We start from the raw sequence: 70,698 nt of genomic DNA on the forward strand, positions 1-70,698 counted from the left end.
GCTGAGCAGCTATACTGACGTAATTGTGAAACAAACGCCTATATAAATTGCCTATTTTAGTGATGTTTTTTAAATAAATTAAAAGTTTTAAAGTTTTTTTTTTATCAAAGTAACATGTGGTGACAGTTGAGGAACATCTACGGGTGGTGTATTTGTCATTTGTTTGAGTAGCAAGTACAGTAATACAGTAGCAAAAATTCAATTAAAAAAACGAGTAATCAGAGTCTGATGTCGATATTAATAATTAGTGGATAATTTATATAATATATAATATATCAATATTATTGAGCTATAATTTATGTAAGTAAATTATTTACTAATTATTTATATTGATATCAGACAGACTCTGATTACTTTGTTTTTGCTTATACTCATCTAGCTTTAATATTTTACAAATACATTTAAGGAATTATGTAATAAGAAATAAACCAATTTTTATAAATCTGAACATGCATTCTTTCTGTAGATGTCATATCATCACATCTACATAATTCTCCGGTTGACAGCGGCTACGCTACTGGAGTGTGATAAGGTCATAACATACGGCGACATGTACCGCGACAATGTCATTGGCACATAAAGCAATCCATCAACATGTCACTTATTGGCACATGCCACTATCCACTGACACGTCACAAGGTTTATTGGCACAAGCCATTATCCACTGACACATGCCAATGAAAACCACATGCACCAGACGACTGCGTCATGTGCCACTGACATTGTTGCGGAACATGTTGCTGTATGACGTGACACCTCTAATGACACATGCTGCTATCTGCTATGTATGGTGTGATGAACGGCAGAACATTTGATTAATAATACGATGCTTTCAGACATTACATCTCGGTCTTAATTTTTACAAACATTGGGCTTCGCCATATTTTTAATATCGTGGTCCGTTGTATGCATTTATATTTACTATGGTTCTTTTTTATCATTTAGACAATGTATTTAATACCTACATATTGTATACAGTTGTTATGATAACACATTTATCTCTATTTGCATATAGGACCGACAGTTCAGCTGTGTCATTTGTAACTATACAAGAATATACAGTAGAAACTATTTAGCTATTTTAGTAAAATGTTCTTATTAAAGTGGTACTTACAAGCAGGAGTATGTTGTTTGTGCACCACAAATTGACACTTAACAATCAGGTATTTCAAATAATTGTAAACTAGTATGAGATAAAATGCCCCAAACCATTGTAAAGTGACACATACCATTGTTAAATTAATTATGAACCTTGACCTTGACACTGGCTTTTCACAATGCAGAGTAGTGTACATCTTTAGATCCTATATTAAACTGGATATCTATTATAATGTGGATACAGCAAGTCAAATATTTGAACAAAACATGTGGGCATCTCCAGAAGGAATATATATTAAATGAATTTGTTGTTATTGTAGACTAATCCCCAATGTTTAGTCAATGGTAGCTTTTAAAATGCATACACCTTTTTCAGTAAGCAGAGACAGAAAAGAGACTCGACAAATATGTAAGTTAAAGTAATGGCTTTTTCCCCCCTTTTAATAAATGCAGTTGATGCATTAGCATACTTCAAATTATTGTAACTTAACTATGCCAGAGGCCATAACAACTTCAACCGCATAGCGGCAAATCTTCTCCAATCTTTGTAGAAGAAGTATGGTCACCTTAAAAAGAAGAAGAAAAAAGTAGTTTTTCATCAAACAACAAATAACACAAATCAACCTCAATCATTAAGATAATTACCACATACTTCTGGAATCATAACATCAAATATGTAGTTCAGGTTTTCAAGATCCTCATCTGCATCCACTGCTCTCTTTATTTTGTCAGCAAGTTTAATCAGCTATTAAATATGATAATATTGAATCATTTAGGATAATAAGGAACTTGTTGTAATATAACAATAACATATACTGCAAGTAAAATGTGAAACGCTTAAAACAATAAGATTCCTCACATCACTTTCGCTGAAATGGCACTGCTTTGGCTTTAAGTGCTGCTTGAATTTCAGTGATGTCTCTGGATGTTTCCACAGGTAAAACCGACAGGATTTGATGTCTCCATTGTGAAAAGCTTCATGTAAAGCCTGTTGGAACAGAATTGTGTTAAAATGGTGTGTGTATATATATATATATATATATATATATATATATATATATATATATGCCAATAAAATGTTAATTGTGATTTTATAGTACTCACTTTTATGTCTTGATCTGAGATTATGTTTTCAATTCCAAGTCTCAGAGCCTTCCGAGTGCTACAAAGAAACAATAATGTAGATGTCATCAACATCAGGTTATGACATAGCATAGAACAAAAAACAGGCTATAGAATAGCTGATTATTCAGAAGATGACAATGAACCAGTGGCACCACAAAAGGTTGTTAATAAGTGGTTAGCTAAATCAAAGTTTATGTAGCTTTATACTGATTATGAAACCTGAATTGAAGTACCATAATATTAATGTTGAGTATCTTTTGTTCCTATTTATTTCTAGCATGATCAAACTTTTCAGTGAAAATAAAAATAAAAAGTCATTATGGGCTAGACCATGATCCAACTCCATGTTTCTTAATGACAGTAAAAGCTTTCTATTTAAACTTACTCATCAAAAGTGTATGGTTGTGTCAAATCACATCCACATTTGAAAGTGCCTTTTTTGACATCTGCTTCTTTCACTCCAGCACAATCTGTGTGTAGCCAGCCCAAACACATGTCACACTGTACCCACAAGGTCTTGACAACACTGGGATACAATGGCCTGTGAATAAGATACACATGGTATAATAAGTGTATTCACCTAAAAATATACAGTAAAAAGTCAAAACAAACAAGGCCTACCCTTTGCCCACTTTCTGAAAACAGCACACACGCAAGTCACCTGCCATACACTCCATCGGTTTTTCTGGTATTTTCATTGATTCCTATAATGAAAAATAATAACAATGTTCTGTTCCTGTAAATTATTAGTCTGAAACATTTTTCGAGTTAAAACAATAATAAGACAACCAACCTCTACAACAACATCTTTTACTAAGTCTGTTGCATGATATTCTCGTAGATATTGTGTTTGTGACAGACCAATGGTCTCTTTTCTCAACCTGAAGCCCTTCAGCTCCATCTCTGCCATCTGTTCAAGGTGAACAAAAATGAAAGATGAAACATTAGTTGTGTATTTTCTAAATTAGTCAGACCATAACATTTTACCAGTCTTTTTCTGATGAAATAAAAACAATGTTCTTTAAAGCTAGCTAAAAATTTTGAAACTACAAATATAAAAATACATATTTATTATAGGCTTTATGTCTTACAGTGCATACAAACACTCCACAGTTGTTTGCATCACCCTTGCTCTGCAGCCACTGTGGTGGATAAGAGATAATCCAATCAGCAAGTTTCCATGTGTTACTGAAGGCATCACTGATGAAGAAAAAGATGCATAGACAGAGTCACAGACAAGAACATTATTACACACTGCTGATCTGAATGTAATATGAAAGTGCATCCAGACTGATCATTTGTATTGAAAGTTCATTCAGATTACCCTGCCTTTATATTAATCTGAAATATAACATATAGTCATTTATGACTAAGAGATTACACATGGTTACTTCACAGTAGACAAAAATGCATCTTTAATGCAGTTTGACTGAATGGTCAATGTGCTTTATATGTATAGCTTTCCTGTAGTTTAAACAGTAGAGCGTTGGGTTTGATTCCCAGGGAAAGTAAGAACTGATAAGAATGTAAATGTGAACCTTGAAATGCAATGTAAGTCGCTCTGGATAAAAAATGTCTGCCAAATGCATAAATGTAAATGTTAAATGTACCTAAAATGCTGCAGCACAGATATTTAAAAAAGGGTAGAAATACATTACCAAAGTATTTCCATATGACTCTTTGGTATATCTTTGTAAAGCTCCATGGAATCAAACACCCGGATCTCATGACTTTGACCACAGAACACCTTTGAGTTTGAAGATATTAAAAGGAAAAGATGTACATAAAAATAGAATTAAAAAAAGAATTAATATTAAAATAATTTTTTAGAATCTAATTATTTCAACTAACCCACAAAATGAAGTGGTTCCCAAACTCAGGGTTCTCACTCTTACTGACACATCGAGGAAAAACCACAGTGTCACTTCCTTTAAGGTTCTTTTCAAAATAAAAGAAACAATTCTGTGTAATAATTGCTATTACAAAACAGTCCATAACAATCTACATACACACACACACACACATATTATATATATATATATATATATATATATATATATGTGTGTGTGTGTGTGATTGCGTGTACATGAACAGTATACCTTCAAGCATGATACATTTCGAGGGGATATTTTTGTTTGAGTGATCCAGTCTCTCCACCAGCAAATAAATGTAAATGTCGGGAGCATCACAAACTTGCAGAAAATATAAATATAAATAATTATTACATTTAAAATATATATATATATATTAATATATATATATATATATACATACAGTATATAATTAATTCAATAAGTATTTTTTATCAAATCTCTTAGAAAATAGAATATGTACTTACATTGGGTGTTGTAGATGCAAGCTGTGCTACTCTAGTATTGACAGCCTATTACACATAAATACTAGGGGTGTAACGGTTCACAAAATTCACGGTTCGGTTCGATACGATACACTTGTGTCACGGTTCGGTTCGGTACGATTCGGTACGTTTCCGATACAGCAAAAAGAAAGAAATGCCAGAGAAATTTCCTTGATTTAATCTTTTTAATTATATTTTTATTAAAACTAACATCATAAAGTATGATATTTTTTAACTTTGAGCAATGATGGAGCTATACTTGACTTTTCTTAGGAGCTTATAAAACAAAACAGCTCCTTGGACAAAATTAAATGTAATATTGTAGTAGTTTTAAACAAAGGTTTATTTTAGTTCAGATTAACATTTGAGGGCAGCAATTGTATTCATAATGTCAAAATAAAACCGACGTGATGTTACTTGAAAGCATTATAGCCTACTATTCCTGCCAAACTTCCATGGTTACAGTTAGTAGTGTTACTACAGTAAACCCATGGTGAATGTTGCTGATCTGTGGACACTGGATAGTTCATTCATGGCACAATGTTTCTTCCTGGTTTCCACGTCAGCGCTGTTTGATCCGTTAATAACGGAGAAATGCGAATGTTTCTCACTAGATCTTGCAGCGATGTTATTACTTCAGTGGCGAATTCAAATGCTTTCTTTACTGGATTTGGCTGTGTAGTAACAGTGCTGATGATTAAGATCGGCTCGCGCTGTATTTGTCCAAACTGATAAACGGTCCTTCAACCACACAATAACGAGTGGTTTCGTTCCGCTTACATTACATTTGCCATTTGATGTTGGGCAATGTTGTGGTCACGCACATTATGAGCGCGCTTGCCACGCGTGACGCGCCTTCATTTGAAATAACGAAATTTTGGTCGGCAGGAAAAATGGTCCAACGAACCGTTCGGTTCAAAAATGCGTACCGAAAACCGAACCGAAAGCCTCGTACCGAACGGTTCAATACGAATACGTGTATCGTTACACCCCTAATAAATACGTGTTAATGTTTCATACTAAATTGTTTTTATACTTCACAAAATGTATATTCTTTCCCCCGACATTAACCGTACCCCTAAACCTACTCATCACAGAAAACTTCCTGCATTTTTAGAATAAAAAAAAGAAAGTCACAGGACAGGAAGTGTCCTCGTAAACCATGATTACATTAATACCCATGTAACCCAAAAAACACAGTACATACTTCATCAGTCAGCCATGGTTGGTTGGGTAGGATGTCTTCTGATTCAGGTAAAATGGATTGTGCTGGATATAGTGACTGTAGGTCTTTAACTGTTGCTGTACAGTTGTCAACTTGCACAAGGACTGAAGTATGATTTTGTACAGTGCAGTACAATTCAGAAAGCTTGTCCTACAGGTAAATAATGGCATGTAGAATGATAACACAATTATTATGATGACATTTCCAACATGGCATGATTTTGTTATTGAAAATCAATTTGTGCTAAACCAAATCTAAATATTTGCAATGATACCTTGTTTTCCTTTAAGATGGGGAAAAGTGATGTGTTAAAGTGTAGTCCTTCACCCGAGATTAATTCTTTCTTCTTTTCCTTGATCCGTTCAGGAATTTGAAATCTTGAGTCAGTGCCTCTATCTGTAACAATTCACAGTGATTAGATCAACGTTTATGCAAGATAGTTCTGTCAGGTCCATAAAGTCAAGAACACACAGACAAAATAATTAAGAATTATTTGAATAGATTGCAAACAGGTTGATGTTCCTGAATTGAAATTTGGCGGTATGGCTCTGTTCAGGGAGTCCTCTGACCTTTCATGAGCACCATGAAATAGCAGAGAGTCAGAGGACAGCAGCAGCAGCATTAGGGAACGCTCACACAGTTTTAGACTGTGAGAGCTAAAATATCCCCCTGTGAACAGAGCAGGCAACATGACATAGCAAATGCCACGTTATGCATAAGGAGGAGCTGGGGAGGTGGCGGGCAGCAGAAGCGAGCAGCGAGCCAGCAGAAGCGAGCAGCGAGCCAGCAGAGCGAGCAGCGAGCATGTATGAGCAAGGTGAATGAGCTTAAATAGGGCGCCTTGTTTGAGCTTTGGCCATTGAGCAGCGAGGGGAGTTAACCAGCTAATGCGGCTCAGCTGGAGCAGATCAGCTGACGGGACAGTGTTGATAGCAAATAGCATAAGCAGCGGCTTGACTACCTGGCCTGCCAGAACTGACGCTGACGCTCAATTTCTGTCAGGTCCATAAAGTCAAGAACACACAGACAAAATAATTAAGAATTATTTGAATAGATTGCAAACAGGTTGATGTTCCTGAATTGAAATTTGGCGGTATGGCTCTGTTCAGGGAGTCCTCTGACCTTTCATGAGCACCATGAAATAGCAGAGAGTCAGAGGACAGCAGCAGCAGCATTAGGGAACGCTCACACAGTTTTAGACTGTGAGAGCTAAAATATCCCCCCAAACAAAACCACACCTGGCAATCCTCTGTGATACAGAGGATGATTTATTGACTACATGAGCTATTCCCCCCAAAACAAAATTGAGTGTCTCGAACGGTGTCGACTGAGCCGCCCTAATTTAGCGATTTATAATAGCGAAAAATATTAATTAATTACTGAAATGACTAATCAAGAGCGCAATAGCTAAAACATGCTGTTACCTAGATTATCTGTATTTAAACTGTTTGACAGTCTACAGTGTAAGCTCTATGGATAGATGACTAATCCACCTCTGAGAACGAGCTAGATGAATAAATTAACAGCTGATAGCGCATTCAGGGCGCTGAGTAACTGAGCAGAGCGCGAGCAAAATAATGATCAAATGTGTTTTATTAACGAAACAAATCAGAGACTTGAGCTCATGGCTTCTGGTCGTCAAGAATATCCCGAACATCGGGACGGAGGTATCGTTCGTAAGCAGCAGAAACCACCGCCCCATAGCTAAAGGGTTAAACCGGAGCGAGTGTCGCCGCCGTAGTTGTTCCACTATGCGTAAGAATGAGCTGTATACGGTCCGGAGGCAGTCCGCAGAAGTTAATTCCTATCACAGCAAGCTGTTTGAATCTGCGCTGCATAGTGGTAAAAGCCAGCGTGAGCAACGCGATCAGTTGCCAATGACAACAGATAACGCACGTAGCCAATATGATCGCATAAGCATTTTAATGAAAACGACTAGTTAGATAGCCCAAATGCCACACGGATAGCATTAACAAGAAGCATGTTGCCAACACACTGATAGCATTAACAAGAAGCATGTTGCCAACACACTGATAGCTTTTAGCAATGAAAAAAGGAACTTAGCTTCGTGAAGATTTTCAGAGATGAATGGAGAATGAATCACGTCGAGTCCTGTGTCAATATTTGCAGCAGAAGCGAGCAGCGAGCCAGCAGAAGCGAGCAGCGAGCCAGCAGAGCGAGCAGCGAGCATGTATGAGCAAGGTGAATGAGCTTAAATAGGGCGCCTTGTTTGAGCTTTGGCCATTGAGCAGCGAGGGGAGTTAACCAGCTAATGCGGCTCAGCTGGAGCAGATCAGCTGACGGGACAGTGTTGATAGCAAATAGCATAAGCAGCGGCTTGACTACCTGGCCTGCCAGAACTGACGCTGACGCTCAATTTATAAGGTTAAATGCACAAATTAAGATAAGATTTCTATCAATCTCACATGTAGTGAAGAGACTCAGTCTGCCATCCAGGCCAACTTCAGCTGCCCCTTGTGTCTGTCTCAGCATTTTGTCCATGAATGATTTATTCACTTTACAGTTATGCAAATGGAACACCAAGCGAAGTGCAAACATAAAATGAACATCTTTCAGCTGACAAAGAAAGTATCGAGAGTTGGCAAGTTCCCGGTTGAGTTGCTCTGCCATTGAAGAGTTAATGAGACCAAGGAGCTCTGGGACAAGATCAAGGCTTCTCAGTTTCTCTTTTTCCTGTTTTTGGTTACGTTGATGAAAGCGGTCATACAATGAAAGTCTATCTGACGTTCCTGTGATAGGGTGAGGTTTGTCAAGTGCTTCAGTGGCTTCATTACCTTGACTCTGGACACGTCCACCTTCAGTCATGGTTTTAACCCAGGGTAAATGGACAACAAGCTCCTTAGCTGAGGCCTTGGCCACATTTTCAGCTGTGGCCTCACACAGTCTGCCATCAAAAGGCCTGAAAAATGCCTGTCGAGTTCTATTGTTAGCATGTCGTGCAACACGTCCAGCTACATCTGAAATGTAGATAGTCGGTGGAGTTTTTAAATTCAGAAGAGCGTCAACGTGGTCCCTCGCTGACTCTTGCCACCAAAGAGGTGAACAAACGTAAACAATTGCATGTGGGCAGCCAACATGGAGAACACCACCTGAAAAAAAGAATAGACAAAAGCTAAAAGATATCTTCTAACAAACTCAATTGAAAAACTGTACATGGTTGCCATACCTCCAGTCTTCTGTAGTTTGATGAACATTTTGGGGTAAATGTCTTTGTATAGAAGTAGCTCCTCCAAGCGATTAATGATATCTGAGGCAGAGCCAGCAACAGATACTCCAAGTTGTGCACATGCTGCCAGCAGCTCACTTTTGGAAGGCTTGAAAAAGAAATGTAACTATTTAGTTTTTTTGCTTCAAAATAAAATGTGTGTTTATAAGTAATAATTATGGCATAGTAATACCTTTTTGGATTCAAGCAATTTTAGTACTGTGTCCTCAACAGCATGCGAGTCCACAGGAGGTGACTTGTCACTTAGACGATCTGAAAACCCTTTGAGGATCTCTGTTTTTGTTAAAACTTTTCCAGCTCTGCAGGAGGATCCAAGCCAAGGGGCAAAAGATGAGTAGGACAGTTCACTGGAGAAAGGGTTTCTCTCCTTTGTTTCTATGTGTGATGTAGGGGGAAAGGACAAATTATCTATCTTAGCAATTATGTAGTATTTAAATGACAATCCATGTGATCACATAAATCAATGTTTGTTAGTTTAGTTCTTACCATTACTGAAACCAACACAAATTAATTCCTTTTCCAATGATGACCATCTCTCATCAACATCAACTCTAAGGTCACTTGGTTGTACATTCTGAGTACATGGTCTCTTCAGGAGATTGACTAGTGGAAAAATTACGTCATAAATTCGCTACACCAATCATAAATAACTGTTATTTATATATTATTATTACACTGTAATTTCTATAAATAGCTTACCAGGTAAATCAAATGCCACCTTCCAATTACCATCAGCAATTAGGATAGGTGGTTCATGGCCACAGCGAATACAGGAAAAGTCATAGCTATATCTTTTCATTGCCCAGAAATGAAAAATTGCTTTCCTCAGGGTGTTGTGGTGAATTGTAACTTGAAGAAGGTCCTCCATCATTGACAGAAATCGCCCAATGGCCGTGTTTGTCTTTAAAGTGTGGTAATTAAAAAAATATACCTTAAAATACATACATTAAAATCAATTTGACATGCTGTTCATATGGATTACAAATAACTTTTTCTTACCTTTAGGGCAGATGTCATCATTGCACATAGACGAGTTGTCAAAATAATACTATTGTTGAAATTATGAAAACCTGAAGTGTATTCTTGAAACCTGACTGGTGTCTTGCAGGCCAGGCAGTATTTTACACACACTGTAACACCTTTATTAGAAGAGAGAACAAAAAAAACCTTCCTTTCCTGTGGCATTATCACACATTTGCAAATGTTTTCATTTTTAATCTAATGTACAAACCTTTCTTCACTGAATCTATGTCGTAGACTGACGCATTCTTTGTTGCAACCACTGGTTCTGTAAGACCTGGTGGGGTGGGCCCAGGGCAATAAGGACATGTTTCCTCTGTGGGCTCAAACCTTATCGGGACCTGACTTGCCTGAGTCCTTAATTTCTGTGGCAACACTTCTGGTATTCTTTTGTTTTCCCAGAGATAGTTGGTCATTGCAACTAATTGGTGCTTCTTTAGTCCTTCACCTTCAACACCAAGTTCAATCTCTTCGTTTTCAGAGGGGCCCCCTGACAAGTTACTGTCTGCTCTGGAAGACTCAATTAATAAATCTTCTCTTTCTTGGAAGAGCCACCACATTGCCATATAGATATGGACGCATCGATACTGTTTCTTTGTGCTTTTACAAAGGCAATACCAGTCTCCCAACAATTTGTCAAAGGACACTCTTGTCCGCCCAAAGAGGCACCATCTTTCTTTCTTTCCTGAATAAATGGAAAAGTAAACAAATCGGCCAGAATATCCATGTTTCTCAAAGAAAATAGGAAAAACAGAGCAGATTCCCTCTGATGACGCTAAACTGTTAAGTTCAGTGCACTCCGTCATTCTGGTGGTGGACATCAGTCCTTTTTCCTGCATCGTCTTCAAAGTTTCTTCTCTAACAGGCTCAGGAGGAATGTATGGTGGAGCAGAAGAAACTCTGATTAAATGCTCACACTCTGCACCAGGCTTTCCACTAAGTTTAGCCAGAGTCATGAACTCCCGGCACTCTGCTACTTCACAGGCAATGACTTGAGAGGTGGTGCTTTTCTGCATATGTATTGGGACTCTTTGGCCTCTACTATTTTTGGCTGTGATGAAGACACCTTGCTGCACATCAACACAGTAAACAGGATCGGTTGTTGCATGAAACTCATTTTCATGTCTACGAAGACTCCCTGCTGTAGTAAAAGAGGATGAGCAGTGGCAACACATAAAGCTCTGCTCACCAACAGGAGCACTCGCTGCATTTTCATTTTTCTTTGGCTCACCTAAAAATGTAAATAAATAACAGTGGCAATTTCAGAATTAGCGAGTGAGTTTGATTAGTATGTCATATGTTGTTATGTACCAGGCTTAATTAATAGCTATGGACCATGTTATGTACACATACTGTAGACCAAGACTAAATGCCATTGAAATGAAATTAAATGAAATGCTATTGAAACGACTGAAAACATTAAGTGTCGTAGGCTTGAAATATCAACAGAAAATTATAACTATGCAAATATAAAATTAACAAATTCATACTTTTCTTTTGCAGGTCTTTGAATGGTGTTACCATGCAACCTGCAAAACAAGTATATTAAGTCAGGGATAACAGTAATTTTAATAGGTTATGTGTTTGGCAATAGCATGATTAATAATCATGTAATATAATAATTAATTCCTACCATGTTTCTGCAGATGATCTTCAAATGCATTTCGCCTTTGTAAAATCCTGTCACACTTAAAGCAATGCCAGTGACTTCTTTTTAATTTGTCAATTTTGTCACAAAAGCATGGTACAGTGAACAGAACTGTTAGGAAGCACATAAAGAAAATAGTAGTGTATAATGAAACTAATGGTTTAGTGAATAAAATATGTTACAAAACCAATATATGCTCACCAAAATCACCATCTTTAAAGTGCACAGCATATTGAAAATGCTTTTTTTCCAGGTGCTCTTCTGACCCAACCACAGCCTGTCTGCATAGCTGGCAATTGTTTCCTTCATTGGCCTTAATTAAACTAATACGGTCTTCGAATGTTTGAAGACCTTAAGGGGCAAACATATATTATATACAATACAATACGCACCTAATATACAATTGCGTTAATCTATTAATATTTTATCATATAATACTATATAATAACAATTTTATAGGCCTAAGTTAATAGTTTATAAATTGTAGTGGTATGCAAATATAGGCCTAACATTTTACGATATGACAGAGTAGGCCTATGCTTTTATACTAGAGCTATAACACTACATATTAACGTTATACATATATAATAATCAATGAAATCTACATCATTCTAAGTTATTTATATTTAAGGGTATTCGTTTTTCGGGAATTTTTACCTCGATGCTTTACACTACATTGACTAAAGTTAACGTAGCCTAATCATCTAACGTTATCCATCCTCAATAGCGACGAAGAAACCGCTTGACTTACCGTTCATGTTTGACCGAAAGTAGTAAACCGTTCATTATCTGTAGTTTACTTATATCGACATCAGACTCTGATTAGCCAACTCGTTTTTTTTGTTGCTACCTTCTTACTGTACTTGCTAGTTGCTACTCATACAAACGACAAATACACCACCCGTAGTCCGTAGATGTTCCTCAACTGTCGCAAGTTTTAGGTTATTTTGCGCTGGCCAGTGTGGACTTACTGACACCTACTGGCGTGCATGCAGCATCATGCAAAATTAAAGGTTACAGTTGAGTAGTAGCCTAACAGATGCGACTGTTCATGCGCTATTCGTAGTAACGTCTGATTTATTCGTTGTGTTTCCTAGGATGGGCAGTTTGCGTGATCAACAACATTGGCATTACATTTTTGAACATTCAGTGGCTTATATGCCACTCATAGACTACTGATGTGTCACAAACTGACATGTTTGAGAAAAAAAATAATACTTTGAAACGTTTAATTTATTTAAAAAACATCACTAAAATAGGCAATTTATATAGGCGTTTGTTTCACAATTACGTCAGTATAGCTGCTCAGCTCATTTGTCAGTCACTACTGTCACAAGACGGCAAACAGTTCCGCGACAGTGTCAGAGTGTCGCGATAATGTCTGTCATGTCACTATCCACTGGCACATGCCAATAATGTCAGTGACATGTCACTATCCACTGGCACATGCCAATAATGTCATTGACACATGACACTATCCACTGGCACATGCCAATGGAGACCGGATGTGCCACCGGATGTGCCAATACGCATAGTGACATGTGCCATTGGCATCTGCGCGTCAGATGCCCATGTCACTTAATGTTAATACCGCCTCTCCAGTCAGGGTGAAAATGTTCGGCCTGAACTGGGTAACGGTATGGGTCTTACTTTTGACCATGGAGTTATTTTATCGATCAGCAAGCAGTGCTCAAGCGGTTGTAAATTTCTGAGCCGAAGCAACGGGGCAGACAATACTGATTTTTAGACCGAAAGTAGTTTAGCCTGTAAGGCGGGAACCTCTAGGTTATAAAACCTTATAAATGTAGACGGGGAGGCCCAGCCTGCCGCCATACAGATATCCTGCAAGGTAATCCCGCTAGACCAAGGCCACGACGAGGCCATGCCTCTTGTGGAGTGCACTCTAACACCTAAAGGACACTTCAAGCCTTTAGACGTGTATGCCAGCGCTATGGCATCAACTATTCATCTGGATAGGCTCTGTTTCGATGCGGCTAGTCCCTTAGCACATCCGCTGAACGAAACAAAGAGCTGCTCAGTCTGTCTGAAAACAGACGAGCGAGACACATAAGCTCTTAATGCCCTGACTGGGCAAAGGAAGCCCGCGTCCTTTTCCTCGTTGTAAACCGGCAGGGCAGACAGGGAAATAACCTGAGCCCTGAACGGTGTGTTGAGGGATTTAGGCACGTATCCGTGTCTTGGTTTGAGTATGACTTTCGAGTCATTTTGCCCAAATTCCATACACGTCGTGCTTACTGAGAGTGCTTGTAAATCCCCTATGCGCTTCACTGAAGCAAGAGCCATAAGAAACACTGTCTTGAACGACAGATGTTTAATGTCTGACAAATGGATTGGCTTGAACGGGGCACCTTTCATGGCTTCCAAAACTGTGGAAAGGTCCCACATGGGGACTGAGGGGGGGTCTGGGAGGATTCAGCCTCTTAGCTCCCTTAAGGAAGCGGATGACCAGATCGTTCTTCCCCAGTGACTGGCCAGTCGCGGGTTTTGTAAACGCTGCTATGGCCGCCACATAAACTTTGAGCGTGGATGGGGTTCTGCCCTTATCCAGTAGCTCTTGAAGGAAGGAGAGAACTTCCGTAACCCCGCAGTCTAGGGGTGAAAAGCCTCAAGCTTTGCACCAGCCAGAAAACACAGACCATTTTGAGGAATAGAGTCGTCTAGTAGACGGCGCTCTAGCCTGTGTGATCGTGTTTAACACCCCCTTTGGGAGGTTTGCGGGTACCCGTTGATGGCCCATGCGTGCAGGGACCACAGCTCCGGGCGAGGATGCCAAATCGAGCCCTTGGCCTGAGAGAGGAGGTCTTTCCTCGTCGGTATTGGCCATGGGGCAGTGCTTGTCAGCTGCATCAGAACTGGGAACCAAGCCTGGTTTTTCCAGAGAGGAGCCACAAGTAGCACTGAGCATCCGTTTTCCCTAATTCGTTCCAATACCTGAGGCAGGAGCGAGACGGGGGGAAAGCATAGAGTAGGCAGCGGGGCCAGAAGTGGGCCAGCGCATCCCTGCTCTTGGAGAAAAACTTTGGACAGTGAGCGTTTTCTTGGGACGCAAACAGTTCTACCTGCGCTCTGCCGAATGTCTCCCACAGCAGTAGGACCGTCTGCGGGTGCAGAGACCATTCTCCTGCTGGAACATTGTTTCTGGACAGTCTGTCTGGTCCCAAATTCAGGTGACCAGGCACATGTGCTGCTCTCAATGAGCACAGATTGTGATGAGCCCAGACCAGGAGGCGTTCCGTCAGCCTGTAAAGATTTCGGGACCTGACGCCACCCTGGCGATTTATGTAGGCCACCACTGACATGTTGTCCGAGCGGACCAAGACGTGGTGACCTTTTATTCGGGGAAAATTTCTAGACAGTTTATGTGTAGGAGCTTCTCCCGTTCTGACCACTGGCCAAAGAACGGTCTGCCCTCGAGCAGCGCTCCCCATCCCGAGGTGAAGGCATCCGTGGACACCACCTTCACACTCGAGGAAGTCCCCAGGTTTACACCTGACTGGTACTAGTCGATTGCTCTCCTAGGTTTCAGAGCTGTGACGTATTTCTGATCGACCTTGAGGCGAAACAGACCGGAGGTCCATGCCCGAGGTGGTACTCGCGCTTTTAGCCATAACTGCAGCGGGCGCATGCGAAGCAGACCCAACTGTAGTACTGATGATGCTGAGGCAATGAGACCCAGCATTTTCTGAAACCTTTTGAGCGGGACTAAAGTGCCGCAGCGGAAGGATTTTGTGATGCGCTGAATGTTCAGTCTGCGCTCTGGCGACAGTCACGCTGTCATAAACAGCGAGTCCAGTTCTGTGCCCAGAAAAGATATTCTCTGACTGGGAGACAGCGAACTTTTCGCCCAATTGACTTTGAGACCTAGATTCTCGAGATGTTCGAGTAATATGGTCCTGTGGTCTATGAGCTCTGAGTGTGATCGAGCTAGAATCAGCCAATCGTCCAAGTAGTTCAAAACTCGCATGCCCCGAAGTTTCAGGGGTGCGAGAGCCGCGTCCATGCACATTGTAAATGTACGGGGTGCTAGGGACAGGCCGAACGGTAGGACTATGTATTGATATGCCTGGCCCTCAAAGGCGAATCTCAAGAATCGCCTGTGACGTGACGCTATTTGTATTCGGAAATACACGTCCTTCAGATCTATTGACATAAACCAGTCCTTTTGGCAAACTCTACAGAGAAATGCCTCCTGGCTCAGCCAGGACTCGACCCAGGGAACTTCTTTCTGTGCAACAAGACAGTGCTACCGACTGAACTACCATGCCACCCATTAATAGCTATCCAGTGTACTGAACTAATGCAAGATGAATGATGTGATAAAAATATCTTTAAAAGGTTGAGTTATCAATCACATTTAAGTTTTCTGAGGTGATAAGTGTATTGTGTAATTTGTAGATCAGAACCATTCACATGATCAATCTCACATTTGAATCAATAAATTATTTTGCCATTTATGGAAATGTTATAATAATAAATAATAATAAAATAAAATTATTATCATTAATTATTACATTTTATGATAAACTCCATATATTCAGAAACTTAAATCATCATTAATATTAACTTTTAATGGCCATCTATAAATTATTTACCTTACCTCTGAAAATGATTTGATCTGTCTCTGCTGCTTCAATTTATCCTGTCAAAACACAAGACACATATTCCCTCACTGGCATCTATTAAAAAAGGGCAAGCACTAACCCAAAGTGATAATTAGATAGTGGTTATCACATTCAGCGTCATAAAACATGATTCATTCTGCTTTTTTCTTTCACACTTTAAAAAGTGTGTAAATGTTAAAATGGCATGGGTGAGAGACAGGACAGGTTCAGGGTTACACTCTCTCTGCACTCTAACTTACTACAGCTTAGTTCTTAGTCTCTTATCATAAAAAAAGGTGTGAGGCAGGGAAAGGTTAGCACCTTTAAATTCTCAGCATTAATCAGCCATTATCCGCTTCAACACATCTGAGTTTTATGGCATGCTGTGTCCCTTGTGAGTCACTGGCCCATTTGTTTCAGACTTCAGAGAAAAAAAACATTAACCCATGTGTAGTCAGTGGAGTCACACCATTGGAGTTTCAGGGTGTCAGGCTATTGGGAAAATAGGTGTCACTGGTGGTAATGGATTGCATTTTCACATTCAACCCTTAGCAAGTCCCCCCCCCCCCCCCCCCCCCCCTCCCACAGTGAAACGAATTGATTTCTATGAAGGTTATAAAACGGTATAAAAGTTTATTTCTTTACTTATGTACTTGTATAATGTTTAAGCAAGCTTTTTAGAGTAAGCCATGCCATTGACCCAATCGTCGAAAAAAATCTATTTCACATAACGTCATAACTGACAAGAATCGGCAATTTACCATATTGTGTGATTTGACTCACAAGATCATTTTGGAACCTGACCTTTTTGCATTTAACAAACATATGAATGGATCATGATGCAAAGAACACATTATCTGTATTGATTACAAATGGCAATTAAATCATTTACCAGAAGTATTATATGAACCCATTCAAAAACATACTGACCATTTATTTAAATATTATTTGTAAAAATATGATTTATGTGACATTGTTTTGAACATTACACAGAATGAAGAATTAAGACAAACAATTTAAAAAACAACAACAAGGATAAACATCTTTCAGTGAAATCCTTTAGGAAGCCAACAGAAACTCCCCTGTTAGCAGCATGTGATGTGAGTGTTGTCCATGGTGCTGAACTCAACGCTGCAGATCAGAGACATTTGACTCTGCAAAATGTTGGCTCGTGTTGGCAAGTGAAAATTACTTTTCCATAGGCTCGCTTATATTCACAACACGCGCCATATTTGCAGATACTGACAACGTCGCAGCTGTTCGCTGGACCTGAATGGAACGCAATAAGTCATCATTACTACACGACACCATACCCAGCCCTCCCATCCGCGCGATATAAAAACAACACCTGACTCCCCCAGTCGTAGTAGATGTACGCGCATTGAGAGAGAGAGAAGGAGACACCGACAACGTTTAGAAATGTCCAGATTAAGTGTAGCCAGTTTTTGTCACTGTGGATTCCTCACGTACCTTGTGCTGTTCTCTTTTTACATTCCAATAACGTCCTCAGTGAGCCTGGACTTGACAGAACTAAGAAACAAAGTTGCAAAGATCAAAGTTAACCCGAGAGGAAATTTATGGGCAACAGGTGAGGTGCATACATGACTTATTATTGTGCTATGACGTGACATACCTAGAACAGAACTGTGATTTGACACTTAAGGTCATTTTATGGGGAAGAAAAGTGTCGTGGACAGCGAACGCTTGCCGCCCGAGGACGACTCCACGATGAAAGCCTTCGAGGCTGCTCTGAATCCCCAGCAGGTTGAGCCCGTGGACCTCTACCAGGAGATGCTGCGGATCGCGCTTCAAGCACACCTCGACTTGCCGGAGATCCGCCATAAAGTTCCGGTAAGAACCGAGACTGGATCTTCAGTCGATTTGAAGTGCTTATGCACTCTGGTCTGAAATGACTGATGAAATATGAGAGAGAATATTCTTCTGTTGTAAATACTTTTCATGGATAATGTGATTTAAATGAATTTGCTTGTTTGTTTTAAAATGTCAGTTGCGCAATTCTGCATGTTAACCACAGATCAACAATAAATTCATATGAACTGTTTCTGGTTGTTCTAGGAGACTGCAATATTAATGAAGATATTAGAAAGCTACATCCAAGACAATAAAAAAATGATGATGACTTCCATTGCCTGAAATCTTCAAAGGTTCAATTCACATGGAATTTGTAATTGCTTTTTCATCAACTGTAATTTGCTTCTTAACTAAGTCTATTAACTAACCACCTCCATGTCACAAGAAATGCAACAAGTTACTTGTATATTTATTTTTAGAGGATGTCCAGAATTGTATTTTTTTTCAATAATTTGTATTAAATAAAGACTAAATTAGTGAAGTCAGTTGCTCCTGCATGCAACTACAATGCAAAAAGTGTCATAATTTGTATCTAAATTTCTATTTAGTTTCTTTCTTTCAGTGAAAGTTCAGTGAATGTGTTAAACAGATGAGTGGTTAGATTGACAGATTTAGAGAACAGTTATTATTGGTGCTGTCATTGATTAATGAGCTGAAATAACAGATGGTGTTTACTGGACAGAAAACATCAGAAGGAAATTCGAGACATGAGCGAGGAAAAAAAAACAACTAAAAAGGGATCAACCAAAGCACAACAGGCTATCTCAGAAAGTATCAGGGCTGGGATATAGCCTACGGCACAAAAAAGTAGGCTATACCACGATAAATGTCAACTCTTTATTTCTTTCAAGTTTAAAGGCAGATTTTGCTCCTGAGTGAAATAAATCAGACAGTTAGGCTAATTGTGGTTTTAAAGTAGGCTATCTTTATTGTGTGAACATGACAAACACTTGCCAAAAAGGTGAACATCTCAAAAATCTGAGGTAGTAGGCCTATATTAAAAAACAACAAAAAAAAAAAAACAAAAAAAAAAAACATTTAAATTTCTACTAGGGTTTTCAAAAAGTACCGAGTTCGGCACCAAGTCGTTACTGAAATTTTAAAATTGTGACGCTTTGAGCACTTTTGAGCGGAATCGTATACCATAGCCTACCTGTCGTGTAGCCTATACCGTTTTGGCCGGGAAAGTCCCGTATTTTACCATTCTTTCCCGCCGTCCTCCCGTGTTCGGATTTTCCCGTAAATCTCCCGTATTTTAACCTGCGTTATTGAAAATTAATAATAGCCTACCCCGGGGCCCGGGCGGAGTAAAAAAAACAAAAAAACATTCCCAATCTGAGCTCTGTCACTAGCCTCGCGATAACTACAGGTAGGCCTATTGTAGGTGGCAGTTGTCGCGAGGTTAGTGAGGTCAGATGATGAGTGACAACGCGGGGAAAACAAAAAACAAACAAAAACAGAGTCGGATGATGGACGACAGAGCAAGGCACTCCTGCCAAAAAAAAAAAAAAAAACTCATGTACTAAATACCGCGATCAATGGGATAGCGAATTTACTTTTCTGAAGAGGAGCAGGGTGGGGGACAGTCACGCGTTTTGTAAGTTTTGTAACTGCGACTAGCATCTCACACGGGGAAGGAATGATGTATGTCAACACGAGAAAGGTTTAGCATGGTACGAAAGATTGTTACAGAGAATAGGATGACGTTAGACAACAGAACTGTTTGCTCTACTCTCATGTAAAATTAACCACTCTGGCCCAGCCCACAAATACACTCCTTCCAAAACAGTTAATACAAAGTCTGCAACAAATTTGTTCAATAACTCACTAAAAGAGTAAAGAAAAGTTATGTGAAATGAAAAGAAAAACTGCAAATGAAAAGAAAAACTGTAAAAGAAAAGCAAAATGAAATGAAAATAATGTGTTATGAAAATAAAATGTAAATGTAAAGACAAGCAATGTTAAATGAACAGAAAATATGCAAATAAGCCTTTAAATAATGCTCTTAATATCCTATATATACCATACATATGTGTGTGTGTGTTTTCATTTAACACCTGTCTTAAAATGTAAGGGATACTGGAGCTTGGTTGGGGTGGTGGGACTGCTCGCGGTGGGCGCCGGAAAATTTGCCTTATTTTCAAATCCAAAACTTGACAGGTATGTCGTAATCACCTCTGATTGGCCATGGTGTTCACGCGCTCATCGAATATGTCTGTGATTGGCTACAATGATCAATGATCAATGACCGGTCCGCTGATAAACACCTGCTTTCAAACGCTCCCGTCTGTATCTGTACCGAAGTCGGTACTTTTTGACAACTCTACATCAAAATATGCATGAGTTAACTTAAGTAAAATCAATTTTCAGTATTTTTTCTTAAACAAAAGAAATATCTTAATAGAAACAAATTAATTTCTTAGTTGCATGTGCTAGATGATATGAAACAGGTTTGTGCTGCCTGACTTTGATGGCACAGATGTAAATTTATGTTAATTAATTAAAAAATATAACATCTGTAAAAATTGTAACAATCTAATTTTTTTAGGTTAAAATGATAATATTCTGAGTGTTTGGCTTTTATTAAAATTAACCATTGGTCTTCCATATGCTACAAGATCATGATAACCATAGGTAAAACCACGCATATAGCACCTCATATCATACCCAGTAGGCTGCCTATATGGTATTTGTTACAATAAAATTCAATAGGAACATCACATTTCTCCAAGAAATGACGTAAATGATGGCGATTAGATTGAAAAGTCTTCTGAATCATTCATGGAGCAATGTGTTCATCAGTGCTGTTGAGAATGTCAGCGCTTGTTCATCTTAGCTTTAAATTAACTTTTTAAATCACTGAGACATTTGTGTTCTTCGCTGAATTCTGGTGTTCAGCAATTCATTAGCCTATCGTTTTATCGGCCAGTCCTAGTTTTGAGTGTTTGCATTTTTACCAACATCACACAAACATCACAAGTGGAAATCAAATAAGACAAACCTCAGCAATACACTAATCCAAATTAATTAATAATTTAACCATATTTTCACACATCTCAACTAGATTTAACAGTTACATTGACAAACCATTAAAATCTAAATTTCAAAGCACTACAAGATGATTTAGCTAAAATAACAAAATAGTAGGCCTATAAAAATAGCACATTGCTATAATATATTTCTTGTCCATGAGAACTGAATATAATACTTGTTCAGACAGCGAAAGAGTGAAACCAATTACCAAATAGGCAAATACTTACTTGTGGTCGATATATTTAGCCTATACCTTTTGAGTCTGTGTTTCTGTCAGTTGACCATAATCTTCTCAGATATACATTTACTACACAAGCTCATTATCTTTAGACATATATAGGCCTATGATAACAAATGTCTTTGACCAGACCTTGTTCTCCATTTACTCAATATAACACTATAGCTATAGCCTACTACTTTCCTTCTTTTTTCTTAAACATGACAACCAAAGAAACGTAGGCCTTTAATCTCATACAATAACAACAGTGAAGAACTGAAATTGACATTGTCTTAATTTTTTTTTTTTTAACTAGTCTTTGACTATTGAACTGACTGTAGCCTAAATGCTGTTTAAGAAGCCTGGATTTTTTTTTTTTATATATATATATATATAGCCTAACAAGAAGATTAAGCTTTTTAAAACATATTTCATCCATATTGTCTTCTGTTTTTAAAGAACTGGCTACACATCATATATAGCCTAGCATATAAATCAGAAGTGACCTGAACAAATATCTGTTATTTTCGTTGACTAAAGACATCACTTTCAGACAACTAGCCCACTACCACAACAAATTGTTGAGATGGATGTGCAAAATCTACCCATCTATAGCTTTCCTTATGGGTGTCTTTAGACTCTTTTAATAGGCACATATGACCTAAGGAACACCGGCTGGCGCAGTTTCTTAGACCAACACGACATTGGACTAAGTTTTATTAGCGAGAGAACAAATAGCACAGTTCGCTTTATTGAGGTCAGTGGGACACGTGACTGCCGCTGTCCAGTTGGATGCTCTGTTAAGTGTTGACTAGCGGAGCTTGACAATCGCACTATCTGCTATTAACGTAAATATCTCTCCCTGGATTAAAATATTTACCCTAGCCTCAGCGTGATCATGGGACAATGTGGTATTATTTCTTCGAAGACGGTTTTAGTCTTCCTAAATCTGATATTTTGGGTAAGTTGGCTACAGTAGCTGGAATGCAGTGGTTAGCGGGCACTATGGCATATCTCTGCAGGGATAACGTTACACGAGCTACAGCGAATGAGCTGTTGTTTACATGTATAATCGACAGGCTTTTAATAGACAGAAAACTATTTTTTGACTCAAATCAACATTAAAAGAATCCTAGCCCTAAATTTCAACCGGCGAATTTCAATAGATCTGTCTATTTTGTCCTTTATGTGTCATGTTTGTATTTTCAATCTAGGCTATTCCATAATGTAAGATCCGCTAAATAAGATCCCCAATTTCTGTGATGACTGTAATTGCAAGGAAAATCAAGACTGTATATCTTTCTACAATATCATCATTGTATAATGATTTATATGTAGCACTTTTTAGTTTTTGTTTATCAATTCTGAAAATTGTAAAGCTTTTCTTTGTCTTAAATCTTTGAGATATTAACTTATCAGTCATCACTTGTTTCAATAAATGTTTTATCTTAATCAAGTCTAATAATGAAACTTGAAGTACACGATTGCGACATCCATTGGTAAGCCTATTATAATTGGTAAGTGTAAAGCCTATATAATAAATATGGTGGCGTGTGATGCATAACACTACAATTAGTTCCTGTTTGTCAATACACAACTTAAATACTATATATAATAAATGTGTAATAGTAATTGTGACAATTTTAATAAAAATTAATCCACATTTTAGTTGGATCCTCACAGGCCTAGAGACAACTGATTCGTTCAGACAGACATAACAACACAGGTTGTTTGTGATATTGCCTCTAAATCAGGCTCAAAAAAGAGATAACTGTATAAAATGATGCCTAATTTGATATATTGCAATTAAAATGACAATCAACAAAAATTACAAAAGAAAGATGTTTTAATCTCTCAAAACAGGTTTTTATAAAAATTTATTGCAATTTCAGAACCACTAACCATATTTTTGTTGCACCCTTCCCAGGCTGCCGCAGGTATACTGTGCTACATTGGGGCCTATGTTTTTATTACATATGATGATTATGATCATTTTTTTGAGGATATCTACACTTTCATCCCTGCCATGGTGATAATTGCTGTGGGCACGCTTCTTTTTGTCATTGGTTTAATTGGCTGCTGTGCCACCATTCGAGAAAGCCCCTGCGGCCTGGTCACGGTAAACTAGAGTCTAACATATATAGAGCATATATAGAGCAGCTTTTTATTCGGAATCTTTCCTGATTGTTCTTGATTTTTCTGCAGTTCTCAGCAGTGCTGCTACTGGTCTTCGCTACAGAGGTGGTTGTAGTGGTGCTAGGGTATATTTACAGAGCCAAGGTAACTTAGAAATAATAAAATGACGTGCACATGTGGGTAGTTTGACAGTGTCATTGTTAAAAAACTAAAAATATTTTCTTCTTCTCCAAAAGGTCGAGGCTGTGGTGAATCAGTCTATTCAGAAAGTATATAATGAATATAAAGGCACCAACACAGACGCTCCAAGCAGGGCCGTTGACTATGTGCAGCGACAAGTAACACTATCAGTTCCTTTGCCTCTTTTTTCATAATTTTTTCACCAATTCTCTCTAAACCTCTCTTCTTACAATCGTTCACTTTTAGCTCTACTGTTGTGGCATTCATAACTACTCTGATTGGATGAACACTCACTGGTTTATTGAGTCCAAAAACAATAGCGTTCCAGTGAGCTGCTGCAAACCCACCATCAGTAATTGCACTGGGACGTTAATGCGACCAGGAGACCTTTACCCAGAGGTAACACCCTCACACACATTCTCCAGAAGTCCAAAACTATTAAATTACTAATTTATTATAACTGAACTTCTTGTTACAGGGCTGTGAAGTTCTTGTAGTAAAGAAACTTAAGGACATTATGCTGTACGTCATACTGGCTGCATTAACATTCGCTGCCATACAGGTAATTTGCAGTTGAGGCCAACCATTGCCATACCATAGCAGTAAGTACAGGGAGTTTAAAATAATGGAAACACCACATGGAAAAAGTAACCTGGCTAATCAGGTTACAAATAAATAAATACGTGGACATGAAAGATTGATTCCAAATTATTTAATAATCTTACCTGAATATTATAGTAAGCAAAGACAAATAAAATGTACAAAACAATCGGCCAAGCAACAAGACGTCCTCTGAGGTCATTTTAAACACAGTCTATAACTGACGATAGATGGCGTCATTTGTGTTATTATGAGACATGAGAGCGAGAGGTGGGATGCTAGACATGAAAGTAGCGCAAATTAACAAAGATAATAACAGCCTATCCTTGTTTAAACAGTTTATCCTTGGCGGATCCATTTGACCGTCGGACCCAATTGTTCGTGACACCAAGTCGAGCGGTTTGATATACACCGAATAATATCCAAGTTGAATTTGTCACTTCTAAACGCTTTCCATTCAATCACAAGGACCCGAATTCGTGTACATAATACTGAGTCATGACCTAGGGAGCTGACTGAGATGCTCCGACAGAGTTCTGTTTATCTGGAACTCACCATTGTCTGTATTACTGAACAATCCTGTTTATCTGGAACGCACCACTGTCTGTATTACTGAACAATCAGAATCGTATGGAAGCTTGTTTCTGCCGTGGAATAATAAATAAATAAGATAATTGCGACTTTTTATCTCACAATTCTAACTTTTCTCCCTCGGAATTATAATTTTATATGTCACGATTCTGACTTTTCTCCCTCGGAATTATAATTTTATATGTCACAATTCTAACTTTTCTCCCTCGGAATTATAATTTTATATGTCACGATTCTGACTTTTCTCCCTCGGAATTATAATTTTATATGTCACGATTCTGACTTTTCTTCCCCACAATTGTGAGATAAATTCAGACTTGCGAGAAAAAAAGTCGGAATTACATTTTTTTATTTTTTTATTCCGTGGTTGCGTGGTGGAAACAAGCTTCCATGCAGTAATCAGGAGAGCTGTGTAATAGCCTATCTGTTTGTTATAAAAACATGTTTATTTAGAGTTCATTGCAGCTATTCTCTTTTTGTTAGTTCTTTGATCAAAACATCGTTGAACATATATGCATCCTTTTATGAACTATACTACCTTGATGTTTACAGATTATACAGAATATTTGAAATATTTTCTCATAATCTTTTTTGTCAACATCCTCAATGTAAATGTATGTCTTGACCGTAGTTTCCTGTTCTCTGCACAGATGCTTGGGCTGCTGTGTGCATGTGTGGTCCTCTGCCGCAGAGGTCATGACCCTGCCTATGAACTGCTTGTCAGCACGGGTATAGATGCCTGAGTACCTCATGGCATCATGGGAATGGCTGGTCCTCCCAGGCAGTGTACTATACACGTTTAAACTAAAACAGGCTACCACTTTTCTACGCTAGTATTAAATCAATACCTTTGTTTGACAAAAGAAACAAGGGGTAAAAAATAAAATAAAGCTTTGACAGCTTGAATAGCCTCACACTGTTTTGATTGTGAAGTATTGGATTGTTCCTTTATTTACAGCACTACTGATATTTGCCAGAGTCTGATGAGCAGAAAATCATCATTCAGTTGTTTTGTAAACAATATTGTAAACATTTTACACTAATTGATTCCATGTGTCATGGTAATGTGATATTATGTTTTATTGCAAGTGTTTGTTAGGCCAAAGAAGCTTTAGACTGAAGTCACTGGTTGACATAGTTCAGATTTTCCCCCCTTCATTATTTACAGTATGTGTTGTAGAAGTTATCCCTTGTTAAAAAGTTGTGTCATTTGAATTATTTTCAGGCAACTTTCATTTCCTCTCATTCAGAGTTTGAATTCCTATAGTGTGCATTTACCTTTAGAGAAATATTATGATAAAGCATCAAGCAGCAGCATTAAACTTGCAATTATAACAAGGTTGCATAACATAAAGTGCGAATTACACTTGCATTCAAGTATTTGGCAGTAAAACAATCAAATGTGTAGTCTAACAAAATTATTGTTGTGTATTTGTAAAATAAAATTGAGCTTTTGAAAATTCACTAAAATCTCTGTAATTTCAGTTTACATTTTTTTTTCTTTCTTGAAACTGTGCTTGGGACCAGGAAACATTTATTTGCTTGGTTAAAACCTGCGTTTACATGACTGAATAGTGAATAATGATGTATCTAAGAGTATATTATCTCGAAAAAAAAGGGAAAAAATGATTATGTATACAAAAACATATACATGACTGTTCCCTTTCGAAAGGAAACTCGCACTGTGTCGAATGACGCTTTGGGGAACGCCTCAGGCGTGACGGTGTCTGTAATCACAATCAAATCACGTCAATCACATTGACCAGCGAGAGCCCGTGAATCATTAATGTGAATGATTAACATGCGAACTGGAAGTATAAAAGGGCGCCTTGCAAACATGACAATATCCTTTTCGTTTTCAGGGACTGTTTTGTCTTTAACCGCTTTGAAAATCAGGTAATTATGAAATGCTTTCAGAAGTGTACAGACCCGTGCTCAAGATATCTGAAGCCAGGTGACACACACGAACTGAGCGTTTTTCTGTCCGGGAAGGAAGAGCTCCCACAGGCAGTTTTCGAGGGAACTGCTTGTACAAATTGTGAGCATTTTTCTTTGTGAATATGCTCCGCTCTCGCCTGTCCCTCTAGAGGGTTCAGCGTCTGGATGTCAGGTTCCCAGATGAAGCCCGCCGATCGCCTTGAGAGGGGTGTAATCCTCTCAGACGATGCGGCGGCTTACGAGAGTAAGCTGCAATTGGATGATGAAAAAAAAAAAAGGAAACTTAGTCCGGCAGCAAGTGCTCTCCCGGACAAACAGGAGATGGCTGATGAGGGTGGTGATAATCGGATATATCCTGAATCTTCTCAGCCACCCTGCCCTGTGTATGCTGAGCTGGTTTGTGTTATGGAACGCGCTGCGGGCAGGCTGCAGCTGCCATGGTTGCTCGTTGGGGGAGAAATCGCTCGCGGTGAGAGCGTTTTTTCCCCGGTCATAGAACCACCAGCTCAGGTGAGCCTTTCATTTCTTCCCAATCTCATACTGAGATCGAGAGGACATGGAAGAACCCATACTCTGCCTGTATCCACCAACATTAGCGGGCTAGTTTCACTGATGTTGAGGGGATAGGAGAGCGTGGGTATGCGTCAATGGGACAATTGACACACATCAGCGGGTGAGGCCGGTGCTACCCTGCACATCATGGCGGTGTTGCAGGTATACCAGGCCGATCTGCTGGGGGAGCTCGACCAGGGGTTGGGGCCCCTGAGGCGGTTACTGAGCTGCGCCGCAAATTAAAAAAAGCTCTCCAGGCCACCAAACAGACTGCTTCCTCGATCTGCCGGTCGATGGCGACGATAGTGGCCACGGAGAGACATTTGTGGTTGAACCTGGCCGACATCGGGGAGAAAGAGAAAGGCTTTCTCCTTGTTTCGCTGGTTTCGCCCTCTGAGCTTTTCGGCACCTCCGTGGAGGCGGTGGTTGGAAAGTTCAGAGAGTCGAAGGCGGGCTCAGCTGTATCCAGGACATACATACCGCTGAGATCCGTGTCCACGCCCAGAAAGATGGGAGGGCCTGGCCCATCATGGTCCGAGGACCTTAGATAGGGCCAGAGAGCCAGTGTCGCCTCTCGTGCGCCTCCTCCGTGGAGGAGTAGGTCGCAGAGGAGGCACGACTCCCGCAAGAAGAGGGATCTGAGGGAGGTGATCCAGCACAAACGCACATTGCGTCGGTCATGGATCATCTTCCCTGAGGGCGTGATTATATCTTAGCCCTTTCCTCTCTTCCCCGACTCCCCAGGCGCTTCTTACATCAGGCCTGAGGCTGGGCTCATGGTTAGAACAATGTTCTGATGGCCCGCCTCAGCTTGGTTAGTGAGAGTGCCTCTTTCAGGCATGTTAAGGTGGTAGACCCCATGTTCATAAAGAACTGTCTGGTGAGTCTTCACTTCGCACGCCGCAGGTGAGCTGAGTGATCTTTTTTAGGTGGCTAGAACGATAGGAAGAACCACCAGCTGTATGGGCTTCTCTTGTGATGTGAAACTATGTTAGCCCTTGGGCCGTTAGCCACCTCAGGGTAGAGTAGTTGGTCTCTCTCTCATAGGATTTTTTACTTGGAGTTTTGACTGACGCTAGAGCTTCAGATAGATCTTATGTCCGGCCCACGGGTCCGTCTGACTTCTTTCCTGAGTACATCGCCCCCTTGAGCTCTGTTTTGGTTTTCAGTGGGCTGAGCGATTCTGCAGCCCCTTGTATGAAATAATAATAACTATTTTCCTAGTAAGGCTGTGGCTCCTCCGAGCCCTCAGGTAGATCTATGCTTGCAGGCTGGCCCTCACCAGGGCCGCCTCTGTAGCTGGTCTAAGCTGTGCCAGGGATAGTGGAGGCGCTCTGCTTAAGCATTTCTGCCTCTGACCCTTCACTTTGTGAATGTAGGTTTCTAGAAAGCATCTCTGTATGACAGCCTCCTCCCATGGGAGTCGTTAGGCCTTCTCTGCATTCTGGGGCGACAAGAGTAATGCAGCGTGGTGCAGAGGCATGGTTTATAAAGATCCTGGGTTAGGCCTCAAATGGCCGCCCGGGTACAATGTGTCTTTATTGAGCAGGGTTAGGCTGTCTTTCGCCTCACGAAGAGACTGGGTCTGTCTGCCCGACCCTGCCATGCAGAACTAGCATAAGGATCTGGGCCGCCAGTTTAGGCTTCACTTACCTCGCTGAGCTACTGCTCGGGCGTTGGGTTGTAGGTGGTTTGGCTCACAAACAAGCCCCACTCCCCTAGGTTGGGCACAGATACATTTTCTGTCATCCATAGAGCCTCTGGCTGGCCCGCAGCCTGGTAAACCTCAGGGTGAGGTGGGAGTATTCCCCTGTGATATAGGGTAGGTCTGAGTACTTCGTACCTCGCACCACTATGGCTCGGGTCGAGCGGAAAGTTCTAGCCTTCACTTCTTTTTGGTCAAAGTACGCTCCCCTGAAGCCAGAGCATTGCCATGAGCTGACTCCCATGCGTACAGATGGTAGGCCCCTGACTCCGTTGAAGCAGAGTGGCGTATGTTGTACTCCCCTTGTTTTAAGGGTACTAGCTCTCTTGTACACTGCCATGTGCAATGTGATTAGGCACCAGGATGCTGTATGCGCTGTGTAAACAGCTTATCTGCCAACGAAGGCTGCGCCGTTAGGTAGTAGGCCTCAGGAGGCCTCCTTGAATGGGCAGCCCCCAAGAGGACGGTGTAGGCCAGCTTACTTCACGGCTGGTGGTTCGGGCAGTTGACTCACTGATGGGTAGTAGGTAGGGCTGGGCGGTATGACGGTATATATCGTTACCGCGGTAGAAAATGTCAACCGTAACAGATTTTTTTATTCCGTGTATACCGCGACATGCAAAATAAGTGGGCGTGGTTAACTCGCGTGCAACGTGCGTGAGACTGAAACACAGCGAATTGTAAAAAGAAACACGGAGAAAGCAGATCAAGAGGATCCACAAAATAATTACATTTTCTAAAGGGTTGTTGTTGTTGTTAACGTGATATTTTCGGGGGGAAAGGCGCAGCAGTTAACTAGAGCAGCAGCACCCAGATTAGAGGAGTGCACGCTAACAACGGGGAAAGCTGGACAACAACAGTTCATATATCAATATCGTAACGAATAGAAATAACCTTAAATAATGTATAGTTATCTCCATCTTTCCGTCTCTTATGTATAGTTTTTAAACACGCAAACAGTTTGCCGCCCGTGGTAATGAACAACCTGCTTGTTAAAGTGAATGTATAATCCTGTAGCCTATCCGAGGCAAAATGACTAAATATGCATCGCGAGTTATATATTTCTATCTCCAAACAATTGGCCACCGAACCAGCTGATAAAATCTTCCTTTGATTCGATACGTGATTACAACTTGACACTCAAATTAACCGATCGCATTTTACTGATGCAGAAGACGCGCGCGTGCACACGCACTGAGGGAGCGCGGTGTTCACCGGGCTATGGTCAAATAATGATGCAGTTACAAGGTGTGTATAATTTAAACTAGGCTACTTTGTCAACACTAACAGTCGCTGCTGTTCGGTTTTCAAACTGCTGCTCTCCTTCTAGTCACTTCTGAACTTCTATTGATTAAAGCGCAGGGTGATGGGTTGCCAGATATCACAAAAAGAGCAAAACAAGCCCCTTAAAAACGCAGTGTAGCCTAAGCAGACATGGCAAAAATGTACCGGGGAACACATTTAAACATAACTAGTATTACTATCCTACAAAATTAAAAGGAAATAACTAATTTATCATGAATAGAATAGTTCAATATAAAATATTCAGATATAACTGATTGATGAAGTAAAGCATAACATGAGATTGAAAAATTATTCAGAAACACTTTATTTAAAGTTTAATTGCACCTATGAGTTGTATTTAATATCAATCAGTTGGGGGCAGTTCATCTAAAAGTTGACGAGTGTGTTTTGTTTATATTTAGCTATCTAAATAGTTTACCAAAGAAATAATTTACCAAATAAGAGAAACAGAAAACAATGTGAAGTACTTTTCATTTCTAAAGTATTTGGGTTTATTTATTATGCAAAGCCCTTTTTGTCGATTTTTCGTGAATAACTACATATATAATTAACTATATCGTGAAATATATCGTTACCGTGAAATAAAATTAGTCATACCGTGAAATAGAATTTTGGTCATACGGCCCACCCCTATTAGTAGGCCTTAAACAGGCCTCCTCGGAGGTGAGTCCCAACATTGTGGGACATACTTTATAGCCGCTACCAGGTAGCTAGCCGTATTAGGCCTCCGGTGGCTGGACCCAATAGTTATGTTGGGGTAGTATGGTTCCCAACAGTGTACCTTTGTAGCAGAATTGACTTGCTATCAGCTAGTAGGCCCAAACAGGCCTCCCTGATAGGTGAGTCCCCAGCTGGCTGGCCTTAGCAGGCCGCCCTGGAACTATCACCCGGACTCATAGTTACTCATAGCTCATAGTTACCAGTTGTTATCAGGTAGTAGGCTCCTCAGGCCTCCCTGAAGGTGAATTCACACTTAAGATGGTTATCAGGTAATAGGCCTCACCAGGCCTCCCTGAAGGCGAATTCCCACTTACGTTGGCTATCAGGTAGTAGGCCTCACCAGTAGTGATGCGCAGGTCGACTCGTAACCCGCGGACCCCGCGGGTTGGGGCGGGTAAAGAAATTGTCACTTTATTTGCGGGGCGGGTTGGGGCGGGTCATTAATTATTATTTTATTTTTTTATCCATGTATGTTGCTTGCAATTTCCAGCCTATAGTAAATATTTGGGAATATCTATTTTCATATTTTATTAGGTTATTTGATAAGGTTACAATACGAATGCCGTAGCAACGTAACTTGCGTGAGGTTCCCAAACCTTTGGCGTCACGTGACACGTCACGAAAGCGGTGCGCCAAGCAGCTCCGCAGCTCCCGCCGCCAGCCACGACAACAACAACAACGGAGAAATAAAAGTGAAGATGGAAAACGAGGTGCGGGAGAAATTGAGGTTGGGAATTTACATGATTAAAAGAAAAAAAAGGTCAGGCTGCTAAATCTAATGTTTGGGAGCTGTTCTCAGAAGTAGTTGCAGCAGGAGACAACAGTAGGCTAGATCGGCTACCTGAAGTGCAACTCGTGTGAAAAATATACAAACAGTAGCGCCACAAAACGGGCACTTCCAGCATGTCAAGACATATTTGTGGGGGGTCTAAGAAATAAAAAATGATTTAGCCTAATAGATGAATACAAACGCTGCTTTGTAAATGTTGAAAATGTTTATATGACCTGATTTATGGTTCATATTCATAATCGTCTGTTGTTGCTAGTTTACAGGGCGATGTTTCCAAGCACTTTCAGGCTGAAATAAAGGCTGTTTTCATTTAGCCTACATTACAATGCCTAGTACTATGTCTATTTAACGGTCGCGGGTGCGGGGCGGGGCGGGTTATAAAAATAGATACAGTGGTGCGGTGCGGGCTGGGGCGGGCCAAATAATTTCATAAAAGCGGGACCCGCGGGTTGGAAAAAAAGCCGACCCGCGCATCACTACTCACCAGGCCTCCCTGGAGGCAAGCCCCAAGGACAGGCAACTGGACAGCTAGCCTGACTTACTATCGGGTAGTAGGCCTCACTGGGCCTCCCTAAAGGTGAGTTCCCACATGCTGTGACTCTCAGGTAGTAGGCCTCACCGGGCCTCCCTGAATGTGAGCTCCCAGATATTGTGGCTGTCAGGTAGTAGGCCTCACCAGGCCTCCCTGAAGGTGAGTTCCCACATGCTGTGATTATCAGGTAGTAGGCCCCACCAGGCCTCCCTGAATGGAAACTCAGGTAGTAGGGCTCACCAGGCCTCCCTAAAGGTGAGCTCATCCGGACTGTGGTTATCAGGTAGTAGGCCTCACCAGGCCTCCCTGAAGGTGAGTTCCCCACATACTGTGGTTATCAGGTAGTAGGCCCCTCCAGGCCTCCCTGAAGGCGAGCTCCCACATACTGTGGTTATCATGTAGTAGGCCCCTCCAGGCCTCCCTGAATGGAAACTGTCAAGTAGTAGGCCTCACCAGGCCTCCCTGAAGGTGAGTTCCCCACATACTGTGGTTATCAGGTAGTAGGCCTCACCAGGCCTCCCTGTGAGGGTTTTCCTAGCGGTGCTGGGTTCAGGAAGCTAGTGGCCTCTTGCTATCATTCCAGCTGGCCTTAGCAGGCAGCTGCTGAAGGCGAGCTTGTGCCCTGGCTCGACTTAAAGGGATACTCCACTTTTTTTGGAAATAGGCTCATTTTACAACTCCCCCAGAGTTAAACTGTTGAGTTTTACCATTTTTGAATCCATTCAGCTGATCTCCGGTTCTGGCGGTACAACTTTTAGCATAGCTTAGTATACATCATTGAAGTGGACAAGACCATTAGCATTTCTAAAAAAAAAAATGACCAAAGAGTTTCGATATTTTTCCTATCTAAAACTTGACTCTTCTGTAGTTACATCGTGCACTAAGACCGACGGAAAATGTAAAGTTGCGATTTTCTAGGCTGATATGGCTAGGAACTATACTCTGATTCCTCTAATCAAGAAACTTTACTGCCGTACCATGAGTGCAGCAGGCGTAATGATATGACGCGACGCCTGAAAATAGGCTACCTTCCGTCAACACAACGGAACTATTTTCAGGCGCTGCGTCATATCATTACGCCTGCTGCACTCATGGTACGGCAGTAAAGTTTCTTGATTATTACGCAGGAATGAGAGTATAGTTTGTAGCCATATCAGCCTAGAAAATCGCAACTTTACATTTTCCGTCGGTCTTAGTGCACGATGAAACTACAGAAGAGTCAAGTTTTAAATAGGAAAAATATCTAAACTCTTTGGTCATTTTTTTTTTTAGAAATGCTAATGGTCTTGTCCACTTCAATGATGTATGCTAAGCTATGCTAAAAGTGGTACCGCCAGAACCGGAGATCGGCTGAATGGATTCAAAAACGGTAAAACTCAACAGTTTAACTCTGGGGAGTTGTAAAATGAGCCTATTTCCAAAAAAAGTGGAGTATCCCTTTAAGTGTTCATTCTCTGCTACTGGTTCCCTCCCGGAACCTCTTTTCCTGCCTACAGCCTGGTTTGCCTACCAGGCGGACCATGTGCTCCCCTCACCGAGGGTCACTATGAGCATGCGGACCCCTGAGTCTGGTCAGACAGTCGTAGGCCTCTTGTGAGGCCTCCCAGTTAGATCAGCCCTTAGGCCTTCCCAGGCCTCATCAGTGTTTTGAAACACAAACACTGGGTAGATCCATGGATCGAGTAGAGAAACTCCCCTCGCTGGCAAGGGTTGGAAAGCACTATGCTGAGTCATACTCTCCGGGATATCCCGTCTCTGAGATCCGGGCGGAGTGGTTCACTGCCAGCTTCGCAGTCCCTCAGGTTGGATGCCTTACCTTCAGGCAAGTGTCCAGAGGCTCTGTCTTCGGACAGACAGGAAGTGGACAGACTAAGTGTCTATGTAACTGACGTCAGGTCAGGCCGTCCTGGTGGCATTTAGGGGTGAGTACGTTCCCCTGAATAGTGATTGGCTGGGGTTCCTTCGAGTTCCCTAGCCACATTCCCTTAAAGGGACCTCTTCTAATTAAAGTTGTGGTCCTAGGCCTTTGAGCAGGCCCAAGTAGGCCTTTCATTTAACCATGTTTATGGAGGTTTTCCTGCGAGGCTTATAGCTTGGGTTATGACCATAGGGAATACTGTCACTGACAGCCCAGTGTGACCTGAGGGTGAGTGGTTCTAGCGTTTCAGTTGAATTTGCTGGTTCGGACAGTTGTCACTGCCAATGGGCATGCACTCCCCTTAGCATGGCGGCATGGGTATATCGTTTCCCAAAGCGCCATTCGACGCAGTGCAAGTTCCCTTTCGAAAGGGAACGTCTCAGGTTACGACTGTAACCTATGTTCCCTGAGAACAGGGAACAAGACACTGCATCTCCTTGCCATGCCTCGGGGCCTGCCTACCAAACAGTCCCTTCAGACGAAAGGATATTGTCATGTTTGCAAGGCGCCCTTTAATACTTCCAGGTCGCATGTTAATCATTCACATTAATGATTCACGGGCTGTCGCCGGTCAATGTGATTGACATGATTTGATTGTGATTTCAGACACCTGTCACGCCTGAGGCGTTCCCCAAGGCATCATTTGACGCAGTGTCTCGTTTCCTGTTCTCAGGGAACATAGGTTACAGTCGTAACCTGATATGTTTTGTAGCTTGATAACCTTTTAAATTAACCTTTTAAGCATCCTTGTCCATTGTAAGAGTGACATAATGTCATAAATGACATAATGAGAACGAGACGCTGCGTCAATGGCACTTTGGTAACGCCCCTGCGTGATTGCGTCTGAAGCACGTATGTCAACTAGTCCAATGGCGAGAGTGAGTGTCACAGGCGGGTGACCTCACGTCCAGGAAAGGATAAAAGCACATCCGGTGTGACCGGTGTTAGCTTCGATATAGCCGAAGCAAGTCGATCACAGGGATGCAGGAAGTATGGCAGGGCGACGCAGCGTCTTGTTCCCTTCTCAGGGAACTAGGGTTACAGTCGTAACCAGAGATGTTCCATTTCGAGGGAACTCGTGCTGCGTCAATGACGCTTTGGGAATGATAATATCCAAACGCTGTACTTACAATTGCCTGTATGAGAAACTGTTGGCAACTAAGTCATAAGCACCTGAGACCCTGGGGCAGCGTCCAGGTCCAGGCTATAAAACCTCACAAATGTGAACGGGGAAGACCAGCCCGCTGCATCACACACCTCTTGTAGGGAAACCCCTGAAATTAAGGCTTTGGAGGCCGCCATGCTCCTAGTAGAATGAGCTCTGACCACCAAAGGTAACGGCTGGCCAGAGAACTCATAAGCAAGAGAAATAGCCTCGACTATCCACTTGCTGATCGTTTTCTTAGGTGATCCAAAACAGACAAACAGCTGGTCAGATTTTTTCCACGGGGCAGCTCTGTGGACACAAGTGCTCCTGGTCCGGAGTCGTAAAAGGAGGAGGACAGAAAGCTTGTAACACAATAGGCCTCGGTATAATGGTCGGCACTTTAGGGATGTAGCCCTGTTTAAGATATAGAAATGCCTTAACCATCCCTGGAGCAAACTCAAGGCAGGTGGGGGAAACCGAAAGGACCAGATGGTCTCCGACTCGAAATAGCTAAAAGGAAAATGGTCTTGAAGGTCAGAAACTTTTTGAAACCGATTCGAGGGGCTCAAAGGGAGCCGCAGATAGGCCCTCTAGGACTATAGCCAGGTTCCAAGCCGGAACCCGTGTTCCAGTTGCAGGCCTCAGCCCCAGAATACCATGAAGGAAACGGATAATCAAGGGGTCTCTACCCAACGATGCATTACCCACAGGGGCGTGGTAAGCCGCTATGGCCACCGCGTAAACCTTTAGGGTGGATGAAGATAACCCTGATAAAAAGCGATCTTGTAAGGTTATAGTCACTCAGAGGGTGCAAGTTTGACGCAGCATCGAGTTGACACTGAGCCATGTGCTCGCTGGAGACTGCTGCGCCCCGAGGCACCAAGGGTGGCGGGGTTGGCCGAACGCCCCCCTGAGGGCACCGGGATGGAACGGGCACCGTATACTGAGGTGTACACCACTCCACCCCGGTTGGAAGAAGCCGCTGGGTGGGCTTCCAACACCGGCGAGAGAACGCTGGATCCCTCGGGTAAGGGAAGAGAAAGGGCGGAGCCCGTCTCTAACCCTGCCGAGAGATCCATTTGCGATCCCCAAGAATGCCTTCTCCGTGCTGCCTCAGCAGCAGCGGGTCCGGATCCATGAGGATCGCGAGCCTGGCCACTTTCCTTGAAAAGTGACAGGCGAGAGCGGAGTGGAAGCCTCTCACAATGCTGACAGTCAGCCCCCTCAAAGGCTGACATAGCATGCTCCACTCCCAAACACATGACACATACATCGTGTGTATCCCCACCCGTTAAATAGTGCGGGCAGGGAGAAGCACACAACTCTTTCGCCATAATATTGTTTTAAATGCTTGTGACAGACAACAATAAATAGACAGACAGTTTCGACATAGAGCGATTGCTGAGGCACAGAAGTCATCGCCGGTCAGACCGCATGTGCTTTTATCCTTTCCTTTTCCTCTCGCCATTGGACTAGTTGACAGACGTGCTTCTGACGCAATCACACAGGGGCGTTCCCAAAGCGTCATCGACGCAGCGCGAGATCCCTCGAAAGGGAACAAAAGGATCAAATACCATTAAAGTGTAAATTGCAGGTAAAAATTTTCACGAAGATAATGCAATGTGCTTACTAAACATAAAGATAAGAACCGCCCACCATTGTTTTTTTATGTTTTTTATACCAAAATGCTGAATATAATATGTAAAGTTGGTGCGTTTTACAGTGGTTTTAAGCACGCCCCCTCCCTTCCACTGGCTGGGTGTGACGTCATAAAAGGTACTCCAAGCTACTGTCTATGCTCCAGGCCTGGAGTTACGTTATATTGGAGACCTAGCTAGCAAAAATGGTTAACTATTGTGTTTGTGCGGGATGTACGAATACATCAAAAACTGGGGAGAGGCTCCACAAGTTCCCCAAGGACAAACAGCTGATTCGTGCCTGTAAGTGTTAGCATAACTTACCCGAGGTAGAGCTTAGATTGGGCCCAAAAAAATCAAGCAAGACCCTACCCGAGCCCGCTGTGTCCGAGCCTGCTGTGTCCGAGCCTGGTCCGGCCCTGCCCGACACATTAACTGTAATTATGAGCCCGGTTTAAACCTGACTATTTTTTAATACGTGGGTCGTTATAACTGACGTTCTCAACTACTTTCTATATTACTTTCTCCCGCCCGCAACATTTATGTTTTGTCCCGCTCCCACCCGCAAAAAGACTTTTTTTCTGTACCTCCAAATACTTTCAAGTTAGCCTACGTGTCGCCACCATACACATCAGCATACATGCTCCTGATCACTGTTATAACATAAAAGCAAGCGGGCTACTGCGTGCATAGTCTGGCATGACTACTCGCAGAGTGCGCTCCCATAATAATTCCTAAAAAGCTGACATCAGTTCATCGCGATCTCACACATCTGTTATTATCAATGAAGCTTTCATAATATATACACTATGTTTGTTATAATTAGAGGATTTGCCAGCATACAGAATTCATCACTGAACAAAAAGTCCGTTTTGAGCGGTGAGGGGAGTCCATCGTAAATGCTTCTGATTGGTCATTATTGCGTTCAAGAAATCAACACATATGTCTGTGATTGGCTACATCGCTCAACGCTGCAGACATGTTAGAAATAGAAACTCTGCCTGTAAACCGTTTCTATTTTGTTTTAGTTGTTCTTATTGCTTTTCTGCAACAGATGAATAAAAATGTATTCGTTTTTAGGTTTTATCCATAGATATTTCTAGTTTGCGGGAGTCCCGCGAATCGTTTTATTCTCCCTCAACCGGCACACACAGAGTGAGTGCATTACCGCCCGCGCTCCCTGTTATGACGTCATCACCCAGTTACTGTAGAAAACATGCTACCTTTGAAGAAACCCCAATAAATGTTCTTTTAACGCATTTTAAGACAGAATTTTTTACATATATACACATTGACCACTTTAATTTACACATTAATTGGTTGTGGTGGTTAACCTGCAATTTACACTTTAAGATCAGCACATGACACACATTTAAAATATTCAACAAATATATTCTTTTGATTTCTCCCAGCAGAAGGATAACAATGTATATTGCAAAGTACTGTAATATATGTTGATATGGGTCAATTAAATAAATCACTGAAAAAAAATTATCCATTAAGTGATTGTTTTTTTATATACATTATAATGCTTATTAAAATTCAGAAAATGTGAAGGAAAAAAACATTTAAAAATGCCGTCTAAAATGTGATTTTTATCTGTTGCACACAGTTCCTCTAAAAACAAATTGACAAAACAAACAGGGAATCTGGAAACACTTTTTGAGCATGACTCAAGAAAATAGTTTTTTAACATTTTCGTCAAAATGACTTTTATTAGTGTATTAATATAAACTCTGCATGAGGACTCTATAGCACGTGATCAAAATGTCACAGCAGGAATAATAAAATTAACTTTGGCTTCTTGTGCATAAGGTGTGCAGAGTGTTAAAATGAAAAACTTTTTCACAATTTATTTTTCAGTGCTTCTATTTATTGTTAAGTATATTTTTTCAAAACAATTGATGCAATGATCTTCAAGTTTTAGATACTGACCTAGTATATTGTTCTTTGCTAAACTCACGAGTCACGACATGAATAGCTTTTAAAAGTACAGCAAATCTATAACAAATATAAACTTACTAAATGTATAGTTTGAATACAAATGTATGTTTCAAAGTGATCTATCATCAGGTGTTTTTCAATTTAAACAAGTTATAAACGTATAGCATATATAAGACGTACAGAATGCAAAAAAAGGAGTATAAGCTTAGACATTATCTTGTGCTAATTCACGTTGTTTTTAAGTTAAATAAAGGGCTAATTTTTATTTATAATTTCTTCATTTGTTTTTATTTGGTTCTCTTCCCATCGCCTCTGAAAAAAAAACACACAAAATACTACATTATTTCAATATATATTCTACTGCATTATATAAATAAAACAACATATAATAATGTTAACTTTATATGTAATAGGTCTGCCAAGCATAAATGTGTGTGTGTCTTCAAATATACATTTTAATTTTCTTTACAATATATGTTATGGATTAAACAAATAGACAATGAAAAATTTGCCGTCATGAATATGAGCAAGTATTGATTGAAACACATATATATGCTTTGGTTCTTACCCTGCTCTTTAATAACATACAAAGTTAAGTTTCTCCGTACAGTCTCTGTTCTCCCAACTTTCAGCTTTCAGGTTTCGAGATCCACAGTATTGGGCATTGGCAGGGCATACTGGCAGCTGAACCACATTTCCCAGAGATTCCCCACTCACCCAGAACCAGGAACCTGACAAGAAGCGCAAACCTGTCCACACACTGAGGGTTTGAGTGACTGCAGTCTTGTTTTGGGCTTGAAAGAGATGTAAACTGGTTGGCAGACAGGCTAAGTCAGAGTGTTCAGTTCTGCAGTGTTCTAATGCTTCTTCCCAGCTCTTGTTTTCCGTTACCAGAATCAGTTCAGGCACCCACTTGTAACAGAAAAAAGGCTTGTTTTTATTACATGTGAAGTCCATCAATTCACCAGCTAAACTCTTGGTACAAAAGTCAGTGTTTGGGTAATTTGGTTGACCACTTTGCCATTTCTTAAAAGTTTCTTTACTTCCATCACTCCACACCCATTCACCGTCAGCGGAGGGCTTGCTCAGACCAACCCAGCTCTCTGTGTTCAATTGCTGTTTTGCATCGGTTTGGAACCTGGTAAGTTCCTCTGCGCTGTCTATGGTGGATAGGTCGGCATAATTCTCTCGGCAAAACTTTTGAGCATCGCTCCAAGACACAGCGTTATTAATAAAAATGTGTTTCCTGATCAATGTTAAAGTCAGCTCACAATGAGCTGAGAGGAAAAGAGCAACCCAGACAATCTTCATCTTTTCTGTGGAAAGCCAGTCAGTAAATGCAGTCCTAAGGCAGACTTGGTAAATATAAATGCTAATTTCCCAATTTGTTAGTCAGCAATCTATGCAAATATTCACTTAGTCAAATGTCACAAATGCAAAAATATATCAGAAAGATATTTATTATGATGTCAGGTGCCTTTATACAGCAATTTAATTACTATGTCACAGAATTTAAAACATTAGTTCTACTGAAATATAAACAAACAAAGGAAAGAAGGAAAGGGAGAGAGAGAGAGAGAGAGAGAGAGAGAGAGAGAGAGAGAGAGAGAGAGAGAGAGAGAGAGAGAGAGAGAGAGAGAGAGAGAGAGAGAGAGAGAGAGAGAGAGAAAGAAAGAAAGAAAGAAAGAAAGAAAGAAAGAAAGACAGACAGACAGACAGACAGAAAGAAAGAAAGAAAGAAAGAAAGAAAGAAAGAAAGAAAGAAAGAAAGAAAGAAAGAAAGAAAGAAAGAAAGAAAGAAAGAAAGAAAGAAAGAAAGAAAGAAAAAGAAACTGACCAAAATTTATGCACAAAATATAACAGCAGTTGTGGCAATAATGGGAATCCATATTTTAAAGGATAGGACATGCACATAATGGAATGCGACTGTTAAAATCATGTAAAATAAATTATTTCAAGTACACTATAAATAAAACTACACTATTAACCACCTGGGCCCCGTTCAAAAAGTTTAATCTAGATCATAATTAGATTTGAAAAATCCCATTTCATTTTTTTTTTTCATCACCATGTCCCTTTAGTGGCTCCAGGGGTCTAATTGTTTAAAGGAATTTGAAAATGGAAGGAGATTTTTGTTTGTTTATGTTGTTTTCTTTCTCTTCATATAAAAAACTTAACACTACACTTGTTGTGTAGGCTGTCAATAGAGGGACAGAAAGCTCTCAGATTTCATTAAAACGTTTGTTATTTTATATCGTTATACCGAAGATGAAAGAAAGTCTTACAGGTTTGGAACGAGATGAAGGTGAGCCATTAATGCCAGAATTTTCATTTTTGGGTGAACTAACCCTTTAAATGTCTTATTCAGAGTCACAGTGGTGATTGCTGAAAGCTGAACTGAAACCAACTAACCCACTACAACACAGCACATAATGCAATAGAAATAAGATATACTTGGTTCATACAGTTCACTTAATGCCCAAGCAATTTTGAGGGTGCTTAAACTTAATCGTAGGTCATATACATTATTTTATAAAGAAAACACACACACACACACACACACACTGAATACAAACCTAATGCAAAACGCATGTAAAAGTACAAGGACAAATGGAAAACGTCTGACCTCATCTTCTGACTCTTTCACTGCAGAGAATGGCTTGTTGACAATAAGAAATAATTAATATACAATATGCGGACAAAAGTATTGGGACACACCTACAGTATTATTTTTTTAATTGAGGTGTTTAAATCAGACCCATTGCCACAGGTGTATATAGTATAAATTCAAGCACATAGCCACGCAGTCTGCATTTACAAACATTTGTGAAAAAATGGGTCGTTCTGAAGGGCACAGTGAATTCAAGGATGGGGTCACCTTTGCAATAAGTTAATTAAAGGCACAATATATAGGATTTTTTTGCCACAAGAGGGCGCAGTTTCCAACAATAACAAAGGCGTAGGTTGATGACGCAGTGATGAGCTGAATGATGGGACTTGCTGTCAAGCTGATGGATCTGATAATGTTTATGGATGAGTGAAAACATTCATGTTTTTTAACATTACAGTGGTATGAAGCAGGTCGCAATTGCTAAAGAGACAGCGAGTCCCGCGGATATAAAGGAATAAGGACATTTCATTCTACCGAACTACCCACAAGTGCTGGATTACTCACACAGGTCAGTTTATTAGACGAATTAAACTTGTGAGGTAACGCAGCGCTGCTTCACTTGGTCTAACGTTACATTTATAACACTAAACGGCATTTAAATGTGTGTTGAAAGTTATAATGTTAAACTACGTGTTAGTTCGTTTGCTATACGAAACTAGCAGTAACGTTAAGCTAGATCAAAATTAGAATGACATACAGACCATATTCTAACATTTCATCATGTTGAGCTAACGTTATATAACATTGATTTGTTTTATGTACATTTGCTCACCTGTCTAATAAAGCTGTCAAGTCGTGACTCGTGAAGCTCTGTCGAGTCCAAGTTAGTCGTGGACGTGGAGCTCTCGGCATCTCAAAAACGCCACGCTGATTTTGATCCCTAATTTTAGTTCTCCTTGTTTGTCCCAAAGTCTGCTTGCCATGGTCTATGTTTGAAAGAAACAAGAACTGCGTGCCGCTAAACGTTATGCACTACGCAGTTGTCCACGTCTGTCGCCATGGTTACGTCATGGCTATGGCAGTATGAACGGAAACCGAGGATAGCGCGGATATTGCGTCATTGACAGGCGACATTTTTTTCTGTGACGGCCACTTATTTAAAATTGTAATTTGTCTGAGATAAAAAATATTTGGAGACTTTTGGGATATTGTAAGTACACAACTGCAGGAAATATATCACACTGTGCAAGTGATTTTTGGATATTTTATTACAAAATTCTTACATATTGTACCTTTAACTGTAAGTGGTTTTATTGAAAAGTGGAAGCATTTAAGAACAGCCAAAAAGAGGAAGACCACATAACGTCACAGAGTGGGATCACCGAGTGCTGAGGGTGAGTATAAGTCGCCAACGCTCTGCTGATTCCATAGCTGAAGAGTTCCAAACTTCCACTGGCATTCATACAGTATATGCACAAAAAAAACATGTGGCAGGAGCTTCATGGAATGGGTTTCCATGGCTGAGCAGCTGCATGCAAGCCTCACATGACCAAGTACCCCGCCACTGGACTCACTGGAGCAGTGGAAACGTGTTCTGTGGAGTGACGAATCATGCTTCTCTGTTTGGCAGTCTGACGGACTGGTCTGGGTTTGGCGAATGCCAGGAGAACGGTACTTGCCTGACTGCATTCTGCCAACTGAAAGTTTGTTGGAGGATGGATAATGGTATGGGGCTGTTTTTCAGGGGTTGGCCTTGGCCCCTTACTTCCAGTAAAGGGAAATCTTAATGCTTCACCAAGATATTTTGGACAATGCTATGCTTCCAACTTTGTAGGAACAGTTTGGGGAAGGCCCTTTTCATTTCCAGCATGACTGTGCCCCAGTGTACAAAGCAAGATCCATAAAGATATGGTAAAATGAGTTAGATGTGGAAGAACTTGACCGGTCCGCAGAGAGCCCTGACCTCAACCCCATCAAACACCTTTGGGATGAACTAGAATGGAGATTGCGAGCCAGGCCTTCTCGTCCAACAACAGTGCCTGACCTCACAGATGCTCTACTGGGCAAAAATTCCCAGAAAAACACTCCAAAAGAAGCCTTCCCAGAAGAGTGGAAGCTGTTATAGCTGCAAAGAGGGGGACCAACTCCATATTAATGTCTATGTATTTAGAATGTAGTGTCATTACAGTCCCTGTTGGTGTAATGGTTAGGTGCCCCAATACTTTTGTCCATATAGTATATCAAATAACTAATATGAAAGATACTGTACATTTCCTGAAAACAAGTGTCAAAGGTTTTATGTGTAAAATGTGCAACAATATAGCAAACTGAAGTACTGAAAATTAAATTTTTATGTTATTTTTTAAAATAGTAAATGAGCAGAAAAAGTGACGATAACCTGCCAAAACTTCTTTTCCTCTTTTCTGTGGGCTTATATTTCATTTGCCATTCCTGAGTAGAAAACAACTCTTCTCCTAAAACTAGGCAACCAAACTAAAAAAAATACTATTAAAAGTCAGAGATCATAATTCCGTTATATTCACTGCATAATGGCTACATGCAGGGATGGGCAGTATTTCAGATACATGTATTTAAAATACTATTGTGTATTTTGAAGCCTTCAATCAAATGTAATTTGTTTTTAAATACGTTTAAGATGAGTATTTTTGTATTTTCAAAATACATAAAATAATTTTTGCCAGTCAACCTCTTTATCAGGGTACTGGTTTCATCAGCGATTTTTCTGGAATAAGGTGAGGATGTAATGATCAATTCTACTTGTTGATTAAAGCTAAATTTAGAGGCCTGAATAAATAAATAAAGCTAGGCTATTCAGATTTGCCTTCAGATGAAAGAACAAAAGAGCACAGACCATATAGCTACTGTAGACACAGACAAGTGGGAAAATAGCATTAGCCAATCAGTCTTGATCGGTTGTTGATTTTTATAGCTTGTGTTTAAACTGCATTACTGCATGTTAGGGCCGGGTGATATGACACTACATATCATAGAGATGATATAAAGTGTGAATCGATGGAACTTTTTCTAAATCGTTAGATGGGCCTATTTGTGGGGTAAGCAAATTTATTCGTGCAGCTTTTATTGGGCAATTTAAGAATTATTGGAACGTTGGATTGGGAAAACAAGCACTGATGAATGATACACCACAAAAATCTCCAGCTTTTATTTTTATTGTTCATTGAAAAAAAAAATACTTTGGGTAAATAGTGTCAAATGAATTCTAATTTAATATTTTAGATAAACTTTATAATTTTAATGAACTTATAGAAACAAATAAACTTTACATAAAATGAAATTACTATACTTAAAAACAGGGGTGTAACAATATCGTGTCACAATATATAGCAATACAAAAATGCAACAATATGTATTGTGGATAATTCACCCAAAATAAAAACTACTGTGTGAGAAAAAATTCACATTTTCAGAGTTTTAGTGTCAGTACTACATTAAACTACTGTATAATGTTAAGTATAAAAATAATGCAATGGGGGAATATTTGTAGGTCCTGATAATGCCAAATGTCTGATGTTAACAGTAAAGTAAAGTATGTGGCCTACATTATTTTAAATATATTATTTCAGCTTCAGAATCATGAATATTTTTATTCTGGTGTCACCATTGTCCTGTGCTTTGGGTTTCCAGCACCAAGTCCAAGCCTATTCATTTACACACACAATGTAATATCAAAATTTAGCATTTTAATCAACAGTACATTTTTTGTTAACCTTTTATCATATGTCTTGGAGTATCTCAATAATATCGTATCTCGAGTTCAGTATCGTGATATATATCAAATCGTGACATGAGGTTATCGTTACACCCCTACTTAAAAAGCATTGGACTACCCGCAAAAAAGAAAAGAAAAAAAAGCCTCAACAGAGTTTGAAATTCAGTTTTTGCTGTTGTATCAAAACTGATTAAGAATTGTGAAACCATGATATATATTGTTACTGTGAATTAGAATTAAGATTTTGGGTCATATGCTTTGCTAGATAGCAGAAAAGGTTCCCACAGGTTTACATACAGTATGAATTTTTTAATAGTGTTCACCACAAGTAATCGACAACATTGTAACCGGGTCAGAAATAAATACGCTATTTTGCACAAGTTTATTTGTAATTGCCAGCAATAGGCCTGTGCAGTTTCTTCATTCACTGTGACCTATACCTGCACTGGATGGCCAACATGTATTTTGTGTATTTTCAAAATACAAAATACTGTAGGCTATTTGGATTTAAATACATTTTTGCACACAGTGTTTTGTATTTGTATTTAAATACATTTTTCCACACAGTATTTTGTTTTTGTATTTTAAATACATTTTCATGTATTTATGCCCATCTCATGGTTTTCAAAAGAATCAACAGTTAGTGAAAGGAAATATGCAATGAAACAAAAAGGATTTGCATGCCCAGTATTTTGAAATGTAGGCCTATGCAAAGTTTGAGTAACAATGTCTTGTGTTAGGGCACTCAGTATTACACACTGCCACATCCAAAACTTATGTCAGCTTGAACAAATAGAAATTGAAGGGTTAAAGCATTTGTGATGATAATGAGGTCAGACATTTTACTGTCAAATGTAATGTATCCATGTTTGCATGTCTATTGCACTCTTGAGTTCTTGAGTAATTTTCCATCTTGTGTAAAATGTTTGTGTGGCAGGATGGACTGTGGTTGAATCCAGTCCCTCCTCCCCATTTGGTTACATTGGCTGTTGTCCTTCCTATCCGGTTCGTGATTGGCTTGTGGTGAGTCCGTGGTGGCCAATCATGTTAGGAGGAGGAGGTTAAAGCTTGAAACGTACCCTCTAGGGCAGTGCGTGACGTTGTAGGCTTGTGTTGTTTGGGTTCACCCAGTTCCTGGTGGTGTTGCAGAATTCCTTGTGTTGCGGCTAACCCATTTTCCATTGAGTTGAACGGAATAACGTGTTACTCGCCTGTTTGTTGACTCGCCTGCGAGATGTGTGTGTCGCGCGCTGTGGCTCAGGGATAGCTACTATAGCAAGGAAGCGTTTGCGGCCTGCCTTGGGGCAACTGCTGCTTTGCTTAAATACTGTTACTGCACGTCCCCCTACGTGTCGAACTTGTTTACGGCGAGTCCAAGTTAATGGACTGAGTTCATTTTTGCTCAAGGAAACTGCATCGTAGGCCACTTGTGTGGCCGACTGAGTATCTGCCCTCAGATGTGTGTATCAACGGATGAGTGTGTTTGTTATGTGATCATTTGAGTGGGTTGTGCGTTCTTATTTTCTAAAAGCGATTTCATTTGTTTCTTTGGTTATTTCATTTGCCAGTATTATAGTTGTTTGGTAAAGTCATTTAATTTGCCTTTTTGTTTATTTCATTTACCCGCATTATGATCGTTTTGTAAAGTAATTGCATTTGTTTCTTTGGTTATTTCATTTGCCAGTATTATAGTTGTTTGGTAAAGTCATTTAATTTGCCTTTTTGTTTATTTCATTTACCATCATTATAATCGTTTTGTAAAGTACTTTCATTTTGCTTCTTTGTTTATTTCCTTTACCAGCACTATAGTCGTTTTGGTAAAGTAATTTCATTAGTTTCTTTGGTTATTTCATTTGCCAGTATTATAGTTGTTTGGTAAAGTCATTTAATTTGCCTTTTTGTGTATTTCATTTATCTGCATTGTTGTTGGTGTGCATGGTTATTCCATGTTTTTGTTTGTTTATTTGACTTAAAAGTATTACTGTTGTTTTTTTCCTCTATCTCATTTTCTTTGTTGCCGTTCTGGAAAAGTTCTTGTTTTTTTTTTGTCTTTGTCATCATTGTTAGTTTGATTTATGGTGTGAAATTATGACTTATCGTTAATTTTGTTTATTCTGTCTTTGTTATATGTGGCGGCGCTGAGAGCTGACGGTGGGGACGGCGTGCTCGAGGTGGTGGGCCCTCTTTAGTGTGTAGTGTGGTTCCCTTCACAGTGTGACCGTTGCTGTGCTGGTTGTGTGGCTGTGCACGTGCGTTTGGGGTGGATTATTTGGATACTCATGCCCGAGTCGCTGGACGCCCACCAGTAAGCCTCAAGCCCGGTATTGTGAGTGTGCGTGTGTGAAATATACTCTATGTCCGGACACTGATTCACACATCCTTGTGTGTTATTTATTATTGTGTTTTATTGATGATTAATTATTTGATCCCCATTGGAGTGCTGTGATGTGGTATTGATTCTTACCCAGTGTGTAGTGTTTTAAGAATACGCTGACGTCAGCTTTTCAGAGTGTTTACTATTTTTGCTGTGAATTTGATTAATAAAATTGTATTCCTTTGTACGAACCATTTCTCTGTTTGTTCAGTGCGCGAACCTGATTGCCTAATTCTATAGAAGTCTTGGTGGTTACTTACAGTTCCCCGGGTTAGACCTCGGGGTGGCGTAGTCAAATTATATTTACTGCCGCTGCTACATTTGCATGAATCTGTCTGCTCAGTTTGGAGGACCAAACCTAAATACATGATTCAATGGGGTGTTTTAATTTATATTTACACAATTTAGTCCTAACATCAATCCATTCTCCAAATCACTCCAAAGAAAGAAGGAAAACTTGATTATTTGTTGATATGGTGGGTTTGGGCAGTTATTGCATTACTGAGTATTTATACAGTCAAACCAAAAATTATTCAGACACATATAAATTGTTATATTTTTTTACTAGTGGGTGCAGGTGTCAGAGTTCTGTCACTTCTGTCTAGTTTATTTATTGGTTTTGTGACAGAGCTCAGAGCTGACACTCCTGTTTTGTCATTTGAGTGGGCGCGCGGCTTTGAGCGTTCTCGAGCCGTGAGCTCACGTGTCTGTATGCCTTGTTACTGTACATGTGCGGGGCGAGGTGTTTGGATTCCGGCACATCTGTCTAGATTGTTTTCGGTTCTGTGTCGGGATTCGGACATTCATGCTCGGCGTGTTTGTCCTCTGTTGTGAGCGCATAGTATGAGCTTACGCTCGTTCTCGTGCGCTCTGTCTTGAGTTCGCTCGGGTCCACGTGTGTATGTTGTGTTTTGTGTAGCACGCGATGTCATGTTTTGTATTGTGCTGTGTAGCACACATCTTGTGTTTTACACTACCGGTATGTGTGCTTTCGTGTTGTGATGTTCTGTGTGAACACGTGGCTTATGAGTGTTTTCATTAGGTGCGTGTTCATCTCTCGTGAGCACATGACATAATTTGTGATTTGTTTTTTCTGGCCATGTGCTTGTGTTTTTGCCATGTTTGGTGTGAGCACATGTCTTGTCATGTGTTTCCTTGTGCCATGTGCTCTCCTGTCAATTGTCTAGCTAGCCCCTCCCATCTTATTACCTGATTATTGATTCATTTGCCCCACCCGTCCTCCCTCTTTACATGCTTTTGTTTACTCTGCCTATTTATTCTCCCTGTGTTTGAAATCCTCTGCTGAATGCAGTTCTGAAGAGTTTGCAATCATTTAAGTCACAAGCAAGACTGGACATAATAAATGTAGTACTAGAACTTCATTCACATATTTGTCAGATGGGGTCATGGAGGTAAGGCCAGGGTAAAGTTTACATGGGTTCCAGTACATGTGGGGGTGAAGGGTAATGAAACTGTAGATATATTGGCAAAACAAGCTAGTAAACGGGACGCTGTTGAAATTGCAATTTCAATAAGTAAAGCAGAAGCCAAAGCACAAATCTGGTCAAAAATTTATAAAAAATGGCAGGTTCACTTGGATGCAGAGGAGAAAGGGAGACATTTATATAACATTCAACAAAATGTTGGGACAGAGAGGGTCACTGAAGAAAACGAAGGGAAGAAATTAAGAATAGGACACTGTGGGTTAAATAAATATTTACATATTATGGGTAAGCTCATATCAGGTAGGTGTGAATTTTGTGATAATATTGAATCTGTGGAACATGTGTTTTTTGGGGTTTTTTTTTTTTTTAAGTGTCAAAAATATGAGAGGGAAAGGGCAAAGATGAGAGCGGGCATACGAAGGTTATGGGGGAAAGGGAATTAATTTAGGGAATTGCTGGGGAAGTCATTAAATGATATGAGTACACTGTTTTCGATTCTTAAAGGAAATGAGACTGGTAGAAAGGATATAGTTTTTTGTTTTTTTGTGGTTTATTTATCTCCAGCCTACACTCCAGTACAGTAGGTGGCGGTAATGCGCAATTAATGTTGGATGCCAACCGCCGTTAAACAATAGAGAAGTCGTCCTGTGCACTGTCTATGTCCTGTGCTGGTTTGTGGTCTAATGTTTACCCTTGTGTGTTCCTCCTGTGGTCAAGTTTTCCCCCTTGGGGTAGTTTTTGTTTGTTTTATTTTTAATAAAAGCCTTCATTCTTCTGCGATTGAGTCCTCGCCTCGTCTCCTCCAAACCCTGACAGCAGGACACTATAGTTATTTATGTAGGTGAGGTTAAACTGTGACATATTATACCCAAAAATTATTCAGACACTGACCTGACCATGTTTTTTCTTTCATTGCTAAGGTTACCTTTTTACACCACAGACTGAAAAAAATTAAGCATTGCTTGGTAATTGGTTGACCTAAATTGGTATTATCTAAATGTACTTAAATTTAACAGCTGACAGCAATTCAACTTAATTCATTTGTGAGACAGTCTAACAGAAGGATGGCCAAAACCAGTGAAATATCAACTGATTTGATAACTCTCGAGTTTCTTGTCATATTTTATCACAATTTTCTAAACTATAGCGAATAAACTCCAATAATGTGAAAAATGTTGAAGGTGTCTGAATACATTTTGGTTTGACTGTATGTACAAACTTTTTTGGGACTTTCTCCACTAGTGGTCGCCAACTCACATTTTTCTAGTTTTGGTCTCTTATATTAAAAGTGCTGCTGTTTATATTCCATATTTTGGGTAATTTTATTCCATATTAGCAGTTGGGTAACACAAAAACTACCAACAAAGTGACCCAATAGGCTCAAACCAATGTTTGCACCACTCTTATCTCACGATACTTCTGATTATATTACAGGTATGTCTTCAGTTGAATGTCTTTATGCTTTGCTAAGGCATATGGGTTTTGCGTGTCTGTTTTTTGAGTGGACTTGAACGCAAATTAGGGCACATATTTATTTTGATTGGATTACTATGCTGCAGACAAATAGGCCATGATAAACTATAGTAATGACATTACAAAATTGTTAATACAAATTTTATACATATATTACAGTATACATATATTTAAAAAAAAACCTTTAGAATTCATAATTCTAAAACAAAAACATTTTTTAATAATTTCTTCTGACTATAAACCATAAAAGCTAGATTAAACCTCATCTAAAATAGAATCATTATACAAACGGCTGCAGAACTGTTCCATTATTCATAATATTTATTTTTTTATCTTAAAAAAAATCCTAAAGATGCCTGTGAAGAAAACTAATATCTTTCATATTTCTAGTACATGTTAATGTATTCATTCTACATCAACTTGTAGGCTGAAATAATTTGTAGAGAATCTAAGTAAAACTTAGTGCAATGATTGCTAAAATTCTATTTGATGGGATTACATTCAGGATGAGCGGCAGCAAGATGTGTACTGTGCGGTGAGATTTTGGTCAAGTACGTTCCAGGGACCAGCCCAGATATTCCATCCCTCCACGCTCTCCACCACCCATCCTCGCCTTGCTCAGTTATTGTGATAACTTGTCCTTTGCTGACAGACAACTCGTCATCTTCCTAGAAAGGGCAGGGAATGGAGTACACAACTCTGTTTATCAGTCTGTAAGGCCTATAAACTTTGTTTATAAAACTTTGTTTATAAACCTTTTTACTTTTTAAACTTTTCAACAAGGATGTCAGGCAAACTGTGTTGGTTAAAATTACACTTATGCGGGGTTTTTTTTCTTTTTTTTTCTTTGAATTACACTTTACACATTTTATTTCTACTTCCTCTAAATCAAATTCCTCTAAATTAAACACTAAGTATTACTAGTAACAACCAATACTTGAACAAGTTTGTATCTCTGGGATAACTAATTATAAATAAATATTTATTTACCTGAGCTTTAAAATCATATAACACCATGTACTTTTCCTCAGTTACTCCTCCCCTTTGTTGAGCCGGTGTATGTGTTCCACCCATATTACTGCCAGCTTCAGGGCAGCCTGTGATGTAAGGACAGCGACGCTCAATGCTCCACATTCAACTACTTGACTTCACTAAAATTCATTGTGAATTTAGTTTAATGCTTTTTGCATATTGTCATGTCTTAAAGCATAAACTGTAAGTTTAAGACTTCAGAGAAGGAATACTGACCACTTGAAGGCATCCTTGGAAGCAGGACAGATAATCTGTAGAGAGTTCAGATATGAAAGAGTTTCACGATCAAGTTTAAAAGAACAAAAATGCTTTAAAGTCCCCCTGTGGTGAAAATCAAGTTTTTAATGTTGTTTATGTCTATGTGGTGTTTTTAAAGGGACTATAAGTAACTTTTTAGGTAATTTATAATCTAAAATCAATATTTTTATTCATAAATATGTCCCCAATGGTGTACAAATACCTCTGCCAATTATCTGATTTATCCTCGTAAACGAAGAATTTATTATATTTATATACATGGGACGGGTAAGTCCACGGAGGCCTCCATGTAGTTCCGCCATCTTGAAAAACTATAATAGCAAAGAGGGACAAAAAGTACTAGGCCAACACGTTTCCACAACGCGTTTTCGTTCAGAGCCAGCGTGACGTAACTGAAAGCAGCAGAAGCGGAGGAGCAGAGCAGTGAGAGGCGCTTGTCACTGCCCCGGCAAGTTTAAAAGGCTGCATTGCAAATCCTCGTCGCCAGAAAAGTGAAGTCCAAAATAGATCGTAAAAGGAAACGTGACCGGAGATTACAAAAAAACAAGTTAATGTCGGGATAGCTTTTTCCAGGTGGATAGAGCTAATGGAGGAGAAAGATTTCAAAAGAGACGCTGAAGTCCTGCTTTCTTCTCGACAGTCACTACAGGCTTAATTACAAGCTTTTTTTCATTGTTTGGTTGTGTACTTTATTTTATAGACAGATGAACATGTATAGTTAAAAGTTGATGATGATATCTAACAATGCACGTAGGCTACTTCAGAAAATATAACGAATAAAGAAGGCATAACTACTAATTACAATAGTTCATGTTTTTGACACTCATTACTTCATACTGTAACATTCGTTTGTTCGTTGTGTCAATTTGAAGTTTGTTTGAAATAACAAACCTGTTCACCCGAAGGAAAACTCCACGAAGTGCTATTAGAAGACATCCTGTCATAGCTTTTTGGTACATAACGGCTACTGTAGATGCAACACGCATTTGAAAACGCGAGGCGCTGGAGAGCACAATTCGTTTGAATGCAAAATACAATTTCACCGCTAGATGGGAGTAATTCTTACTTAATGTCCCTTTAAAGGTGAACTAAGTAACTTTTTTACCTTAACCGAACAGCTTTGGAGTCATTGTAATGTTTATATTACTGATTTCGTGTTGAATAGTGGTCGTCTCGCACCCCCCTGGTGCCTGTGAGCCGCAAAACCACCCTTGCAACTTTGGGCCGGCGAGCCGCCGGCTTCAGTGTTAGGAAGTATCGTGTGATATCAGGTCTCGCGAGGTAACGAATTGCTTTACGGCAAAAAACAGATCTGATAAAATTCTGATAAAATTAGCATCAAACAGAAATAACCCGGCGCCGTATACATGTGGTGTTCGAGGCGCACATACAATACAGACTGCCGACAGTTAAACACGGCGCGCGCAGCTCTTAAAGGGGCCATACCTTATTTCCACTCATTACAGCGTCCATCCTACTGAACAGGTACCGGTGTACAGGGGGAGGGGATCCGGCCGTGAGTGCGAGCCATCTCTGCGTGAGTGCTATTCACGACAGTACAAGTACTCCACAGCGACTCTAGCGGTCGCTGTTTGACAAAAACGGAATTCCTACTTAGGGCTGCTTTAATGTGTATTTAAATTCATAAGTCAACACCATTGCTGAGTATTTTCTCCTTAAAACTGCAGTGAACCAAAGACAGTCTCAAAAACAAGGTTTGAAGTTTCCTGACGTCAAAAACTACCTTGTAACCAATCACGTCAACGTGCCGGCGGGCTTTAGCATATCATTAACAGCGAACTAGTAGGGGAGTCACAAGAGATGCCAATATTATCTCAATATTTTTTTGTTATGAAAAATTAGGTAGATTTTGCAATATAGTGGGTGTATGATGTATATTACGATGTTATGATGAACTATATGCCTTTCTCCACTGACATTCTGAATTGTTCAAAGCATTTCTGATAATTGTTAAAAGGCAGACTGAGATGGCGAACGTGAACATGGTTTGTGTAACATTAGCAACACATTATTAGCTGTTTGATAACATAGTCAAGCAAAAGGCTAATCATATTAATTACCGCCATGTGTCCGACGTTGTAAAGAGCGATACCATTGTGCAGCGTTTACCTCATAGGTTGGCCGAGTAAATCTGTGAGCGGGCGTGAGTGAGTGGAGGCGGGGCTAATTAGCATATTCATGGAGCCACATATACTAAATGAAGCAAGGGTGTCGAGTTACATTCAAGCTACTTTTTTTAACAGGAAAAACACATTTAAATGTCATTTTAGTGATCAAAGATGAGTTTTAACTGGGGGATAAAATTATTGACTACAGGGGACTTTAACTCATTCTTAATTATTCAGACATTCACCTGTTCGTTGCAAGCCTCCCGACTCCACCATTGGTGTCCACGTCAGAGTAACACTGAAACTCAATGGGAGCTGAGGAGAGATGAAGGAGTGACTGTCAATTTATGTACCATTTCTTAAAAGCATCCCAACATCCTATATCAACTCTTTAAAAAGACAGCTGTTACATTTCTGAAGAAAATCATGATAAATGTGATGAATTTACCTGGGGGGCGACAGCCAGTCTTTTTCATCTTAATGAAACAGTTGTTGTCAGTGATGATGTCGCACTGCTCAAGAATCTTCCTTACTTCCTCATAGCACTACAAAAGAAAAGAGTTGTTACAATTAATGTAAATGCAAACAGCATTTAGCTAGGCTTTTAATTATAAAGATGGACAAAGGAGGAGATTTACATCATCGTCCCGGACGCACTGCATCGAAAGCAGATTGCAATGATCCCATAACACACAGCGCAAGATATTAATGCGCTCAGACTCCTGCTGCTGAAACACCTAGAAATTACAAAACATATTGTTCCTTTTGTAAAATGTTGTATGTAACTTCCTTTTAAAACACGCCCAGAAAATTAAGAATTATTTCCTTTTTTTTAAACTATTTTTGAAACATTTTCTTGACTCATTTAAATCTTTGTTCTACATCAGTAAACTTCAAAGGAGTGATATGACTGCTTATCACATGCCTATGAGATTGTGTTATATCTTACTTAGTCATCACCCTAAAGAAATCATGAAGTTTAGCTTATTTCTGTATACACTCCTTCTGCTTAAACATGTTTTTGTTCTTTACCTCACATGCACTCCTGTATGTGCTCTCCCAGTCCTGGGAAGTTTCCTCTAGTTGATCAACATTCCATCTATATTGCTTTTCTGAACCAGCAAAGGAAATCAAATTAAGTCAGCTCTTCATTATCATTAACATTAACATGTCACAAATAGCCTACTGCTTCACTGACAAAGTTTGGACATTTACAGATATATTTCAAACTCTCATATCTACATCATTGTTCAAAAGTTTGGGCTGAGATAGATTTTTTTAAATAAGAAATTAATACTTTTACTCAGGAAGGATGATTGAAGAAATTTACCAAAAGTGACAGTAAAGACATTTTTAATGTCTTTTCTATGTCAAATAAATCCAGTTCTTTTATACTTTCTAAGAATCCCAAAAAATGTGTCATGGTTTCCACAAAGATATTAAGCATTTTTAAAATAATAAGAAATGGATCTTGAGCACATCAGCATATAAGAATGATTCCTGAAGTATCACGTACACTTTCAACACTTACGCTTTCAACATGTTAATGTTCATGTTAACAAACATACACAGACATTACATTGCATTTATCTTCCTTCTGCCAGCAGGATCATAACAACAGAGAAGTTTGTTAGCACGAACCTGCCAGATTGGCTGCTTGCCTGCATAACCTGGCCCTGTTCATCACCTACAACATAGATTGATAAATAGCTATATTCAGTATTTGGACCTTACCTGAAGTATAAGTTTACACATAAGCAGTATCTGTATCATAACAAAACTGTTCACTCAAAGACTCTATTCTAAAGAATTGAAAGTGTTGCACTGTCTGATTGTATTAGAGTTTCTTTCAACACTGAGGTCGAATGATGCCCAGTCAGACTGAAACAAGTTTCCGTTGCTTTAATCCTCATTTTGGCCTTACTGTGTCCACAAACCTGCCATTGGTAATTTTTCACAACTGCCTAAAATTCCAGAATTAAAATGATCAGTTCTCTTTAGGAAGTGTTTGTAAAATATTTAAAGTCCCCCTAGTCAATAATTTCATCCCTTAAAACGCATCTTTGATCACCAAAATGACATATTTTAAAGTTTTTTTTCTTGAGAACAATTTTTTTTGTCATGCCTTAAAATAGCTTGAATGTAACTCTACACCCTTGCCACTTAGTATACGAGGCTCCATGAATATGCATATGAGCCCAGCCTCCACTCAATCGCACCAGCTCAGAGATGCACGGGCTGAGGTAAACGCTGCACAATGGTATCGCTCTTTACAACGTCGGACACATGACGGTAATTAATATGATTAGCTTTTTGGTTGACCACATTATCAAACAGCTAATAATGTGTTGCTAATGTTACACAAACCATGTACACGTTCGCCATCTCAGTCTGCCTTCTTACAATCATAAGAAACGCTTTGAACAACTCAGAATGTTGCGGAGAAAGGCATATATAGTTAATCATAACATTGTTATATACATCATATACATAGTATAGCTATATTGCTAAATGTACACGATTTTTCATATCAACAGAAAATATACCAGGGCAGGACCTGGCTTCTCTTGAGACTCCCCTGCTTCAGAGAATAGTTAATGATATGCTAAAGCCCGCCGGCACGTTGACGTGATTGGTTACAAGGTAGTTTGTGAGGTAAGAAACACCGACGATTTCCAACTGCGTTTTTTAAACTGTCTTTGGTCCACTGCTAGCCTGGGAAAACCCAGACAACTTCCGGCAAATTTAGATTTGCTCTGAAAGTTAGTCTGGCAAAGAGCTCATTCAAGCCCATTTCCAATCCGTCGAAATCGAGGCACCAATCAGAAACGTTGGGGCGGGCTTTACACGATGACGACAGCGCTGGGATTTTGAAGCAGATTTTGTAGCCTACATTACAAAGATGGATGCCGCCGTCGAACATCACTCGTTCGAATCAGCTATCGCGTCTGTTTTAAGCGATTTGAACGTTTCTTTTTTGTTAAAAACCGAGCAAAGAACAACACTCGGAGATGTTTCTCCGCCGCTCTGCATACGTCATCTCCTTCATCGCTCTGATTGGGTTTTAGGTCTATCCGCGACGTCCGTTGGTGACGCCCCTCTGGAAATGATTTGCCTATGACGCTTTGCCAGACCATAACTCAGTTACAACTGAGTATGGTCTGGTTTTAACCAGGCTAGTCCACTGCAGTTTTAAGGAGAAAATACTCAGTAATGGTGCTGACTTGTGAATTTGCACATGGTTTGTCTTAAAGCATATTAAAAACACCACATAGACATATAAACAACATTAAAAACTTGATTTCACCACAGGGGGTCTTTAACTTAGTGTATTTTTAGTGTATAAAAAGTTATGTGTTAAATGTTTACGCCCTCACACCTTTTCTGATTGCCGGTGGGTGGAGGTGTTCACGTTTGTCTTCTTCCCCACTGCTTGCTCAGCTTCATCAGCCTCCTTAAGCCTCTGCTCATATAACCTTTTTGACTGTATAGGACATACAGTAAAGAGAATAGATTCAAAGTGAGTAAAAGTGCAAGATAAACGAGAACAGGGAGGGGGTATAGAGCTCTTTATGTGTGTCTAAAACATATCTCACTATCTGTGGTGTTTCTGTGGTTGTACAGCACAGGAAGTTAGTCTTATTATATCCAGAGACAGCATGCATTACCTACAAACCAACCAATCTATTCTTATTTTCTCTCATTCCTCTGTCATCGTCTGTTTCTATTCTCTTTTACTATCCTATCTCTCTCTCTCTACACATTTCTTGGTGGTCAAAATAAATGTTTGAGTTAGTCATCAAACCCTATAAGCCAATGAACAAACCCAGCATTTATCTAATGTGTGCTGTCTAATCATGTCCAAATACATTCCGCAAATATAGTCACTGCATTTCTGTTTCTTCTTTCAGTTTCTTACTCTCTTCCTCTTTTGGCTGATACTGAATTTTGGGTGGACCCTGAGAATGATGTTTCATTTATGCCCCGAACTACTAATGACAGTCATTTCTAAAATGGGAAACAAGAGGAACTAGGGTTGGAAAATAGATACTTGTTTTAATCTAATTTACTGTACTTACCTCCATGGTCTTCTTGTGCAACACCATTTTAGGCTTCTGAAGTTTTTCAATAATCTCTTCAAGCTAATTAGGACAGAAAATAGATATAAGTTGCTGTCTTTTATCAGTTGCATTATTCATTAATTAATTGGTGTTCACTCCTCACAAAATACAACAAATGGTGTCTAAGTTTATTTAAATGATCATTTACAGTGTTTATGTGCTCAAAAAGGAAAGTGCCATTTCCTTCCTCCATATTGAATAACCACAGCTACAACCATGGAAACATATCTAAAGTGCTGGGCTGTGTGCATAATTTGTCTTGGATCATTTGATTTATTTTTTTAACCTTTTTTCTCTGTTCCCTCTGGTGTTCTCGAAAAACCTCTATTTTGAGAACTTCCTCCTTTATCCTTTCAGATAGTTGGATGTGCAGGTTTCCTGCCTTTTCAATCTCTAGAAAACAATGCAACTCAAGTTGAGGACTCTAGCATTCAAGTATTTTTCTATGTGCGAGGCAAAAAGGAATTGCATCACATCACATACCTGCTTTTAACTTGTCAAACGATGCCTTTAATGTTCTGAGTTAAAAAAAAAAACCAGATAGTGAAATGAGTACATAATACATACTTTTTTCACATAGGCCTACCTTTGAATACATATGTAGCTAAAAAAGTTTTATTTGAATATAAGGTAGTTAATAGGAATAGTTAAGTTATTCAGAAGAGGCATTCACTGAATAAACATGTCATTTGAATTTAGAGTGTTTTAATTTGAATAAGTTTGCATGATATTCACAGACCAACTGACCCAATCTCGGTTTGACCTTCTGCCTTCCGAGCAATCGCCACCAGATCTCGTCCATACTTGTCCTCCGCCAGTGCTCTGTGAAGGAGAGCAGAAGTCACACACAGACATTTATAGAGACACACAGACATAATTACCTCATTTTCCATACCTCATTTTCAACAGGTCTTCTATATCTTTGCACATATGTCTGCCATCATGTAACCTCTGCAATATGGCCTCATAACCCGACTGGTCCATAAAGTTTGTACCCTAAAAAGACACCAAACATGCAACCTAATGACACTATGCAGTGGGGAACTGTTAAAAACAAGTAAACAATTAAATATGAAAATGTTCTTGAATAGGACTTTGCAAGATTATAGTTTTAAATTTAACTGCTTTTAAAACGTGACGTTAATAAAAGGAAATACACCCTATAAAAACAAGTGCAAGTTTTATTAGAGTGGACATTTTTACTAGTTCAATTCAGAAAACACAAAAAAATCCATTATTCTTGATATAGAAATATAGGAAGTTGTATTTCCCGTAGTGAGAAATTGTACTTAAGTGTGAGAGGCTTACTATAACAATAACTTACCCAAAAGGCATCGCAGAACAGTAAAGCCATCTTGAATGTTTAGTCCTCAGAAGTGTCTCCTGAACACCTACTGACAAACCCCGTTGAGACAGATTACATTAAAGTTGCTGTAAAAGTTGAAGAAACACACGCAACAGAGGCAACAGTCAAATGAAAGGTTTGAAACGAGGAAGAAACTGCGTGGCGGTTTCAGCTGGTCAACTTTGATCTCTTGACGTCTGCATGCTCTTTGAAAGAGGAAGAATAATGTTGATGTCACTGTTTTAAACGGTTCAGCGCGCAATTTCTACAGAGATGACAATGAAATTGGCTAAACAATCAAACGAATTGATAAGATAAGTTAGTTCAAACAGTAGATGTTTACGATTTTATTTCAACATTGCGCATTTGTTGAGGGATTTATCTAGATATTTTTCACATAGTTATAGGACGGAACAAATCAAGCTTAAATCGGTATTAAAGCGGCAGTAAAAAAATCGCCGTTTTATGACAATGTAAACAAAAATCTGTGCTCTCGTCTCTTTTCCTTTATCACTGTCCTGGCTGGCTGGCTGGCTCTCCTTTTTCTGGGCGAAGATTGCTATAACACACTTAAGCCAAAAGAGGGAGACACAATTCTCCCAATCTGAAAGAGTGTAGCCTAGTGTGGTGGAGTATCAGACTTCACCTGGCTCAACAATGAGAAACCGATCAAGTGTCTGGGTGAGCAAACATCACACTTTGGGATCAATATACAGCGTGAAAATCTAAATAGCCTCTCTTTGCAAAGAGGACAGGAGGTCCTAAAAGCATGCCACTTGTCTGTGCGCACGTGGAACAAGATGTGTGTTGATGATGATGATAATGCAAGTAACAGGTTTGATCAGGTTTAATATGTGAATAAATCAACTATATATATACTACAGATTTAATAATAAATAGTTAACTAATGAAATATAGCCTACTAAATAATATATTAAAGAAAATTAAAAAATGCTAAAATGTTTATGTGGCGGTCTGGTTTAGGGGATAGAAACTATCATTATCTCACTATAAAACATTAGAAGTCAATGCTTTGTATGAGTGTAGAACAGTTTGCGGTAGATACATTACAGTTCCCTTTCTATACTGGTTCACACTGTACGATTTTGGCCACGATCTGAGACAAATTTTGCAAATCCTAAAAGATTCCTCTGATCCTAGACAGCCGATTAATGACTGCTGCGATAAAATTTGACCTCCGACGAAATTCTGCATGGCAGTGTCAGAAGATTTGACTCACAGTCCTGTAGTCTGACTTTTCCTACAACGACCGTCAAATTGCCTTTGTTTTTCAAGACCAAAATTAACGTTAGAGATTTCTTTGTAGCCACCATTTCAGTTCCGTGTGTAATGCAGCTCACTGTCACCGAACGCGTCATTGATTGATGATGTGAAACTCTGGACAAGTGTTCTTGCCTGCGTCCGTTTTTAACACATCTTGACTGTCGTACAGTCTGACATTAATGACAACTGAGATCTTACAGTGTGACATGGATTACATCAGTGATCATGTTCGTACAGTCTGACAACAATCGTAAAGGACTATTATAAATTGCACAGTGTGCACCCGGAGTCGCATTGCATCAGTGGCTGACACGCATGGGGAAAAACAGATCACCTGCAAAGACAAATGGCAATGGCTCTTTAGCCAGCCAAAACGTCTGTGCCCGACTGCCTATTTAAGTCTCCTTCAGCGCCTCGGCCCCACACGGTTCCATCTTGGGACCTGTTCACAGTCCTGAGGGCACTCTGAGGCCCTCCGTTTGAGCCGTTTGCATCGGCCGACCTTCGGCCTCTCTTTCTGAAGCCCTTCGAGTTTAAGCCTAATGACAGTAAATTTGTCCTTTGACCAAGAAGAGGCTATGTGCATAAGGTGCTTTCCACGCCCTTTAGAGCACAGGTCATAATGCTCTCTGCTCTCCCATCCACTGAGGATGAGCAGGTGCCTGCTCTGCCCAGTCTGGGCACTATAGGGTATACATTGAGTGCTAGCCAGTTCCAGCAGTCAGTGCAACTATTTGTGTGCTTTGGAGGCTGCTCAAAGGGGCTGCAGTTACGAAGCAGACTATCTCATTGGATAGTGGACACGATAGTGCTGGGTTATAATTCCCTGCATGGGCTTGCAGTGCCCTAAAGGGGCAAGGGCCCACTCCTCCAGGGGAATGGCCTCCTCTTACGCTTGGAAACGTTTCGGTTACTAACGTAACCTTGGTTCTCTGAGATAACGGGAACAAGAATTGCATAACTTGCCATGCTACTGCGCCTGCACACGAGTCGACGCTGCCGCTCAGTCGGAAAATTCAGATGAAAATGGCTTTCTTAAACAGGCAGTCGACCCCACCCGTTTTGGCGGGCCAAAAAAGCCATTTGTCACAGAAATCAAACTGAGTTTTCCCCATACGCGTCAGTTACTGACACAATGCTCAGTCCTGTTATCTTGGGGAATCAAGGTTATGTTAGTAACCGAAACGTTTTTTTCCAATTGCTAGGACAAATTTCTCAATACTTGGTGTGTTTGTAATCCACTGCAGTTTGTTACATTTTCCATGTTTACATTAAAGTACAAATGTTTTCCTATAGTTGTCCCCTTTTATATCCTACACTCACCTAAAGGATTATTAGGAACACCATTCTAATACTGTGTTTGACCCCCTTTCGCCTTCAGAACTGCCTTAATTCTACGTGGCATTGATTCAACAAGGTGCTGAAAGCATTCTTTAGAAATGTTGGCCCATATTGATAGGATAGCATCTTGCAGTTGATGGAGATTTGTGGGATACACATCCAGGGCACGAAGCTCCCGTTCCACCACATCCCAAAGATGCTCTATTGGGTTGAGATCTGGTGACTGTGGGGGCCATTTTAGTACAGTGAACTCATTGTCATGTTCAAGAAACCAATTTGAAATAATTCGAGCTTTGTGACATGGTGCATTATCCTGCTGGAACTGGCCATCAGAGGATGGGTACATGGTGGCCATAAAGGGATGGACATGGTCAGAAACAATGCTCAGGCCGTGGCATTTAAATGATGCCCAATTGGCACTAAGGGGCCTAAAGTGTGCCAAGAAAACATCCCCTACACCATTACACCACCAGTCTGCACAGTGGTAACAAGGCATGATGGATCCATGTTCTCATTCTGTTTACGCCAAATTCTGACTCTGCCATCTGAATGTCTCAACAGAAATCGAGACTCATCAGACCAGGCAACATTTTTCCAGTCTTCAACTGTCCAATTTTGGTGAGCTCTTGCAAATTGTAGCCTCTTTTTCCTATTTGTAGTGGAGATGAGTGGTACCCGGTGGGGTCTTCTGCTGTTGTAGCCCATCCGCCTCAAGGTTGTGCGTGTTGTGGCTTCACAAATGCTTTGCTGCATACCTCGATTGTAACGAGTGGTTATTTCAGTCAAAGTTGCTCTTCTATCAGCTTGAATCAGTCGGCCCATTCTCCTCTGACCTCTAGCATCAACAAGGCATTTTCGCCCACAGGACTGCCGCATACTGGATGTTTTTCCCTTTTCACACCATTCTTTGTAAACCCTAGAAATGGTTGTGCGTGAAAATCCCAGTAACTGAGCAGATTGTGAAATACTCAGACCGGCCCGTCTGGCACCAACAACCATGCCACGCTCAAAATTGCTTAAATCACCTTTCTTTCCCATTCTGACATTCAGTTTGGAGTTCAGGAGATTGTCTTGACCAGGACCACACCCCTAAATGCATTGAAGCAACTGCCATGTGATTGGTTGATTAGATAATTGCATTAATGAGAAATTGAACAGGTGTTCCTAATAATCCTTTAGGTGAGTGTATATAGATGGTGATGAAATTGAAAGACACCTGTGCAGGTTGATTTTACGACACTGAAGCTTCGAAGCTTGTATCGCGTCCGCAGCGCTATTTCTCATTAAGCTGTGTCGGAGCACATATTGTTTTCAGAGAAACACGCGATCAACGAAAAACGAAGACTTTCTTTCCAGTCACGTGAATGCTTCACTTTGTGTGTCGGAATGTTTGTAGGAAAACTAAACATATTTAGCATTGCAGAGAACAGAGATCATAATAAAACGAGAATCAACACTGGCTTGGCTTTTCGGAGATGATGAGAACTAAGGAATTTGCAGTATTTTTTTTATAACAGTAAACGCTCTATTCATGCAGTTGCGATATTATATTGTGTCATAATGCAGTAGGACTACATAACGTATTAAATGAAAACGTCTCTGAAACGTCAGTGTATTTGACAAATATTGCATATAAAGTATGCAAACAACACGTGAGCACTACGGGAAGCAGAAAGTGTCAGACTTCACGTCTCTATTTTCAGCTCCTCCCCTACTGCAAGTGGCAACTCTCGCTGATTGGTTACATCCAGCCGCAGCCGATGTCGAACGGACTTCATCTCAAGCCTACTGCAGAGCAAATGGGCGGAGCTTACGTTTAGCTCCCCTCCCTAGACGTCCAGCGAGGAGGAGTGAATGTAATATCCAACGACCACACCCTAACCCTATCCACAACTCTATCCCTCCACCCAATTAGACGTCCAGAGAGGTGGAGCTGAACGTCATTTGATTCTGCAGTGAGCACCACTTGAGCCTATCAGTGAGTGTTTTGTGAGCAGTAGGATAACGTCTCTGTTACGTATGGTAACCCTCGTTCCCTGAGGAGGGAACGGAGACGTTTCGTCGGAGGAGTTTCCAACGAATTGGGATCACGCTAGGGAGACCAATTGCCTTTGAGTGAATTAAAACGAGTCAATGAATATTGGCATGCAGGACTTGCATTCCGTGCCCCGCCTGCCAGTGCGGGTATAAAGCGGAAGCGAGCGCACACACATATGCTTTACGCTGAGGAGCCGGACGGTGTCCAGTCCTCCGCGAAGGTACAGCAAGCATGGCGACAGGACAAGACGTCTCCGTTCCCTCCTCAGGGAACGAGGGTTACCATACGTAACCGAGACGTCACCTTTCGTTCAGGAACTCCTACGTCTCGTTGGAGGAGTTTCCAACGAATTGGGATCCCTAATAACACGCCATGGTGCTGGCCCCTTCTAGCGCCCAGCTTAGCTTCCCGCCAAAGCAGTTTCATCATTTTCTTTACGGCGGGAGCTAGCTAGGAAGAATCACACTTCTGTTCCGCAAGACCCGCTCAGTGGATTTGGATAACACTGGGGAAGCGTGCCCAACCTGTAGGAGGGAACGCTGCGGAGCCCCTGCCCGCCCGAAGGGAGGCACTGGAATACACATATGTACTAACCCGTGGGGTGGTGAAACATATGGCAGTCCCTGAGGTAGTCCCAGCCCGAGGGGTGCGAGCGTACTCAGCAGGGATGACAGAACGGGTCTGTCGAGGGGAAGACACGGTGCTAACCTGGAGGGTAGCTGGAACGTGGAAGAAATGGGTCACCGTAGGGACCACTGTTAAGGCCACCCAGTCTCACAACAACTCCTACGAGAGGTAATAGACCTGGCGCCGGGTGATCCGCCTCGCCTGGTGCCGGAGGGGTGATGGAGGAACTCACGAGGTTAACCGTTTGTTGGGGAACCAACGGAGCAAAAAGACGCACGTATCCGGCCCATGGGGCGGGAATGGCATAGCAAGCCGACATGACCTAGTTCCTCGCACTACTGGCCTTAGCGAGTACACGGGAGGAAACAGGTTCAACACGGAGGCTATAGAATCTAGCGAACGTGTTGGGTGTCACCCAGCCCGCAGCTCTACTGATGTCTGTCAGCGAGGCGCCCTGCGCCAGCGCCCAGGAGGAGGCGACACTCCTAGTGGAGTGTGCCGTCAACCTAGGTGGGCAAGGTACGTCCTGGGACTCGTAAGCCCGGACGATAGCATCCACTAGCCAGTGGGCTAACCTCTGCTTGGAGACAGCCTTCCCCTTCTGCTGGCCTCTGTAACAGACGAAGAGCTGCTCTGAGGTCCTAAAGCTTTGGGTTCTGTCCATGTAACAACGTAGAGTGCGTACGGGACAGAGAAAAGCTAGGGCTGGGTCTGCCTCCTCCGGGGGCAGCGCTTGCAGGTTCACTACCTGATCTACAAACGCAGTGGTAGGAACCTTGGGCACATATCCGAACCGGGGTCTCTAGCACAACGTGAGAAAGACCCGGTCCGAACTCCAGGCACGATTCGTCGACCGAAAATGCCTGCAGATCCCCTACCCTCTTGAAAGAGGCCAGAGCCAACAGAAGAGCTGTCTTCATAGACAAGATATTTAACTCCGTCGTATTTAAGGGCTCAAAAGGGGGCCTCTAGAGTGCTCTGAGCACTAGAGTTAAGTCCCAAGAGGGTACCGGGTGCGGATTATGAGGCGGATTTACCCTCCTAGCACCCTTAAGGAATCTGATGACCAGGTCGTGCTTTCCTAATGACTTACCATCTACTGTATAGTGATGAGCGGCTATTGCGGCAACATACACTTTGAGGGTGGAGGGAGACAGCCTTCGCTCCAACCCATCTTGCAGGAAGGAAAGCATGACTCTGATTGGGCAAGCTCGGGGGTCTTCCCGGCGGGAAGAGCACCAAACGACGAACAGGTTCCACTTCAACGCATAGAGGCGCATCGTAGAGGGGGCTCTAGCGGAAGTGATGGTGTCTACCACAGCCTGTGGTAGGCCACCTAGAACCTCCGTGTCCCGTCTAGGGACCAGACATGGAGTCTCCAGAGGTCTGGACGCGGGTGCCATAGAGTGCCCCGTCTCTGAGAAAGCAGGTCCTTCCTCAGAGGAATGGGCCAAGGAGGTGCTGTCGCGAGGAGCATAAGTTCTGGGAACCAGGCTAAGCATACTGCTTGCAACTCCAGGCAATTGATGTGCCAATGCAGTTGAGGCCCCATCCACAGACCTGAGAGTGCATGCTCGTTGTACGTGGCCCCCCATCCGTTGGCAGAGGCATCCGTGAAAACCACACCATGCCTGGACACCTGGACTAAGGTCACTCCGGCCCGTAGAAAGGCAGGGTCCGACCAAGGACTGAAGGTTTGGCGACAGTGCGGGGTAATGTTGACCCGGAACGTGCCGCTCTGCCACGCCCATCTCGGGACTCGATCGTGAAGCCAGCGCTGAAGCGGTCTCATATGCGCTGTATAAATGTAATGAATTATTATTATTATATGCAGCAGGCCGAGCGGCGTTGCTGCTGCTGCCATATGCCCCAGGAGCCTCTGAAACTGTTTCAGTGGGACCGCTGACCTGCCCTGAAAAGACTTGAGGCAGTTGAGCACTGACTGGACGCGCTCCTCGTTGAGGCGCGCAGTCTGACCGACCGAGTCCAACTCCATACCGAGATAAGAGATCCTCTGCGTGGGGCAGAGTTTGCTCTTGTCCCAGTTGACCTGAAGCCCCAAACGGCTGAGGTGCTGAAGCACCAAGTCCCTGTGTTCGCACAACAGATCTCACGAGTAAGCTATAATAAGCCAGTCGTCGAGATAGTGGAGAATGCGAACGCCATGTTCTCTCATGGGAACAATGGCCGCCTCCGCGACTTTCGTGAAGACACGAGGCGACAGGGCCAAGCCGAAGGGTAGGACCTTGTACTGATATGCCCGACCTTCGAACATAAACCGAAGAAACGGTCTGTGTCGAGGAAGAATCGAGACATGAAGTACACGTCCTTCAGGTCGATCGCTGCAAACCAATCCTGGGGACGGATGCACTAGAAGATGCGCTTCTGCGTGAGCATTTTGAACGGGAGCTTGTGTAGGGCCCGATTCAAAACTTGCAGGTCCAGGATCGGCCATTACCCACCGCTCTTCTTGGGTACAATGAAGTAAGGGCTGTAAATCCCAGACCTCATCTCGGCTGGAGGGACTGGCTCGATCGCGTCCTACGCCAGCAGGGCGTCGATCTCTTTCCTCAAGACAGGCATCGACACTCCGCACTTGGGTGAAGCGGATGCCCCTGTACTTGGGGGGCCGGAGGGCAAACTGAATTGCATAGCCGAGCCGGATGGTACGGACCCAGAGATGGAAGAAATTGCTCTATTGAAAATGTGGGTACCACTGGACTCCGGGTAGCCAGCGGCGGAACAGAAAATGAACAAAGATTCTCCACCCGGCCCTCCTCCGGGGGAGGGAGAGGTGAGGACACCATCTCCCGGAGAGCAACTTCCTCCAACTCTGTGTCGCCTGTCTCAGGGCTGCTGAGACAGGTGGCACCGTCTTCCTGCGAAAGCTAGATGTCACAGTAGAGCTGGCTGTGACATCTTTTCCACAGGGGACTGACACCCTTGGCGACAAACAGACTGTGGAGAAACCACGAGTGACTCGGTAGCACATCGGGTCAAGCTCTTGGTCTCCTCAACCTGCTTCTGAACTGTGGAGAGCCGCTGGGCACAGTCTCGAACAGTGTCGCCGAAAAAGGCAAACCTTGTGAGATAGGAGCACCAAGAAATTGAACTTTAGCGATGTCTCACACCTCTGCAAGGTTTAGCCGTGGGGCGCTTCTGGACCACCAGTGTGGACATCGTCTGACCGAGGGCCAGTGCTATGACTTAAACCATTTTCTCGGTCAGTCACAATACACAGCTCAACCCCGACTCAGAACTACCCTCGTGTACTGCGTGTTTTGGCCTCACACAGACTTGTAGTGGGGAAGAGGTGGTCTGCCATTAGCAAAGCCACCCCACCACCAAGGGTATGAGAGAGGAACTGCAGATTTTGGCATGTTTGGCTTTCCACAGCACCAACATGCTTCCATACTGCTTAAGTTTTCACACACATCCGGGCAGGCACGGGGGCGGGGCAAGGCGATTACGTGTCGCACTGTGCCCCCAGAGTAGCCCGGGAAGTGTGGCTGTCAAGTCTGAATCTGATTCAGCATGAGTACACACACCATTACAGTGGGAACTCAGCATCATCATTTCCAGAGTGTAACAGCCCTCTCCGATGCAGCGAACGACATCTGATCCTCCCCTGGAGCCCCGAATGAAATAGCTGGTCCCTCATGAGAAGGACCAGAAATTCCACCCAAAAGCTGCCAGGCATGCAAAACAGTGAACGTGGCCATAACCTTGATGGCACACGGCACGCTGAGCGCTCAACCCCTCGTGAGAAAGGCAAGACGAACAACGTGCCGACGTGGTCATGCTCTCATAAGACAGCATAAACCACCCACGAACACAATCTCAGCATGTTTGCGATGCGCTAGAGGAGTGAGGGGTCCGAGGAGGTGGTCTCGTCGGAGAACGCTCACTGTAATCCTCAGAACACCAATGCTATTAACCAAAATAGCCCTTTTCCGGTGGCCACCAGAAGAGGAACTAGATCAGGGAATAGGCAAAGGGACTCCACCTCGTTTGAGGCACTTGAGTCTCGACCACGCATCTAGAGCGCCACGCGCTGGGTTGTCGTGACAACCCGCGCTGTCAGCCGGCAGCTCGACGGCACACGGCACGCTGAGCGGCTCAAGCCTTTACGAGAAAGGGGAGACGAACAACGTGCTGACGTGGTCATGCTCTCATGAGAGAACATAAACCACCCACGAACGCAGTCTCATCATGCTTAAGCCTAGGCACGTGAAACGGTGATCGTGGCTGTCAAATGAGGACAGGAAACAACCGCATCCAGAAACACACGGGTGAAACGTCATCCTGAAAAGGACGTGATCTTCACCCGTGTCGCTCTTTTCACAGAAAACGCTCTCTTATTGTGCTGAAGCACACAGGGATAAACGCGGCAACACAGCGGGGAAACTGCAAGCCCGCTGTGCGCACTCAACCGAATACCAGCTGTGACAACAGCTCTTTGAAAAAGGCAGATCGCGTGAAGCAGCAGCTGGTACCCGGGAGATCGCGAAGATCGCTGAAGCGCTGTCACACCAACACAGAGAGGTCTCGGAGAAAACAACAGACTCGTTGAGCGTGAAGATAATATACCAATCTTGAAGCTCATCCACTCAGAGGACACAACCGGTCGGCTCCGAAGCAAAAAGCATATGTGTGTGCGCTCGCTTCCGCTTTAGACCCGCACTAGCAGGCGGGGCGCGGAATGCAAGTCCTGCATGCCAATATTCATTGGCTCGTTTTAATCCACTCGAAGGCAATTGGTCTCCCTAGCGTGATCCCAATTTATTGGAAACTCCTCCGACGAGACGTAGGAGTTCCCGAACGAAAGGGAACCATATTCATCCGCACAGTCATACAGTGCCGAAGCACAACCAAAACAATGTTCCACTAAATGCATGCAGTTTTGTTTTTAACCGCTTGAGGGCCAAAAGGATTAATGTTGAACAGTTTTGAGTAAATGAACATGCAATTTGGACTTTAGCTAAAGAGTTTTGGTGGTGGTTGTGTCTATGTGTGAAAAGAATTTAGGAAATTTGAAAGAAGCAGTCATTGAATGCATTTTGTGCCAAGGCAAAATGATCCACAGTTTGGTCCATATAGACTGCTGTTGTATATGCTGTGCATATAGACTGCTGAGGGGTAGATTTTTAGATGGAGGGTAGAAAGAAAGAGAACGTTCCTAATATTAATGTGTAATAATAACACATTATTTAACTACACAGTCAATGCAACCAGTTCAACATTTCTCAGTTATCATTAGTAGGCCTACCACAGTAAAAAAAAGTTTTGTCTGGTAACCAAAAAAAATGTGTTTTATATAACACGATATACCAATATAACAACCTTATTTCATTACACCGAAAATATCATTTTTAAAGAGCATTGTTAGATCAGGTAAAATATCATTTTACCAACCAGCTCATTGGTAGCTTGATATGGGTATGTGCTTGGCAATATCCTTTCTGTTTGTCCTTGTGTGTGGAAGAGATTGTGAGTACAGGTAGCATGCACTTGTGAATATTTATATATATGTATTTATGTATTTATAGATGTTTAAGAAGTATGCATAACTGCTGTTGAGCTATGTGGTGGTGTACATAATTATCGATTGATGTGATGAACAGTGTGGTGGTGGTTTGTGTGTGTGCGTGTATTGATTGTTCTGTTATGCAGTATGATGCTGATTGTGGCATTGTTGACAGCTTGCGGTC

General features: G+C 41.1%; 6 protein-coding genes and 1 long non-coding RNA gene across 7 annotated transcripts; 2 read left to right on the forward strand and 5 right to left on the reverse strand.

The window, feature by feature from the left end:
- Window positions 1-1,532: 1,532 nt before the first annotated feature.
- On the reverse strand, window positions 1,533-4,621 carry LOC130101562 (uncharacterized). Its single transcript, XM_056267343.1, has 12 exons — window positions 4,562-4,621; window positions 4,323-4,415; window positions 4,075-4,161; window positions 3,882-3,970; window positions 3,315-3,423; window positions 3,017-3,133; window positions 2,845-2,927; window positions 2,609-2,764; window positions 2,203-2,260; window positions 1,958-2,086; window positions 1,751-1,843; window positions 1,533-1,664 (listed from the first exon to the last, which is right to left on the reverse strand). Exons 2-12 carry the CDS (start codon window positions 4,407-4,409, stop codon window positions 1,575-1,577), a joined length of 1,098 nt encoding a protein of 365 aa, XP_056123318.1. The 5' UTR covers window positions 4,410-4,415; window positions 4,562-4,621; the 3' UTR covers window positions 1,533-1,574.
- A 3,556-nt stretch (window positions 4,622-8,177) lies between these two features.
- LOC130101558 (uncharacterized) lies at window positions 8,178-9,134 on the reverse strand. Its single transcript, XM_056267339.1, has 2 exons — window positions 8,992-9,134; window positions 8,178-8,914 (listed from the first exon to the last, which is right to left on the reverse strand). Exons 1-2 carry the CDS (start codon window positions 9,017-9,019, stop codon window positions 8,178-8,180), a joined length of 765 nt encoding a protein of 254 aa, XP_056123314.1. The 5' UTR covers window positions 9,020-9,134.
- Window positions 9,135-9,233: 99 nt separating this feature from the next.
- Window positions 9,234-9,983, reverse strand: LOC130101536 (uncharacterized). Its single transcript, XR_008809004.1, has 3 exons — window positions 9,751-9,983; window positions 9,538-9,654; window positions 9,234-9,426 (listed from the first exon to the last, which is right to left on the reverse strand). It is a non-coding gene; the product is annotated as an uncharacterized LOC130101536 (long non-coding RNA).
- A 255-nt stretch (window positions 9,984-10,238) lies between these two features.
- Window positions 10,239-12,066, reverse strand: LOC130101559 (uncharacterized). The gene is made up of 2 exons (XM_056267340.1): window positions 11,562-12,066; window positions 10,239-11,302 (listed from the first exon to the last, which is right to left on the reverse strand). Exons 1-2 carry the CDS (start codon window positions 11,593-11,595, stop codon window positions 10,239-10,241), a joined length of 1,098 nt encoding a protein of 365 aa, XP_056123315.1. The 5' UTR covers window positions 11,596-12,066.
- A 5,666-nt stretch (window positions 12,067-17,732) lies between these two features.
- On the forward strand, window positions 17,733-18,729 carry nmbb (neuromedin Bb). The gene is made up of 3 exons (XM_056267325.1): window positions 17,733-17,929; window positions 18,005-18,192; window positions 18,418-18,729. Exons 1-3 carry the CDS (start codon window positions 17,761-17,763, stop codon window positions 18,493-18,495), a joined length of 435 nt encoding a protein of 144 aa, XP_056123300.1. The 5' UTR covers window positions 17,733-17,760; the 3' UTR covers window positions 18,496-18,729.
- Window positions 18,730-22,221: 3,492 nt separating this feature from the next.
- tspan3b (tetraspanin 3b) lies at window positions 22,222-26,428 on the forward strand. The gene is made up of 7 exons (XM_056267310.1): window positions 22,222-22,424; window positions 23,391-23,582; window positions 23,669-23,743; window positions 23,836-23,937; window positions 24,026-24,178; window positions 24,258-24,341; window positions 25,621-26,428. The coding sequence occupies exons 1-7, from the start codon at window positions 22,362-22,364 to the stop codon at window positions 25,711-25,713; spliced, it is 762 nt and encodes a 253-aa protein (XP_056123285.1). The 5' UTR covers window positions 22,222-22,361; the 3' UTR covers window positions 25,714-26,428.
- Window positions 26,429-51,263: 24,835 nt separating this feature from the next.
- Window positions 51,264-59,947, reverse strand: pstpip1b (proline-serine-threonine phosphatase interacting protein 1b). The gene is made up of 15 exons (XM_056267344.1): window positions 59,677-59,947; window positions 59,248-59,348; window positions 59,100-59,174; window positions 58,836-58,870; window positions 58,639-58,745; window positions 58,311-58,373; window positions 57,611-57,715; window positions 55,873-55,918; window positions 55,264-55,343; window positions 54,870-54,968; window positions 54,680-54,776; window positions 54,477-54,546; window positions 52,061-52,095; window positions 51,803-51,909; window positions 51,264-51,480 (listed from the first exon to the last, which is right to left on the reverse strand). Exons 1-15 carry the CDS (start codon window positions 59,704-59,706, stop codon window positions 51,295-51,297), a joined length of 1,236 nt encoding a protein of 411 aa, XP_056123319.1. The 5' UTR covers window positions 59,707-59,947; the 3' UTR covers window positions 51,264-51,294.
- Between the last annotated feature and the right edge of the window lie 10,751 nt (window positions 59,948-70,698).

Source organism: Rhinichthys klamathensis, unplaced genomic scaffold (assembly GCF_029890125.1).
Source record: "Rhinichthys klamathensis goyatoka isolate OS25496 unplaced genomic scaffold, OSU_Roscu_1.1 h1tg000258l_1, whole genome shotgun sequence".
NCBI lineage: Eukaryota > Metazoa > Chordata > Actinopteri > Cypriniformes > Leuciscidae > Rhinichthys > Rhinichthys klamathensis.

Excerpts from the sequence above, each read along its gene's own strand:
- pstpip1b (XM_056267344.1), bottom strand. The coding sequence starts at position 59,706 with ATGGCTTTACTGTTCTGCGATGCCTTTTGG. Across the intron at positions 58,374-58,638 it reads AGAGGGAACAGAGAAAAAAG|CTTGAAGAGATTATTGAAAA; the intron begins GTTAAAAAAATA and ends TGTCCTAATTAG. Across the intron at positions 52,096-54,476 it reads GGGAGGCTTGCAACGAACAG|ATTATCTGTCCTGCTTCCAA; the intron begins GTGAATGTCTGA and ends AACTCTCTACAG.
- nmbb (XM_056267325.1), top strand. The coding sequence starts at position 17,761 with ATGTCCAGATTAAGTGTAGCCAGTTTTTGTCACTGTGGATTCCTCACG. Across the intron at positions 17,930-18,004 it reads AGGAAATTTATGGGCAACAG|GTCATTTTATGGGGAAGAAA; the intron begins GTGAGGTGCATA and ends TTGACACTTAAG. Across the intron at positions 18,193-18,417 it reads AGATCCGCCATAAAGTTCCG|GAGACTGCAATATTAATGAA; the intron begins GTAAGAACCGAG and ends TGGTTGTTCTAG.
- LOC130101562 (XM_056267343.1), bottom strand. The coding sequence starts at position 4,409 with ATGCTCCCGACATTTACATTTATTTGCTGGTGGAGAGACTGGATCACT. Across the intron at positions 4,162-4,322 it reads GAAATGTATCATGCTTGAAG|AACCTTAAAGGAAGTGACAC; the intron begins GTATACTGTTCA and ends TATTTTGAAAAG. Across the intron at positions 3,971-4,074 it reads GGAACCACTTCATTTTGTGG|GTGTTCTGTGGTCAAAGTCA; the intron begins GTTAGTTGAAAT and ends TCAAACTCAAAG.
- LOC130101559 (XM_056267340.1), bottom strand. The coding sequence starts at position 11,595 with ATGGTAACACCATTCAAAGACCTGCAAAAGAAAA. Across the intron at positions 11,303-11,561 it reads CAAAGACCTGCAAAAGAAAA|GTGAGCCAAAGAAAAATGAA; the intron begins GTATGAATTTGT and ends TTACATTTTTAG.
- tspan3b (XM_056267310.1), top strand. The coding sequence starts at position 22,362 with ATGGGACAATGTGGTATTATTTCTTCGAAGACGGTTTTAGTCTTCCTA. Across the intron at positions 23,583-23,668 it reads GCCCCTGCGGCCTGGTCACG|TTCTCAGCAGTGCTGCTACT; the intron begins GTAAACTAGAGT and ends ATTTTTCTGCAG. Across the intron at positions 24,342-25,620 it reads TAACATTCGCTGCCATACAG|ATGCTTGGGCTGCTGTGTGC; the intron begins GTAATTTGCAGT and ends TTCTCTGCACAG.
- LOC130101558 (XM_056267339.1), bottom strand. The coding sequence starts at position 9,019 with ATGTTCATCAAACTACAGAAGACTGGAG. Across the intron at positions 8,915-8,991 it reads CAAACTACAGAAGACTGGAG|GTGGTGTTCTCCATGTTGGC; the intron begins GTATGGCAACCA and ends TCTTTTTTTCAG.